Source organism: Lactuca sativa, chromosome 8 (assembly GCF_002870075.4).
Source record: "Lactuca sativa cultivar Salinas chromosome 8, Lsat_Salinas_v11, whole genome shotgun sequence".
NCBI lineage: Eukaryota > Viridiplantae > Streptophyta > Magnoliopsida > Asterales > Asteraceae > Lactuca > Lactuca sativa.
In genome coordinates, this window is record NC_056630.2 from 65,065,134 (window position 1) to 65,137,222 (window position 72,089).

At 35.4% G+C, this 72,089-nt stretch overlaps 4 protein-coding genes and 1 pseudogene across 4 annotated transcripts; 2 read left to right on the forward strand and 3 right to left on the reverse strand.

Moving 5' to 3' along the window:
- The first annotated feature begins 11,246 nt into the window (after positions 1-11,246).
- Positions 11,247-12,481, forward strand: LOC111899309 (10 kDa chaperonin, mitochondrial). The gene is made up of 3 exons (XM_023895162.3): positions 11,247-11,466; positions 11,552-11,691; positions 12,269-12,481. Exons 1-3 carry the CDS (start codon positions 11,362-11,364, stop codon positions 12,315-12,317), a joined length of 294 nt encoding a protein of 97 aa, XP_023750930.1. The 5' UTR covers positions 11,247-11,361; the 3' UTR covers positions 12,318-12,481.
- A 2,962-nt stretch (positions 12,482-15,443) lies between these two features.
- Positions 15,444-26,842, reverse strand: LOC122195296 (ribulose bisphosphate carboxylase large chain-like; annotated as a pseudogene).
- A 9,408-nt stretch (positions 26,843-36,250) lies between these two features.
- On the reverse strand, positions 36,251-37,800 carry LOC111899318 (uncharacterized). The gene is made up of 4 exons (XM_023895170.1): positions 37,781-37,800; positions 36,625-37,530; positions 36,327-36,546; positions 36,251-36,256 (listed from the first exon to the last, which is right to left on the reverse strand). The coding sequence occupies exons 1-4, from the start codon at positions 37,798-37,800 to the stop codon at positions 36,251-36,253; spliced, it is 1,152 nt and encodes a 383-aa protein (XP_023750938.1).
- Positions 37,801-39,004: 1,204 nt separating this feature from the next.
- Positions 39,005-43,081, forward strand: LOC111899310 (protein ESMERALDA 1). The gene is made up of 10 exons (XM_023895163.3): positions 39,005-39,642; positions 39,752-39,818; positions 39,990-40,057; positions 40,147-40,235; positions 40,463-40,660; positions 40,745-40,949; positions 41,686-41,853; positions 42,056-42,223; positions 42,444-42,634; positions 42,738-43,081. Exons 1-10 carry the CDS (start codon positions 39,289-39,291, stop codon positions 42,904-42,906), a joined length of 1,677 nt encoding a protein of 558 aa, XP_023750931.1. The 5' UTR covers positions 39,005-39,288; the 3' UTR covers positions 42,907-43,081.
- A 3,269-nt stretch (positions 43,082-46,350) lies between these two features.
- LOC111899311 (uncharacterized) lies at positions 46,351-48,624 on the reverse strand. The gene is made up of 7 exons (XM_023895165.3): positions 48,438-48,624; positions 47,843-48,086; positions 47,671-47,726; positions 47,491-47,569; positions 47,099-47,237; positions 46,896-47,009; positions 46,351-46,789 (listed from the first exon to the last, which is right to left on the reverse strand). Exons 2-7 carry the CDS (start codon positions 48,019-48,021, stop codon positions 46,598-46,600), a joined length of 759 nt encoding a protein of 252 aa, XP_023750933.1. The 5' UTR covers positions 48,022-48,086; positions 48,438-48,624; the 3' UTR covers positions 46,351-46,597.
- Between the last annotated feature and the right edge of the window lie 23,465 nt (positions 48,625-72,089).

Here is a 72,089-nt window from a genome sequence, read left to right on the forward strand (position 1 = left end):
TGGACTGTCTAGAAGAGTCCGTGGTTGTCATCCATACTCCGCTGGATGACAGAATCAACAACACCAACATCGAGGCCTCTCATCATTTTATCACACATCACCTATTACATCTACCCATGTTTTACCCCAACATTTTCGTAGATATAAAATACATATACAGTTTAAATCATTGAAAACATGTATAACAATGTTCATCCGACATAGATAGCAAGTATTCAGATAATATGCACACATAGCATGTAATTTATATAAAATACTTCATATCTATGTGTAAGCTGAAAGTAACTATGCACTCACCTGAGTAGGTGGTGACTCGGCGCTTGGACAACACTTCGTTACTCTTAAGACAATTTTCCTTCGGCAAAACCTAGTATCATTACCACTAGGGTTTAGTCTAATATTCACAGAGACTAATTAATAGTCTAGCTATTATTACAATGATATAAGCATTAAACGATACTTATATAACCCATAATAATAACCCAAGTACTTATTATAAGGTCCTAATAACATTACTATATTAAAACATAAGTTAAACTAAAGATAGGTTAGGCGTAGCTCACTTACAGCGGGTTTTTCTCAAAATCGAACTTCGCTGGAGCAGCGTTTTCGAGCCAAAAGGCTCTTTTCTCGGGACTCCGGAGCCTCGAGGCTTCCTTCGGGTGCTAAGGGGTTTACCTAGACTTTAGGGGGGCTTAGGGGGCTAGAGAGAGGTTAGAGAGAGAAAGAAGTGTTTGGAAGGTGTGAGAAATGGAGAAACCTGACACTTCTATTTATAGGGTGAAATCCTGACGGACTCGCCGAGTCAGTGCCACGTGTCATCATCTGATGGCTTTCCTTGGAGAGAAACCAATGGCTGTGATCACACCACGTCACCCAATATCGAGTATCAGCCTTCAAACATAGAAAAATCATAACTCTCGCATATGAGCTCCGTTTTCAACGTTCTTTTTTTCAACGCTTAGGTAAAATCGAGATCTAAAACTTTCATTTAGACTCCGTCGGCTAATTCTCGACCGATCTCAAATTTAACAGTAGGAGGCGTTTAGACTGTTAAATGACCGCGAAGAATTCGTAACTCCTTCATACGGACTTCGTTTTCGTCTATCTTTTTACCGTTGAGTTCCTATTAATGAGATATTCAACTCTCATTTAGGTTTCGTAAGCCAAAAACCGCTCAAACTAAAATTCGAGTTTCGGGTCATGCACTGCTAAGCCGAATCATAACTTTTTCATACGAAATCAGATTTGGGCATTCTTTTTATGGATTTTCTCGGTTTAACATATTCTACGAATTTCGTTTAGATCACTAAGGCTAAAAAGTCCTCCATCGTAAATTCACTATTTACGTCTCCCGGTGCCGTGCCGGTTTTGCCGTAAAACTTCGGCAGGCCATAACTTCTTCGTTATAACTCAGATTTCGGCGTTCTTTATACCCCCGGAATCCTTGTTTCGACCACTAAAACTTTATGTAAAGATATCGGGCTTATCTCACACTTTAATTTTGACGCTTATTTTTATCATTTATTAATTATATTTTTATAATTAAGTAATAAGCACACAAATACACATAATTCACATAGAATTCAAATATTTGATCTTTATTACTTCGAAAAGATTTACAATAGTTGACCTAGACTATTACATTGTCAAAATTGCTTAGCCCTGAAACCCGGGCGTTACACCATGTCAATCCATTTTGGGGTGCTCGACCTACCTTGTGGTTTATCTAGACTATTCCCCCTACTACCACTATTACATAACATCATATCATGCTACCTCATAAAAACATATCAGGTAGTAGCAAACCTAGATAATTATCACAAAGATAATCATCTAACAAACAACTGCTACTAGTGGGTCGGCATTGTGGCCTTAGACCCACTTCTACTGGAAGGTAACTCACCTCGATGTTGTGTAGTAATTGACGGTCCTCGGTGTTGGGATCAATTCCACTCAAACTCCTACACATAACAACCCTCCTTAATTACCATCTCATACTCATGACCCTCCCAAGGGTCAACTCAGGTCAAAGTCAAAGTCAAGGTCAACACACTGGTCAAAGTCAACTTTTGGTCAAGGTCAACATCTGGTTGACCCAACTCGTCGAGTTCCATAATCCTCAAAGTATTGGAACTTTGATCCTACTCGTCGAGTCTTTCAAGAACTCGCCGATTTCTCCTTCATATAGAATTGGGACCTTTTGCTCATGACCAATGTTTTGAAAATCGGACCGAAGACTGAACCGGTCGAGCTACCGGTTCGATGGTTCAACTGGTCAGACCGGTCCGACCGGTCTTAAAAACCGGATGACGTCATATATATATATATATATATATATATATATATATATATATATATATATATATATATATATATATATATATATATTACAAAAACATTTTACCTTAACAATAACATGTTAAAATTAACGTATGATAATCTTCAGATGGCTTATGAAGTTAACAAGACTGTTTAGTGTTTTAAAAATGACTAATAAATCTGCCTAGAAAAATCTACTTGAAAATTCAAGTATCCCACATCGCCTAGGAAACAAAAGTAGGTTGCAATGAGATTTCTATAAATTGGAAGGGAGGCAAAGGCTTTATGATGTCTGAGGGCGCTGAACATCTAATGTCGTGGGTGCCCTTGGTGGCCCACAGTATTTTAGAGAGTTTTAATAGTGTTTTTATTAAAATCGAGTTTAAGCTTTAGCAAAACCGGTTTTTTTTGGTTCGACCACTCCGGTTGAACCGGTTTTTCAGTGAACCGTCCGGTTCTTTTGCGGTTCATTTACAAACGGTTTTTGGGCTTCAAAGAACCGGTAACCTGACCGGTTCCCGGTTCAACCGGCCGGTCCGGGCCGGTTTTCAAAACAGTGCTCATGACTCGCCGAGCTCATCCTTGAACTCGTCGAATCCTGCTTCCTACAAGTTGAAGTGTTTAGTCCTTCACACGCCGAGTTCTTCTTCATGTAAGTTGGTACATTGCCTTGAGCTCGTTGAGTTTGCTCTTGAACTCGTTGAGTTCCATGACTTTCAAGTCCATAAACGAGCCCAACTTGCTGAGTCCCCTCCAAAACTCAACAAGTTCCTCAATATCAGAAAAGATTGGGGAAGATGCGACCCAACTCGCTGAGTCGTATGAGCGACTCGTCGAGTCCCTCAATGACCAAATCCATACAGCCAATTTAAGTCGGGCTTAACACATCTAAAACGTAGATCTGACCACCTAGGATCCATATTACACGTAAAGTTACAAACATTATGTACATGCAAGGTGTTATGAGCCAAAAACACTGTTTCCAAGTCTAAAATGAAGTCTAGGCCAAAGGGAAGGGTTAAAGCATAACAAATTCGTGAACTTTATGGCTATAGGGGCTGAAAGGGATCTGGATCTAAAGTTACAACTTCAGATCACACTTCATACTCAAAAAGGTTAACAAATTTGCGTAAAGATGGCCCTAAACTCAAACATGGAGAGATCTATCAATAGGAAAGTCAAGGAAGCAACTTTATACCTTTAAGGGATTGTAAATATAGCTTGAACCTTGGATCTAAATGTAGCATGAACCTTGGATCTACTGCTTTCTTAGACCTTCTAGCTCCTTCTTTTTCCTCCTCTAGCTTCAAAATCACACAAACACTCTCACAAATGACCCACACACTCAAAAAAGCTCAAGGGACACAAGTTAGGGCGTTCTGGACGAAGGGAGACGATGGAGGTTGCATGGGAGGCGATTTAATGTGTTTAAATAGGGTGCAAACCCTAAAATTTAGGGTTTCACCCAGACTGGTCTACTCGTCGATTCGGGGCTTCTGACTCGACGAGTAGGCTCTTCCACCTGCGCCTAAAATCCGCCCCCTACTCGACGAGTTGAGCCTCCAACTTGTCGAGTCCCCGTATAAAAATGCAAATATTCTTTATTTAAGATATGTACCAGGAACTAGGCGCTATATATATATATATATATATATATATATATATATATATATATATATCGGGTACTGATGGGCAATGATAGATGGGAAATGAGAGATGATTAGGAGATGCCATGACTTTTACTTACGATGATTGCCATGTAGTCATCTAATGGAGTATAGATGACGACCACAAACTATTCTAAAAAGTCTAGTGGAACACTTGCAGGTTCACAACCTCTAGGTGATGAATTACTTGTTCATGTGGTGTACTCTACGACATGTATTCTGAAGAAATATATGAAGTAGTACCGTCTATGCGATGTTAGTGATGATCCTTAGGACAAGTCCTTAGCCATATAAGAAAATGTGATGGCCCTTAGGATAGGTCCATAAGAGACGAATATATATATATATATATATATATATATATATATATATATATATATATATATATATATATATATATATATATATATGAGAAAACGGGGATGGTTAATTGGGTTAATTGTTTGATGAGTTAAACCAAATTATTGTGGGTTTGAAACCCTATGTACTCACCATATTTCCTAACCTGACTCACTTAGTTTCTTTGTATCACAAGTAGCGGTACTAAGGTACTTGGAAAATAACGTAAATATTTGTTGAAGGATTACAGGACTTGTATGCCATTAATCTAAGATGTTGTAGGGCCTGTTAAGGCTAGTTTTATGATTATGTTTCTGTATCGGTTATGACATCCCATGTTTCTAATGAAAAACATTTCTTCGGAAATACTTTTATGGGACAAATTCAACACTTATAAAATACCATGTTTTAAAATAAGCATAAATAAAATTTCTTTTCTAGCAGAGAAAGTTGGGGATGTCACATAATGGCCTTCAAATACCCCCAAAACCCTTAAAAATGTGCAGCCCACTAAGCCGGGTGTGGCTCGCACGCCCCACGCTTCTCAGATAATTTCCCAATTTCCAGTGTTCAGCTTCAGCTTCAAACGTTTATAACTTCTTCGTTCTAGCCTCGTTTTTAATGATCTTTATATGCATACGAAGGTATGGACAAGCCCCGCAATCCTATCTATTTATTTTTACTTAAAACATATCGAACTAAAATAATTAATTCATGCATAAGCCTGAAATATCACCTTTCCCATTTTCCCTCTTTTGCTTCAAATCACAATTTGAGGGCTTTAACCACTTAACCAACATTATCAATATCCAATAAGGTCTAAACTCTATTCACTTGAATCCCAAGACCTTTACTTGATCGAATTACAGTCTATTATCCTGAAATTAGAAATATCTAGAAACTAGGTATTACAATCTACCTTGACTTGTAATTTTGAAACTCACGTCATCGTTTTCCAGCTTATAACAATATACTTCTAAAATTAGAACTGCATGTAACCAAATAAACCATAAATGCATCAACCTTACCTCTTTTGGATGTGCTTAACATAACAAAAAGAACAACAATATATTTTTTTTCAAAATTATCTATAAACTGATGCTAGTAAAAAAGAGCAATATAAACAAATTATGTAGATAAACATCAAATTACTAGCTTCAAGTAATGCTCATCATATTATAATATAAAAAACATTTTTTTATCACCATATGCATTTGAAACAGGTGCTACTATATGTATCCCCTCTCACTCACATAAATTGTCACATCGGGGGGGGGGGGGGGGGGTACACAAACACTATGTCACGTCCTCATTTTCACGGCCAGAAAAGACCGATTTGTTTATGCTTATTTAAAAATCATAGTATTCTTTTTGAAAAAAATAGTATTGCGGAATTTGTTCTTAGGAAACAAGATAAAGATGTTATCAAAGCATTTTCGAAAAATTGTATTTTTATTTAAAACATCGGGATGTCATTGTTAATACAGAATCATAAGCATGACGAAATATTACAAGTCTTACAATAATTAAACTGGTGGTCTAATACTCTTTGAATCTCTCAGCATAATGTATCTTTCATATAGCCACCTGTGATACAATAAACTGAGTAGGTCAGGTTGGGAAACCCGGTGAATACATAGGGTATTCAACCCACAATAATATAATTATTATGTTTAATCATCAAACAATTAACCTAATTTCCCATCTCCATTATCTTCTTTATTCTTAAGGATCTACCCTAAGAATCATATATTCTTCATTTATTTATTCCTAAGGATTATCCTAAGGAATAGGCACGAAGTCCATCGTTGTCGGGGTTTTTCCAACAGGCACTAAGTCCATAGCTGCCGATGTTATCTATTAGGCACAACTGCAAATGTTCATTTGTAAGGCACTAAGTCCGTAGCTGTCAGGGTTTTTAGAGTAAATGTGGTGAACACGTCGTTCATAAAAACACCTACAGGTTACGAGCCAGCTAGCGTTCCAATGGGCTGTCTAGAATAGTCTGTGGTCGTCATCTATACTTTGCTAGATGACTGGATCATCGTAAAAGTCAAGGCTTCTCATCATCTTTCACCTCTCATTATCTATATCATCTTTCATCTCTCATCATTCAGCTACCCATCTTTACCCAATATATTTATAGGTATAAAAATACATATACAACTTAAATCACGTAAAACATGTATAAATCGTTCATCTAGCATAAATATAAGGAACACGGATAATAAGCACATATAACATGTATTAATATTAAATACTTCATATCTATGTGTAAGATGAAAATAACTATGCACTCACTTGTTAAAGTGACGAATCATAATTCGGGCAGTGCTTCGCTTCTAACAGTTGTCTTTTCCTTTGATGAAACCTAATATCATTATCAGTAAGCCTTAGTTTATTATTTATTGCGACTAATTATTAGTCTAGATTCATCATTAACTCAAAGTCTACTTCAAGATCTATCAAGTAAGGAACAACCACGTAGGATTATATCGGAGGTAGGGTCCGTTTGGTATACGAAATATACTGTTTGGAAATCTCACTTTAAACACATCACTAAATCCAACCTAGACATCATGCCCGTAAGTAGATCCATCAGTATAACAACTTGGAATCATTGATAAATCTTGTTTATATGTTCATAATAACGATAATGAACTTAAACATAAGTTATACTTAAAGTATGGTAAACATAACTCACTTACAAGGGGGGTTTAGCGAGGAACCGGGCTCTGCACGGGAAGAAATTTTGAGCCGAAAGCTATTCTTCTCGGGGCCTTCTGGTGCTCTGGGACTTGCAACTAACACCTAGGACGTGCTATGGAAAGGCTTAGAGGGTTTGGGGATGTTTGAGAGAGAATGAATTAAAAAGGTGTGAAGAATTTAGTGATTTGCGCCTTCTATTTATAGGTTATCCAAGGGCACTTTGCATCAAGAAATTTACCTTCACGTCGTGAACTTGCATTGGCACAAAGGCTTCTCCTGGTGCTGACACGTGGCACATGACGCTGGTAAAACAACCATTCTTAAAAAATTCATAACTTTCGCATACGAGCTCCATTTTTGACCTTCTTTATATCCACACGTAGGTATTGATAAGATCTACAATTTTCGTTGAGACTTTGTCGACTAATTTTGAATTTATTTTTAAAGTTATATATTAACAAGCTTAGACAGTTAAAGTCCGTTAAAAATTCATAATTGTGTCGTCCGATGTCCATTTTCAACTGTCTTTATATCACTGAGCTTCTATTAAAAAGATCCCGTTCTCATTTAGATTGTGTCGGCTAAAAATCGATCGATCTAAAATTCGATTTCCGAGATGTGTACTGCTATGCTAAATTTTAAAAAAAAAATCATAATTTCCTCTAACGAAGTCAAATTTGGACGTTTTCTATATATAATTTATCGGTTTAATGTCTACTACGCTTTTCTTTTAAATATCTAAGGCAAAAAAGTATTTTATCAGAAATTTACTTTTTTATGATACGCAAAGCCGTGTCGGTTTAATCTTGAAATTTCGACGGGTCATAACTTCTTTGTTATAAGTCGGATTTCAGTGTTTTTTATATGTACGAAATTCTGTGACATATACCATACTTTGGTTAAGATTATTTATTCTAAATGATTTTCTATCAAAAAGTCATTTTAAAGCTAATTATCTCTAAATTGACTACCCTGAATCTGCGAACAATACACACTATTACATTCACATTAGGGGTACACAAAGCAATTGGAAGATACGTATAAAATTTCTCATTTGAAACCTCTACAACCTTTTAATTTATAACTTAATATAATTAATCTATTATTTTAAAACATATTATTAGTTGCAAAATATTTCCTTTTTTATTTATAGACTTTTAAAACGATTGTTATAATATATTTATTTGTTAATTTAAATATAATGTTAAATCCAAAACATCAATCAAAACATAAAATAATCTTAAAAAATATATTCTGATATTATTATTCAAAATAGTTTAAAACGTTTAAATATTATAAATATAGAATGACAAGTCAAATTAAATAAAAAATTAAAAAAAATAGTATTATTCAATTTTTTCCAAAATAAGTGGTTTTTATTTAATTAACATTAAAAATATACATTGGATTAACTTATAAACAATGATTCATATATCAATTAATCATCATGACCAATCTAAAAAAAATCAATCAATATATAAGTAATTTCTAAATTAATCAATCATAACGTAAATCGTAATACCAAATTGAAACCTATGTTTAGTTTCATTTAAACGCAGATCATGAATAAATGTTATTGAATAATATGATTTTTAAAGAAAATAATTACAAATTTGTGTATCAACTTAATGTAAGAGTTATTATTTTATGGTTAATATCTTATTATTTTCAACATATATGCACAAAATTTAACTATATAGTTTTATTACATGCAACACAAATATTCATATGGAATTAATGGAAAGAAAATAACTAATACTTGTCAACAAGCTCAATCTTTCCTCTTTCTAAAAGTATATATAACAAATCTCTCGTGGATACAAAAAATCATCGCTAGAATCCCTTAACTTTCATATCTTTGACTCTTTCGAAAAAAAGTTTCATATCTTTAGGGATGACAAAAAACCTCATACCAGATGGGGAACCCGAAACCCGCATCCGTTTTGACTGGGGAATCCCCAAGTTGATCGGGGATGGGGATAGAGATGGGGAATCCCTGAATAAAAAAGTGGGGATGGGATGGGGATGGGGCTACTGCTTATCCCCGACCCTAGACCCGCCTCCGATATATATTAACATACAAAAATAATACAAAACTTATACTTATAGTACAATTTACAATACATAAAACTTAATCCATGTAACCTAAGTAATTATTGAGTTGAAATTATATTTTCTCTTTTTCTTTTATCTAATTTAAACTCGTACATAATTTTTTTTCCTATTCGGTTTATCTAATTAATCTCAAATATCTCTCTGATAATTTTTTTCTATTTGATTTTTATGTGTTTATTTAAATTTGGTAGAAAATTTGTTTGTATTTTTTATACAATCTATGAATATTTTTATATTTTGTAAAATCTTTAAACTTATGTCGATAAAAATAAAATTTAGAGTTTTCTTTTATGTAAAAATTTTCATATTAAATAAAGGAAAAAAATCTCCGATTCCCCGATGGGGATCCCCAGCCCCTGTTGGGGGTAGGGGTGGGAGTTTATTTACATTCCCAATGAGGATGAGGATGAGGATGAGGATTGGAATGAGAATTCGGGGATGGGGATGAGGACCCCTATATTCCTCACCCTGTTACCATCTCTACATATCTTTGTCTTAATATGATTATATGAGACACAATTATATCATATAAAATTATAGAAATTATTGGTTGCTTGGAAATTTGTATTAATGTTAATAATATTAACAAAAAAAAATACAAATTAAAAAACACATTATAATTTGACTTGGACTAAGACATATAAGCCACATTATGTTAGTAATTATATGATAGAAAGACATCAAAATAATGTTTTTGGCGTCGAGCGTTTTTGAGAACTTCTAGTCCAACGTTCAACGGTATCTTGTGTTGCCCTACTCCTTGAGGTTGAAGGTTCAAGTCTCGTCGTGGACATAAGTGGATTTAAAAAGTAGTTTAGGAGTATGTTAGATTTACCATTCAAAAAAAAAAAAAAACAAATAACTCAATTTAAACCAAAAGTTACTTCACATGACATTTAAGAAAAAACTAATAAGTTTTTTTAATAATTTTTTAGATTGTCTTTAGGTTAGGAGGTGTCATGCAGTTTTCACCGTCGGTAGTCTGACGTGGACCGCTTTACCGACGGTGAACACCGCCCGTCTCCCCTATTTTCACTGGCAGTGAAGTACTGATGGTAAGGTTCAACCGATGATAAAAGTTTGAAAAATGGAATGTTAGGATGCTTTTGTGACCGTTGATGTTGGCATTTTTTATTTTTTTTTAAAATTTTTTTTACATAATATGATTTTGAAAGACGAACACAAAATAATTTGTTAGTTTCAACCAAATGACAACGCATCCTTTAGTGCTCCAATACCGTCTAGTTCCATCTCATGGCATACAAGAACAAGGATGATACGTGACAATCAAAAACACCACGGGCTTCGCAACGACTTGGCGAAACATATATATTGGGTTAATAAAATTGATTTGATTTGTTAAAATCAAATGTACTGTTTTTAATTTATAAAATGTTACGTTATTTTAATTTGTATTTATTTTTATGTTTATGAAAAATTTGGTAGGTAAACACATCACCACATCCTATCTCGTAGGTAAAAAATATAAAAACTGTAAAAGCTTAGGTGATGTTTATGTGGTACCTTTTTACCATTGACAAAAGTTATACCAAACCCTTTAGCCTTAAAAATATGTTTAAATAAACGGGTTGATTTTTTTTTTTACTAAAACTCGTTTATTTCCTATTACATAGTACTCCTTCCGTCCCAAAATTATAGTCCATCTTTCCTTTTTGGTTTGTCCCAAAATAATAGTCCACTTCTAAAAATAAATAACATTTTTACCAAAATATCTCTCATTATTACTTAACTAACTAAGCATTTAATTGGACATTAAATGCAAAGTAAAGGCAAAACTGTCATTTTATTATATAAAGTTAGTGGTAATTAATGTTTTTCTTAATCTGTGTGTTTTCTGTCTGTGGACAATAATATTGAAACCGAGGGAGTACATATTAACAATAACAATGTTAGACCTCTCTAACTTTATCCCATAAGACAATTAATGAACTTGTAATCTAATAACGAGTTGGGCTATTCTTAAGCGGCACAATACTTAATGGGCCTGTCAACTAGAAGCCTCCTCAATTACGGGCCACCAATGGACGCCGCCGCTGAAACCAGCTCTCTAGAAAAACCCTAAACCCTCAATGAGGCCTAGAACCTTCCACCACCGTATTCTTCCATTCATTTCCTGTTTAAATCTCCGGAAAACGCCGTCCAACATTCACTACGTTGATCTAGAGAGAAACAGAGTGCTACACTAGCTATGGCCAAGCGTCTAATCCCGTGTCTCAACAGAGTTTTGGTGGAGAAGATCGTTCCTCCCTCCAAAACCACCGCTGGCATTCTCCTCCCTGAGAAATCCTCCAAGGTAATTCGTCCTCCACTCTCCTTCCTCCTGTTGCTTGGATCCGCATTTGATTTGTTATTTGACTAGTTTGTGGTGTCGGTTGCAGTTGAATTCCGGCAAAGTTATTGCAGTTGGTCCTGGAACTCGCGATAAATCAGGTAACACGATTCCGGTGGGTCTAAAGGAAGGAGATACAGTTCTCTTGCCTGAATACGGAGGCACGGAAGTTAAGCTCGGTGAAAAACAGTACGTTTTTTCTATCCATTTTGCTGTTTTGCCTGTCACTTTTGTCAATATCAACAACGGATCTGGTTTTTTGTTCGCAATTAGTTATTGCAATAGAATTAGGTTATGATTGTTAACCACTCAATGATTAGATTAGAAGCATCGTCTTTGGTGATCTGTAGCATATGTAAGTTGGGCATGAATGTTAAACAGGGGAGAGTTCTTCATCAATAGCTCTGAAATACTTACAGGTTTTCTGTAGGGTGCCCTCTCATTCAACTGCCCTTCACATCATTTTTATTGCTTCATTTCACATAGTTTTTGTTAATTTTTGTGATATGAACATAATTGATGGCATCATAGTACAGGTTTTGAGCTTTTTTGAATCTGGGTTGTTGAAAAGTTTGAACGTTTTTGTTCTGCTCTTCTTCTTCAACCTTGTGTTCAAATCCTTCTTCTCATTCCTGCCTCCAAACGCCATTACATTCTTCATTTTTTTTTACCTAATTTCTTCTTCTAATCATATAAACTTATCTTAACCATATTAAGAATTATTTTACATCTTGTTGAGCGGATTTTTGGGTTGTTTGATATGCAGGTATCATTTATTCAGGGATGAGGATATTTTGGGAACTTTGCATGACTGATTTTTGGAGAACAAAATCGTGCTTTGAGAAGTTACAGTATGATTGTTCTAATGTTAAATCTTTGAGATACTAGACTGATTGATGAGCTAAATGATTTGTAGCTAAATGGTGTTATATTTGAGGTCATAAATGGTGATATGGAATGCAATAACATTTTACTTACACTTGCAGAATCATATTACTGCATATTTTGTGCATTTGTGTTCATGTGTGTTTATTTTTTTTCTTTTGAGATATATTGTCTATTCGTAAGCCAACTTGAAGGGAATTGTTTCTTGCTATCCATAAGCTTTGTTTTAACACGCTCTATTGGTGACGTATGTAGATTGCTATTTGTTGTTCAATGATCTTGTTATTATGAGGTTTTTTATATTTAGACACAATGGCTATGGTTTGGTTCATGTAGAATCTATAAATCAATCACTATAGTAAATGATTATCTCTATATATCTAAGTCACTACATAAATCAATCACTCTAGTAAGTGATTATCTATATATATCTAAGTCACATAAATCATCTGTAACTTTCTAAGCATAATCCATAATTTTTGTGATCACAAAGTGAAAATTATGGGTGATGTTCTAAAAAAGTTTTTGCATATGAGGAAATTACATGAGTGGTCCTTATGGTTTTAACTTGGATAGGTTTTAACTCGGATAGTCCCTGTATTGTGTTGCTGTTGCGTATTTTGTCCCTAACCAATTTGAATTGGCCTTTGTGCCCTTGATGGTATTTTTTTTATTATTATTTATTACTTATTATTAAAACAAGAGATTTGATCTGCATGTCCCATACAACCTCTCTTCTTTCCGCCTTTCGTTCTCTACACAATTTTTTTTTCTTTTTCCATTGGGTTCTTTAACGTTCATTAATGGGATAATAACTTAGGAGGGTAATAACATTTTTCGTTTGTCCAAATTAGGTCCCTAATGTATTTTTTTTTTTTGTGTATTACACTATTAAAGTTGTTATAACCGTTTAGAAATAATCCATTTTACCGGTTTCTTCCTGTTAAAAGGACTATTTGTAAACGATTAGAATAAGCTTAATGGTGTAATACGCACAAAAAATATGTAGGGACCTAAAATGGACAAACAGGAAACGTTATTACCCTCCTAAGATTTTTAGTATTTATTTTTATACGTGTATTTCATATAAAGTTGTTGAAATTAAAAAGAATACAAAGTAGAAAGGTTTGGATCGGATTAGATTTTGTAACTACATCACGGATAGATGAAAACACAGGAAGGTCCAAATGAAGCCAACACCCAACCCGACTCCAAACCTGATAAGCAACCGAAAACTACAACAACAAATGTTTCACACTTTCTTGAGAATTATGACACACAGGACACAATAAAGAATCTATCACCACCCTCTTTCCACCAGTTTAGCTCTTATCGGAATGCAATCCAAAAGCACACACCATAAAAAAATGTTAATTTTAATAGGGACAAAACGGTTCCACCTAGTAGGCATACTACTCATAGGAAGCGTCATATCATTGACCCAATTTTGTGTTGATTTAACAGTAAAGATACCCGACGATTCAAGCTCTCAAGACCACTTATCCGACATTTCCCCTATGCGAATAGGATTTAATATATCCATAAGATAATCAAATTGGGTCGATTCATCCCCTCCTCTAATCCCCCGACGCCAATGAAAATTCCATCCCCTCGAATCCCATTATTCACTTACTCGATCATCTTGATTAAAGGCCAAAGCAAAGAGCCTCCCGAACCGCTCCATAAGAGAAATATCCAAGCACTAAACATCCTTCTAGAACCTCGTTTGAGTCCCATCCCCCACTGCTCTATACATGGAATTAAAAGGAATACAACCATTCTCATGGAGATGATTAATAGATCCTACAATCTTTTGCCAAACACCCCCTCCAGTTCCTATTCTCGAATCGTCCGAAAAACCACCACCTTCCCCATGACAAAATTTGACAATTTTTAACCCAAAGAGCTCCCTTGTCATTAAGAAACCACCACTTCTATTTATAAAGAAGGTCGAGGTTAAAAGCATCCAAACCACCAACCCCAAGACCTACATGTTTTTTATTTAAAAAGTAAAAATTTACTATAGGGGTTTATAGTTTCATACGGGGATAATGACTTAGGAGGGTAATAACGTTTCCCGTTTGTCCATATTAGGTCCCTAACGTATTTTTTGTGTGTATTACACCATTAAGGTTGTTATAACTGTTTAGAAAATATCATTTTTACCGGTTTCTTCCTGTTAAAATGACTATTTGCAAACGGTTATAATAACCTTAATGGTGTAATACGCACAAAAAATAAGTTGTGGAGCAAACCTTGCATAGTTGTAGGGTTTAGATTCAACGGAAAGGCAAGAACAGGTGATGGTTGCATCCGGGGGTTCACCAATGAGGGCAAATCCCCAAAACGAACCACACGGTGCAAATCGATGGCGCCGGTAGTGCAAATGGTGCAGATAGGCATCGTCAAGTGGTTTCCAACGATGGTGGATTTTCATAAAATGATGGCATTTGGTGGTCGTCGGACGTATACCAACCGTTGGGGTGGTAGTGTTTGTCGGCATCGATTTGTTGATTCTGAATCTCGATGTCGATAGATCTAACCTATGGTGGATTTTTGGGAATCATATCAGTGGATAGTTTGACTTTTCAAGTTGCTGACCAAACAATTGGTGGATCTTCGTTTCTGCATCTCAATGTCGATAGAGTCCCTGGCGTTGATTCGTTGACGACAGGCTACAAATCACTGCCGAAGAAGGAGAGGTGGCGACAATGTTTTCTTGGATAAAGAATTGTCGACTATGATGGAAATTTTGAGAGAATGGGCGAGGAGAGACACACATAATGAGTGGACCGTTTTGTATTTATTTAATTTAAAAAAATCGGAAAATAATAAAAGAAAAGTTTAAAGAAAATAAGAAAGGGTATAATGTTTTTTATGTCTGTGAGGGACCCAACGCGTAACAAAAATACACTAGAGACCATCCGAGATAAAAAGAAAATTATAGACCAAACACGCAGATTACCCCAAACCATAGAAATCATTCGCGTAATTTACTCAATCATAGGTTGGATAGGATATGGGCCAGGGAACACCCTTTGGAGAAGAGAACGAAAGTTATTGATCCAAAGTATCCATTGCCTGAAACTCAAATTTAATCTCCTTCCATACTTCACAAGCAGCAGCTAGTTCAGGACTCCATTTGGTAGCCTCACGGATAATTTCATTACCCTCAGTAGCAAGATCGCATCCCTCATTACAAGCCTGTACACATGCTTCTAGAGCTACTTGATTAGCTACGAAACCAGGTGCATTTCTCCAAGGGTGCCCTAAAGTTCCTCCACCGAACTGTAGTATTGAATCATCTCCAAAGATCTCGGTCAGAGCAGGCATATGCCTAACGTAAATATCGCCCAAAGCTACAGGCAGAACACCTGGTAGAGAGACCCAATCTTGGGTGAAATAAATACCGCAACTTCAATCTTTTTCAATAAAATCATCACGCAGTAAATCAACAAAGCCCAAAGTGATTTCTCTTTCCCCTTCAAGTTTACCTACTACGGTATCGGAATGAATATGATCTCCACCAGACATACGTAACGCTTTAGCTAGTACACAGAAGTGTATACCATGATTCTTATGTCTATCAATAACTGCATGTATTGCGCGGTGGATGTGAAGAAGTAAACCTGTAACGACCCAAATTTCACGTCCAAAAATTTCATTTAAATTAAGTAGTTTGTAAAACATTTGTAGTAAAACGTCAAACGCTCATATCATTTCAATAAACATATCTCGTGTCTAAATACCCAAAACATGAAAATAGTAATAATGTCATAGTACAATCCCAGAATATCTCATAATGCGGAAAACCAAAGTGTGTGTGTATGATGTGCCGCTACCGCGCCGGCTCCTTCCCCTTCACTGAAGAGGTACCTGAAACAAAAACTGATAAAACGTAAGAAGCTTAGTGAGTTCCCCCATCGTACCACATACCATACAATCATATCACATACATACTGCCAGGCATTTCTGGGGTGCCCGACCTACCCGGTATGGCCATTCTAGGGTGCCGACCTACCCATGCGGCCATTCTGGGGTGCCGTCCTTCCCGTGTCAAGCCATTCTGGGGTGCCGTCCTTCCCGTGTCAAGCCATTTTGGGGCGCTGACCTACCCGTGTCGAGCCATTCTGGGGTGCTGACTACCCATCGGTCCTAACAACCAAACATCAGGGACTGGTCCCCTCCTACTACCTCTATCGCATACAACATAACAAGCCAACATGCAAACATATCATCACATACTGTCAGACGTATCTGGGGTGTCTGACTACCCTTCGGTCCTAACAACCGAACTCTACTAGTATCACATACAAAATATCATGCTAGCATATAACATATCAGGTAGTAGCAAACCTAGATGATATCACAAAGACAATCATCTAACATACGAACCCTACTGGTGGGCCAGCATTATAGCCGTAGACCCACCGCTACTGGAAGGTAACTCACCTCATAGTAGCTGCCGAACTGTGCGAGAATCCTCCAACTGCTACTCCGGAAATCCTCCGGCTAAAATTCCCACAAAACACTTAGTCAGAAACTGACATCTACTCTTAGGGTAAAATGACCATTTTACCCCTTGACCAAGTCAAAGTCAAAGCCAACTTCTAGTTGACCTGAATCGCCGAGTCCCTATCATTCCATTAAACCTCATACCCGTCTCTACTCGTCGAGTTAGGCGATGACTCGACGGGTTTTCCTTCTAAATGAACACCGACTGAATCCTCATCCGACTCGCCGAGTTGTATGAACAACTCGTCGAGTTCATCATCAACTGATACTCATGTCCTGCCTTGACTCGCCGAGTTGTATGAACAACTCGTCGAGTTATTCTTCATCCTATGAACACGTTCTGTCCTCGACTCGCCGAGTTGATGAACAACTCGTTGAGTTCTATGAAGATTTCCTTGTACTCGCCGAGTCCGTTCATGCACTCGCCGAGTACCATGAATTTCCAGAACAATTTGCTTAGTCCAGAACGTTGGGTCACTCCCCGGGACTCCCTAAAACCCTTCCACACTCATCTGGTGCTTTTGACCCTCGCTGATATGGGACCAAAACCCTTGGACTCGCCGATTCGGTCACATCCCCTCCTAAAAACTTCGATTTCTGATGTACAACACTTGACCAAAGGATAGATCCAGGCCCCTAAACTCGATCTAGCACGTAAAGTTACAAACTTTACGTGCATGCATGGGACTTTTGAGCTTAAAAGGCTCTAAAATGGTTCTTTTGTTGCATGGGGCCTTCCTTGAGTGCAAAAGCATCCCAAATCTGTCTTGTGACTCCAATAATGACATGATCCAGAAGCTCAAACCCCCAACCATGTTTGCAAACATGGTTGGCCACCAAAAATGGCTTATAAAAGCCCTAAATCACCCTAAAGAGGGATCTAACAAATGAATGAGCAAGGTTTAGACTTTATACCTTCTACAGACTGCAAATGGTGAACCAAACTCAAATCCTTCAGTCTCCTCTTGATCCTCCTATGCTCTTCCTTCTTCCTTAAGGTCAAAACTCACAAGAATCACTCAAAAGCCTTGGATTTCCTCAAAAACAGCTAGGGTTTGCTATGAGAAGTGTTTGGGAGCATAAAGGGGGAATGGAGGCTGCATAAGGTCGTTTAAATAGGGTACAAACCCCTGTATTAGGGTTTTTGTCCAAACAGCGGCTACTCGCCGAGTCCGCAGCTTAAACTCCGCGCCTCATCCCGCTTCTACTCGGCAAGTCAGTCCTTCGACTCGCCGAGTCCAATGCTAAAATGAAAAAAATGAAGATTTAATAGTAGAATACGTACCAAGAACCAGGTGCTACAAATCTCCCCCACTTATTTTAGACTTCGTCCTCGAAGTCTGCCGCTCGATCCTGAAACAGCTCGGGGTAGTGCTCCATCATCTCATCCACCGGGTCCCAAGTCCACTCCGACCCCTTCCGGTGCTGCCATTGCACCTTCACGAGTTCTACTCTTTTGTTCCTCAAATCCTTCGACTTCCGTTCAAGGATCGCTACAGGCCGCTCGATGTAATTCAGGCTGCCATCAACCTGAATGTCCTCCAAGGGTACCACCGATGTATCGTCCACTAGGCACTTCCGCAGCTGAGAGACGTGGAAAGTGCTATGGATCTGACTGAGTTCGGCTGGCAAATCCAGCCTATATGCCACCTTGCCTACCCGGGGTATAACCCTGAACGGTCCAATATACCTTGGGCCCAACTTTCCTCGCTTCTTGAATTGAATGACGCCTTTCCAAGGCGACACTTTCAGGAGAACCATATCTCCGACCTGGAATTCCAGGTCTGATCGGCGCTTTTCGGCATAACTTTTCTGCTGACTCTGAGCAGTCTGAAGCCTACTCCGGACCTGCTGAATCTTTTTTGTCGTCTTGAGCACTACTTCGGTGCTCCCCATGACTCTCTGGCCAACCTCGCCCCAGCATATCGGGGTCCTGCACCTCCTCCCATACAACATCTCGAAAGGAGGACGGCCGATGCTTGCATGATAGCTATTATTATACGAGAACTCCGCCAACGGAAGGTAGGTATCCCAGCTACCTCCGAAGTCTAAAACACAAGCCCACAACATGTCCTCCAAAGTATGGATGGTCCGCTCGCTCTGGCCATCCGTCTGCGGGTGAAAGGCGGTGCTGAAATGCAGACGAGTACCCAACTCGTCGTGGAATTTCTTCCAAAACCTGGATGTGAACCACACATCCCTATCCGAAATCACCGAAATTGGCACTCCGTGCCAGGCCACCACTTCTCTGATATAGATATCGGCCAATTTCTCGGCCGAGATGCTCTCCTGAATCGGGATAAAATGGGCGCTCTTGGTCAATCGATCCACGATGACCCATATCGAATTCATTCGCCGCGCGGTCCTGGGAAGTTTCGTGATAAAATCCATCGTAATATCCTCCCATTTCCACAACGGGATATCCAACGACTGCATCTTGCCGTGAGGTCTCTAATGCTCGGCCTTGACCTTCCTGTAGGTCAAGCACCGCTCCACGTACCATGTCACATCCCGCTTCATGCAGGGCCACCAATAGTCCAGACGAAGATCCTTATACATCTTCGTTGCCCCTGGATGAATAGAGAATCGGGATTTGTGCGCCTCCTCCATCAGAACCTGACGCACGCCTCCATGATAAGGGGCCCACACCCTACGGTGAAGAGTCAATAACCCTCGGCTATCATAGTCGAAGGAGGAAACTGCCCCACAATCCAATCACTCTTCCGATGTTCCTCCTTTATAGCCTCTTACTGAGCCTCCCGAATCCGCTCCAACAGCGGAGTCACTACTGTCATCCGCATGCAGATACCCCTGATCGGCGCCGCCTTGCGGCTAAGCGCATCGGCCACCACATTCGCCTTACCCGGGTGATAAAGGATCTTGCAATCGTAATCCTTTACCACATCCATCCACCGACGCTGCCTCATGTTTAGATTCGGCTGATCCATGAGGTACCTCAAACTCTTATGATCGGTGTAAATGGTACAGCGAACCCCATAGAGGTAATGACGCCAAATCTTGAGGGCGAACACAACAACCCCCAGCTCCAAGTCATGCGTCAGGTAATTCGCCTCGTGAGGCTTCAGCTGGCTCGATGCGTAGGCGATGACATGCCCTCTCTGCATCAACACCGCGCCCAAACCTGAGATGGACGCATCGCAGTACACAACAAAATCCTCCATGCCCTCTGGCAGGGCTAAGATTGGCGCCTCGCATAATCTCTGTCTCATTGTCTCGAACGTTGCCTGCTGCTCAGGCCCCCAACGAAAGACCACGACCTTCCTTGTTAGCCTGGTCAATGGTACGGCTATCTTGGAGAAATCCTGGATGAATCTCCGATAATAGCCCGCTAATCCCAGGAAACTCCGAATCTCAGATGGAGACTTTGGAACCTCCCATCTCATCACGGCCTCCACCTTGGTCGGGTCTACCGAAATCTCGTTCTGGTTAACAAGGTGCCCAAGAAACTGCACCTCGTGCAACCAAAACTCACATTTGGAGAACTTGGCATACAAGCTCTCCCTCCTCAAAGTCTCCAGCACCTCCCGCAGGTGCTCCTCGTGCTCATCCTGCGTCTTGGAATTAACCAAGATATCATCAATAAACACTATCACTGACCGGTCTAACATCGGTCTACACACGCGGTTCATGAGGTCCATGAACGCGGCAGGAGCATTGGTGAGCCCGAAGGGTATCACCACAAACTCGTAGTGGCCATAGCGCGTCTGAAACGTAGTCTTCTACACATCCTCCTCCCTGACCCTCATCTGATGATATCCTGAACGCAGATCAATCTTGGAGAACCAAGATGCTCCCTGTAGCTGGTCAAAGAGGTCATCAATCCTCGGGAGTGGGTAACGGTTCTTCACCGTTACCTTATTCATCTCCCTATAGTCTATACACATATGATGCAACCCGTCCTTCTTCACAAACAGAATTGGGGCTCCCCAAGGCGAACTACTTGGCCTGATAAATCCCTTGTCTAGCAGCTCCTGCAGCTGCGTAGACAACTCCTACATCTCGGGAGGAGCCAACCGATAGGGTGCTTTGGCTGTCGGAGCCGCACCAGGGACTAGGTTGATCCTGAACTCCACCTGGCGCTTCGGAGGTATCCCAGGCAGCTCCTCGGGGAATACGTCCGCGGACTCTCGTACTACGGGCACCTCGCCCACCCTCACTCTACCCGCCTCCCGAGTATCCATAACATACGCGACATAACCTGCGCAACCCTGCTGGAAGTAATGCCTAGCTCTCGCTGCTGAACATAGGGCTAGTCCTTGTTGTGGCTTCTCACCCTGAACCACTAGCTCTCCCCCACTTGGGGTCCTGATCCACACCAACTGATGCGCGCATTCGATCACTACCCCATTGGGGCTTAACCAATCCATACCGATAATAACCTTGTTCCCCCGCAAAGGTATGGGAACCAGATCCACTAGATAACGCTCCTCAAATAACCTCAGTACACAATCCCAGAACACCGTCGATGCTCGCACCGAATGGTCATCCGCAATCTCTATGTCTAGAGGGCAATCCAACATGCCAGAAGACTCGGAAAATCTCTTGCTGAGCGCAAGAGAAACAAACGATCGGGTAGCGCCCGAATCAAACAATACCTGAACTGGAATACCGTTCACATGGAACGATCCTAAACAAAGCACATACATATTATATCAAAATCACAGCAGCATATCATAATAGCATAAATAAGAAGTCATACCCGTCACTATATCGAGTGCTGCGCGTGCCTCCTCGGTAGTCAACTGGAATGCCCGGCTCCTCACCACTGGAGCCTCTGCCTTGCCCTGCCGTCCATCAGTGATCTGCAGGGTCGCTGGAGCTGGCGCCTTCACCGGCGCTGATGCTGCTGTCAACTGGGGGCAATTGGCCTTCTTGTGGCCCCTATGGTTGCAGTGGAAACACAGGAACTCAGACATCTGAATAACCGATGCAGGGGCAGTACAATCCCTGCTGAAATGCCCCGTCTTGCCGCACTTGTAGCAGCTCGATGATCCCAGTCTACACGCCCCCTCATGTGGCCTGCCGCATTTCCTGCAGCGGCCCGGTCCTGACTGGCCTTTCGGCCTACCATCCGATCCCTTGGGCTTCTTTCCCGAAGCCCCCATCGACTGCCCCTCCTCTACTTTCCTCTTCCAGACATGCTCTAGATCAATCTCCCTCTCCCTCGCCCTGGCAATCATAGACTCCAGGGTAGGGCAAGCTGAAAAACTAACATGCTCCCGTATGTCGGCTCGCAACATGTCATGATAGCGGGTCCTCCTCATATCCTCGTCTCCCGCATACTGGGGCACCAGCAATGCCCTCTCCCGGAACTTGGCGGTGATCTCCGCCACAGTCTCTGTCGTCTGCCTCATATCTAAAAACTCCCTGGCCAGCTGCTGAAGCTCGGCAGCCGGCGCAAACTCTGCCCTGAACCTGGTCACAAAGTCCGACCAGGCCATAGCCTCAATAGCCGAGGCTCCCAATGAGTCACTGACGGATTCCCATCAATCTCTAGCTCGGTCTCGTAAACATCCTGCTGCATATCTTACCTTCGACCCCTCGAGGCAGAAGCTAGTCAACTGTGCAGACTCGATGTCTACAATCCACCGCCTGATAGCTATGGGGTCCTTCGCCCTGTGAAAATCCGGTGCACCACTGCCTCTAAAGTCCTTAAAGGACTGTGTGCGAGATCTCGACTGGCCAGATGCCATGCGCTCCTGAATGCCATGAGGTGATCCTCCATCAACTCGACTATCCCTTCCTTGATCGACCCGAAGATAATGGGAGTCGACTCAAGGATACCTCTGGTGATCTCTGACGTGATGAACTCGCGTAGCCTCTCATCTGCTGGCTCGGAACCTGATCCCGAACCCGATCCCTCTCCAGAACTGCCAACTGCTGGCCTCTGACGTAGTACCACCATTCTGCAATACATACAGGCAACTATTAGTGATACTGATGTCTTTAAAGGGATCACATATATTACAAGTTCCCCGGTCTTGTCTTAGCCTTCCTCAAGTCGGGTACGGATCCTCTGCTTTTAGTAGTACGGGCCCATACTACCTTCCACATCTACCCGTACCTTCCTCAAGGACTGCCTTGACTCCACCAGATCCCTTTTACCACTGTTGATCTTTGCTACTCTTATCCTAGGCTTACCCTAGGAAACCTTTGACTCCACCCAAACCGGTCCTTAGCTGCTGAAGGTCTCTTTGTAATGCCAATTAGCCATTACCTGAACACAATCACATGCAACGAGGCTCGGATAATCCTTCGAGTAAGGGAATCATCCCTACAACAGTTAGGACTCAAACAAGAGCTACACAATAGGGTCAAATCCAACACTTTGAGATTATTCAACCCTGATCACATGTGACTTTAACGTATTCACCTAACAACTAACTCCCATCACTCAAATCCCACAAGGCACAAAGAAAACAACATTTGGACAAAAGGAAACAATCTCAAGCAACTCTATCCTCATAACAGGAACTGCACTAGCATACAATGCTAAGCTCATACTATCAGGCATAACCTAAACAGGCTATCCTACTGCTGTCTACTTAAATCTAGCATGCAACTCTCATAAGCTGAAGCATATAAAGCAGACACATAAGGCATCACTCCTAGATCCTTAGTCCTATTCTAGCATGCTGTTCTACTGAAACTGATAACGTAACATAAACTTGTATGGGTACTTTGGGGAATACTTACTTGAGCTCGGCCGGTCGCGCACATCACACACTTGTTCTTTCTAAAACAAAATATCTTCTGTTTTATTCTTTAGAAAACTATTTTCTTATAAAATCTTTTAATCCCTCGGTTTGAGTCCAGACGCCCCCGAAGGTGTGTCCGAATCCCTCAAACCAGGGCTCTGATACCAACTTGTACCGACCCAAAGTTCACGTCCAAAAATTTCATTTAAATTAAGTAGTTTGTAAAACATTTGTAGTAAAACGTCATACGATCATATCATTTCAATAAACATATCTCGTGTCTAAATACCCAAAACATGAAAATAGTAATAATGTCAGAGTACAATCCCAAAATATCTCATAATGCGGAAAACCAAAGTGTGTGTGTATGATGTGCCGCTACTGCACCGACTCCTTCCCCTTCACTGAAGAGGTACCTAAAACAAAAACTGAAAACGTAAGCACGAAGCTTAGTGAGTTCCCCCATCGTACCACATACCATACAATCATATCACATACATACTGCCAGACATTTCTGGGGTGCCCGACCTACCCGGTACGGCCATTCTGGGGTGCCGACCTACCCATGCGACCATTCTGGGGTGTCGTCCTTCCCGTCTCAAGCCATTCTGGGGCGCTGACCTACCCGTGTCGAGCCATTCTGGGGTGCTGACTACCCATCGGTCCTAACAACCAAACATCGGGGACTGGTCCCCTCCTACTACCTCTATCGCATATAACATAACAAGGCAGCATGCAAACATATCATCACATACTGTCAGACGTATCTGGGGTGTCTGACTACCCTTCGGTCCTAACAACCGAACTCTACTAGTATCACATACAACATATCGTGCTAGCATATAACATATCAGGTAGTAGCAAACCTAGATGATATCACAAAGACAATCATCTAACATACGAACCCTACTGGTGGGCCAGCATTATAGCCGTAGACCCACCGCTACTGAAAGGTAACTCACCTCGTAGTAGCTGCCGAACTGTGCGGGAATCCTCCGACTGCTGCTCCGAAAATCCTCCGGCTAAAATTCCCACAAAACACTTAGTCAGAAACTGACATCTACTCTTAGGGTAAAATGACCATTTTACCCGTTGACCAAGTCAAAGTCAAAGCCAACTTCTAGTTGACCTGACTCGTCGAGTCCCTATCCTTCCATTAGACCTCATACCCGTCTCTACTCGTCGAGTTAGGCGATGAATCGACGAGTTTTCCTTCTAAATAAACACCGACTGAATCCTCATCCGACTCGCCGAGTTGTATGAACAACTCGTCGAGTTCATCATCAACTGATACTCATGTCCTGCCTTGACTCGCCGAGTTGTATGAACAACTCGTCGAGTTACTCTTCATCCTATGAACACGTTCTGTCCTCGACTCGCCGAGTTGATGAACAACTCGCTGAGTTCTATGAAGATTGCCTTGTACTCGCCGAGTCCGTTCATGCACTCGCCGAGTACCATGAATTTCCAGAACAATTTGCTTAGTCCAGAACGTTGGGTCACTCCCTGGGACTCCCTAAAACCCTTCCACACTCATCTGGTGCTTTTGACCCTCACTGATATGGGACCAAAACCCTTGGACTCATCGAGTCGGTCACATCCCCTCCTAAAAACTTCGATTTCTGATGTACAACACTTGACCAAAGGATAGATCCAGGCCCCTAAACTCGATCTAGCACGTAAAGTTACAAACTTTACGTGCATGCATGGGACTTTTGAGCATAAAAGGCTCTAAAATGGTTCTTTTGTTACATGGGGCCTTCCTTGAGTGCAAAAGCATCCCAAATCTTTCTTGTGACTCCAATAATGACATGATCCAGAAGCTCAAACCCCCAACCATGTTTGCAAACATGGTTGGCCACCAAAAATGGCTTATAAAAGCCCTAAATCACCCTAAAGAGGGATCTAACAAATGAATGAGCAAGGTTCATACTTTATACCTTCTGCAGACTGCAAATGGTGAACCAAACTCGAATCCTTCAGTCTCCTCTTGATCCTCCTATGCTCTTCCTTCTTCCTTGAGGTCAAAACTCACAAGAATCACTCAAAAGCCTTGGATTTCCTCAAAAACGGATAGGGTTTGCTGTGAGAGGTGTTTGGGAGCATAAAAGGGAATGAGGGTTGCATAAGGTCGTTTAAATAGGGTGCAAACCCCTGGATTCGGGTTTTTGTCCAAACAACGGCTACTCGTCGAGTCCGCAGCTTAAACTCTGCGCCTCATCCCGCTTTTACTCGGCGAGTCTGTCTTTCGACTCGCCAATTCCAAGGGTAAAATGCAAAAAAAAATAAATGAAGATTTAATAGCAAAATACGTACCAAAAACCAGGTGCTACAAGACCATTATCTTGGCAATAATAAGCCAAGCTAGTATTTGCAGTGAACCCCCCTGTTAGGTAGTCATGCATTACGATAGGAACTCCCAATTCTCTGGCGAATATAACTTTTTTCATCATTTCTTCGCATGTACCCGCAGTAGCATTCAAGTAATGCCCTTTGATTTCACCTGTTTCAGCTTGTGATTTAAAAATAGCTTCGGCACAAAATAAGAAACGGTCTCTCCAACGCATAAATGGTTGGGAGCTCACGTTCTCATTATCTTTAGTAAAATCAAGGCCACCACGAAGACATTCATAAACAGCTCTACCGTAGTTTTTAGCAGATAACCCCAATTTAGGTTTAATAGTACATCCCAGCAGGGGACGACCATACTTGTTCAATTTATCTCTCTCAACTTGGATGCCGTGAGGCGTACCTTGGAAAGTTTTAACATACACAGTAGGGATTCGCAAATCTTCCAGATGTAGAGCACGTAGGGCTTTGAACCCAAATACATTACCTACAATGGAAGTAAACATGTTAGTAACAGAACCTTCTTTAAAAAGGTCTAATGGGTAAGCTACATAAGAAATATATTGATTTTCTTCTCCAGGAACAGACTCAATTCCATAGCATCACCCTTTGTAACGATCAAGGCTCGTAAGTCCATCGGTCCACATAGTTGTCCATGTACCAGTAGAAGATTCGACAGCTACTGCGGCCCCTGCTTCTTCAGGCGGAACTCCAGGTTGAGGAGTTACTCGAAATGCTGCCAAAATATCAGTATCCTTGGTTTCATACTCAGGAGTATAATAAGTCAATTTGTAATCTTTAACATCAGCTTTGAATCTAACACTTGCTTTAGTCTCTGTTTGTGGTGACATAAATCCCACCCTACAACTCATGAATTAAGAATTCTCACAACAATAAGGTCTACTCGACATGAATTAGACGTTAATGAAACTTTTTACAGGAACCTTTCACAAAATTCCCAACTAATAGTAAAATTATCAACTAATCAGAATGCTTGATTATTAGACCATGGTATTTGATTCGGCAAATACATCATTATTGTATACTCTTTCATATATATGTGCATATGGCGCAACCCAATTCTTATTTATTTATTTTTTGAATTGAAATAACTATAAATCACCCAAATACTAAGAAATTCCCTCTTGACAATGATATATGTTGTAAATGTAAATCCTAGATGTGAAAATATGTGGAATTTTTCTATGAGAAGGTTAAAAAAAAGAACAACAGGATATACCTAAATGAATAGAAATAAGAAGAGCCGCTTATATAGAAATACTGAATCGTAAATAGAGTTCAGGTTCGAATTCCATAGATAATATAGATGAGATTGTCTATAATGATAGAAAAATGAAAGATTTTCTCAAGATTCTTATTCATCTACTTTTTATTTTGAAAATGGGTTGGTTGAACTTGAAAATTAACTCATTGAAATTGAATAAGTAAACAATTAAATTGGATTCGGTTGGATGGTACTAACAAAATCGTGTGCTAACTCTCCTTTCTTTTGAATTAACCGATCAACTTGACATCGGAGATTTATTTTAAATGCGATCTTGTTCGCAAAAAATTTCAAGATTTTTTACTTTATTGTTATATTATGAATATGATAATGAACCCTACTACTTCTGGTTCTGGGGTTACCACGCTTGACAAAAAGACACTAGGGCGTATCGCCCAAATCATTGGTCCAGTACTAAATGACATGAAGAAAGCAAAGCCCAAAGGCCCATTGACTACTCCAACGACCATTTTTGTTTTAATTGTATTTTTCTTAAAATATAAAACAAGCTATGATTTACTTTTTTACGCACCAACCTCACATTTTTTTGTACCTTTTTATTCAAATTTCTAAAAAAATAATTATAAATTTATTTAACTCGCCCTCTGATGATGTTGATATGTTCATTTGTATCGGTATTATACCAACGAACTACAAGAAGAAAATGAAGCCCTACTACAAACAAGAAGTGCGAGATTAAACAGGAATTGCGAGGAAGCACACAAATGTTTATATCATGCTTATTTTCCGGATAATTGTGTATACAAGTTAAAGGATTTCAAACAAAGGTTTCCTTTGAGTAAGAACTAGTTTTGAGACATGTGTACTACACGAGTTTATTAAAAAAAATTAATAGGAAATTCTAAATCAGAGTTTGATTTTTTTTTAAAAAAGTGAGAAAAATATTATATTATTGAACTTGAAGTACTTTATCTTTTCACTTTAAACAAATAATTTAAATAAATAAACAAATGAAATAATTAAGGTTCAATTTAGAAATTTAGAAATTAGAAGGAAAGTGAGATTAATGAAATTCATATATATTTATTATTCCATTTAAATACTACGTGAAATTTAATACATGTAAAAAAACATAAAATAACATATAATTTTTTTTAAATAACCACAAAATGATATATGACAAAATGAATGAGAGTGTAACATGTGACAAAAAAAAAATTATTTATTAGAATAGATGTGTTTTTTACACCTTGGAAACATATACTTTCATATTTATACATATTAAATATATTTTTATACAAAATAAATACATATTTTTACATATTAAATACGTCTTTAGGTATCTTTTCTTCCGATTGACATGATGCTAAAGGTAGATGACGATTCACATGGTTGCAAAAATGTGTTTGCAATAATCCGGTTGATGGTTTACAAGGAGTCACTCGATTTCGTTGACGATTATATGAAAACTAGGCGAATGTCCGCGCGTTGCCCAGAAACACCTATACAGTTGATATTTTTACAAATATATGTTTTTTTAATATAACAATAACGTTGTTGTTAAATTTGATATAATAATCTGTATACTAAATTGATATAATATATTGATTATTTTGAATTATATGATAATATATACATCGATCTATTATAATTGTATAATCTCAACCGTTTGAATGACTTCTACCAACGAGTTACTCATGAATAAAATTAAATATAATATATGGCTTAATGTTAATAATAATTTTTGTTATTGTTAATTAATTTTTTTGAATTTATTTTCTTAACGTTTTAATTTCTATAATTATAATTATTTAAAACATCAAACATTGTTTTTTGATTTTAAAGGTAACAATATAATCATTTATCTAGAGTAATTTTTAACTATTGTTATTATAAGTTATTTTAAGCTACTTATTTGAAAACTTTTAACGATTATACAAATATATTTAGGAAATATTTTAGTTAAATTGAGATTATAATTTAGTTTTTGCATTTAGCACTACAATTTATCACTTTTAACTATTCACAAAATATTCATTGAGTTTTTTAAGTGGAATTGAAATTTATATTTAATTTGACATTGTAATGTTATATTTAAATTAACAGCTAAAGTATTTTGTCCAAACTGTCCAAACTGTTCAAAAGTTTTAGCTTTAAATTAATAATGGTTTACATACAATAATATCTTAATCTAATAAATTAAGTATAATCTGTTAAAAATTAAAGACATAACTTTATAAGTAGAAGTAAAGATGTTATTTTAATATTGAAATTTAGTTTATTTATTATTACAATTTATGTTTGATATTTATTTAACCTTATTAGCCAATTTATAATCATTATTAGAAAGACACTACAATTTATCACTTTTTAACTATTTACAAAATATTATTTTAGTTATTTAAGTTAAACTAAAAATTATATTTAAGTTAGTCCTGTAATGTTATATTTAGATTTTTAATTTAAGTATTTTATACAAATTATTTAAAAGTTGTAGCTTTAAAATGATAATGGTTTACACCCAACAATATATTAAAACTAATAAATTAAGTATAATATGTTAAAAGTTAAAAAACATAATTTTATAAGTAGAAGTAAAGATATTCTTTTAATGTTGAAATTTAGTTTGTATATGATTACACTTTATGTTTGATATTTATTTAATCTTATTATCCAACTTATAACCATTATTAGGAAGAAATTGAAAAGTCATGGGAGTTTCAAATGAATGTGGTGAAAGGAAAATACATGAGAGCTTCAAATGAATGTGGTGAAAGAAAAAATGTTAGCTTTATAAGATATATATATATATATATATATATATATATATATATATATATATATATATATATATATATATATATAGATATCTAGAAAAAAATCCAAGAAACGTTTCTATAGATTGTCAAAAGGTGTTGAAATATTTGGTGACGTTTATTTGCAGAAACTTTGTCGAATGATATGAAACAACTATATGCGGTACATGAAGATAGACATGGTTTTCTCGGGATGCTAGGAAACATTAATTGTACATATTGGGATTGTAAAAATTATCCTCAGGGGTGGAGATGGGAGTTTGTAAGTGATTATCATGGAACACCTTCATTGGTATTAGAGATTGTTGTTTGCCAAGATTTGTGGATTTGACATGTTTTTTTAGGGTTGCAGGTTTCAGTAACGACATCAATTTTCTTGATCAGTCATCAATATTTTATCAGGAAAGACACTAGATGCTCCTTTCACAGTGATTGGAAATAAATATAAGTTTTGGTATTACCTTACGAATGAAATATATTCTATGTATTCTACATTCAAGAAGGCATTCCGACACCTAGTGGAACGAAGATAATTTTTTTTCAAGGGAAAACAGGACACAACACATAAGGATGTGGAACATGCTTTTAGAGGTTCTAAAGTCGAAGTGACACATAGTAGAACATGCGACACATCCATATAAGATATAAACTTTATGATATATCATGTATCTATGTATCGTAATGCATAATTTGATAGTTGAAGATAAAAGGCAGAATATTGCACAATATATGTTAATAGAGCCCGACACATGCAGTTTGTACCAGGTTCAACGGAATATTTGCATAAAATCGTTGATGTTCAAGACACACAAAAACAAGAGCGACTTCGACCCAGGGGGTCATATCTACGATGCTAACGATGCTGATGAGTAGTGTATTTAGAAAAAAAAAAAAAAAAAAAAAAAAACTTAAAAAGAGAGAAAAAGTTATGTAATTTTTTTTTCATGTCATGTTTTATAAAATTATGTAATGTAATTTTTTTATGACATATTTTATAAAATTGTTTTTTGTAAAATTAAGTAATTTTATTTTCAAATTATCAAAAGAGTAAAAAATGATAAAAAAAAGTTAATACCCAAAAATAAAAAGATAGACAATAAAATTATTTTGATACAATAGTGTGGTGACCATTTCTTAGATAAAATAACATGGTGTGGAGAATGAAATCATATGGAAAGACAAAAAAAAAATGGTTCTGAAGGAAAATTTTTACCCACCTTAAGTGAAATTTAAGTTTTGTGAGATAAACACATGGAGAGGAATCTACATTTTAATCTTGTGTAATATATGTAAGAAAATATACATTTTAATCTTGTATCATATATGTCATTAAGAAAATACGAGAAAAACATATGGGAGAGGAATTGGTGTTGAAAAAAATTAAGGTGATGTTTAGTTTGCTGGAATTTTTGAGAATTAGAAAGAATCGGAATTTAAATTTTTTGGTTCCATATTTGATAATAAATTGGATTCCTAAATAAGTAAATTTTCCGTAGGAATTTCACACTATGTGCATGGGTAAAAGAAAATAATGTGATCATACAACACTATCATTTTGCAATTCGGATGAAGAAACAGAATCGGATTCAGATTTGGAAAGTATTTCGGACACTTTTAGACGAACGTATTGATGATGAAGAAGTCCTCTCTAATAAATAAAGAATTTTTTTGCCACATGACTTTAAGGATGTGTTTCGGACCGGAACCGACCCGAACCCGAATAACCCGAATCGGATGAAAAATGGGAACCAAAACCCGAACCGATTATACTAATACGGACCTGTTCGGTCTGGGTAATACGGGTTTCGGTTCGGTTATTAACCCGATAAGACCGCAATAACCCAAATAAACATTTACACTATGTTTTTGAACAGAATAACCCAAATAAACCGAAATGACCCAAATAACTCAAATAAGGAAATTCTATATTTAGTTCAAGAAAAAAAAAATATTAGTTTAATATTTTTTTTTCTTTAAAGATATAGAATTTCCTCATTTGGGTTATTCGGTTCATTTTGGTTTTTTTGGGTTATTCGAGTTATTTCGGTTTATCTGGGTTATTCGGTTCAAGTGACTATTCACTTTCTGGGTCGGTCTTTTTGGCCCGATTAAACCTTTATTCGGGTAACTCAGACCGAATAACCCGAATTGGGCAAAAATAAATACCCGAGAACCGACCCAAATAACTTATTTGGTCCTAATCCAGGTCGGTCCAGTCCGAGTTTCGGTTTCGGTTCGTGTATTCGGTCCAAACGCACATCCCTAAATTACATACTCTCTTTCAATTTGACAACTGTCAATTTGTGATAATTTTGAATTATTTTTTTCTTTTTACATGTCATTTTAGGGGTTTTCCTATTTTATTAAATTGCATATAATATTTTAATGTAATAATTAAAATAAATATAGTAATAAATGAATATCATTTCATTAATGGACTTACCTCTTAATTTCAAAAATTTTACATTAAAGCTTATTAATTTCTTTTGTTTATTTTTTTAAATTATTTGTTTAAATTTAAAAGATAAAAAACATTTCAATTTTAATAATTCATTATTTTTCTTATTTTCTTATAAATTCAAAGTTCTTAATTATTTAGACTTTTATATTTAACTTGTTTTTTAATTTTAAAATTAACTTATGTAATACACGAGTCTCACAATTACCACTTAATAAATGAAATGCCGGGTCGGTAATTACAACTGATGAGCCTTGTAAAACTATTGGACGAAGATAACGCCACTTCAAGCAAACTAAGCCCATTTCACAATTAATTGAGCTTGAAGGACCAAATGTAACTCGGCCACGAGTGATCAAACTTTAGAAAGAAAGGTCATGCATAAGACTATCCTTATCAACAATTCAACACAATTTTTTCTTCCTTCCAGCTATGCAACCCAATCCAACAAAATTTTCACCCCGTTAGCAACCTAACCCAAACCAATTATTTATTATAAATAAAAAATTAAAATTAAATACTACCTCCGTCCCAAATTGATAATCAAATTTTGACTTTTGAAGTTTTTTTTCTTCAACTTTGACCTTAAATATTTTTGTTTTTGATAGATAATACTTGATGCAAAATATATGAATGGATTGTATTTTAAATGTTTGTTCATTTTTATAAGTTTTATCAAGTAATATATAACATAAATAAAAACATTTAAGGTCAAAGTTGAAAAAAAAACTTCAAAAGTCAAAAGTTGATTATCAATTTGGGACGGATGGAGTAGGAAATATATCGATATTATACTTTATTTAAAAATAACTTTTTTTTTTTGTAAAATTTAGTATTTTTTGCTAATTTTGTTGAGATAATATTTAATGTATAAATTAAAAATCAATAAAAAAATAGAATATGACATATAAAATTTAACAAGTTGATTTCGATAGACCTCTCACACTCACATGGTCGATTTCAGGGTTAGTTATTGTAGGTATGAAAATACATTGATGCCTCTTTCAATGAATTCATAGCTGCAAGAGGGATTTTTTCTTTGTACCTAAGTTTAGATCACAAATTCCTATTTTATGAAAACGTTCTTCACTTAATTCATGTTAGAAATGGTTTAGACATTGGTGGATGATCTGAAAAGCTTGAATTTTGATGTTTGACATTGATCGGATCATTAGGGTGGTGGGTTGTTTGGTTGGATAATTTTTTTTGTTCTAATGATGAAAATGGAAGAATTTGACCCGATTGATTGAAAGATTTTGGTATAAGAAACCGAAATGAGGCTACAATGAGATTAAAACATGTTATAGTGGGTTAAGTGTCTTTTTTAACAGGTTAAACGAGAGTTCATTTCTTTAATATACAAAAAAAATTGTGTGACCTTTTAAAACAAGCACGACAAATTCGATAGACTAATATGATATTTGCCCAAAATATTGACAGTATTACATTTTCTAGACAATCAAATATCATGCTATTAAATATGTATTTCTCTTACAAATTGACATTTTCATGTCCCATTCCACATGAATTTGTAGATTCTTTAACATCCATTTAAATCCATATTATACTTTATCATAAAAAAAAATTGTGTAATATAAAATCAAAATTTCTAATATATTTTTAGTTTTGACTTTTGACCATGTCCAAATTATAGGCATTACTCCATTGTCACCCCTAATCATAGGAGGTACATAATAAAAATATAAGATGTTGAAATATGAAGAAAGATTTATTTGGTGATATAGAGATTTGTTTGGTGAAGTTTGTACCAACAAACATCTGTACCGACTAACAATTACAATACCAATAATCATAATGTATAATATCACTTAAACTTCATAATGTGTCATATTAAATAACAATTAAACACTTTAAGACGATTAAACTTCTATTGTGTTGAACTATCATTTTAAGTTTTTGATTAGACTCGTCATATCAAAAGTACATTCATTATGTTGATAACTTCTTTAACAGAAAGCAATATAGCAAGACTCATCATTTATAAATGAGTTTATATATATATATATATATATATATATATATATATATATATATATATATATATAATAATAATAATAATAATAATTTTTTTTACTATTTTTAAAAACATATTTATGTTTATACCATATATTTATATTGTTTGTTTATACTATTGATGTAAATTTTAATCAATATTGGTGTTTAGTTTAAAAAATGAAAATTAATTTATATACATGAATCTAATATTTTAAAATTTTTATTTTGTTCCTAATTAAATTTATTAATTATTTTCTTAATTCAAGACTTCAAAGTTTTGGCAAGTATTAATGAATTACTTATACATAATTGATTGATACAAAACGTTTTATAACTTATACCTCTTAATTCAAGATATGATTAAAATGTTTTATTTTATATATATATATATATATATATATATATATATATATATATATATATATATATATATATATATATATATCAAAATTAATATGGAATGCTATTTAAAATTATTAATGGACTGGTTTTAAATAGTAAATAAGTGTTGATCAATGTTTATTTTGTGGGTTGAATTCATGATGGACTCAAACTCTTTTAAATCCTTAATGTATATCATATTTAGTTATATCTCCATCTTCATAAACATGTGATGAGAAATGTATCAAACATACAAAAATCATGATCTTTTTTGTTAAGGGATTAGAGAGAGATTTTTGGATCAACGGGAAAACCAACCATGCTCATCAAAACTAAAAATATCAATGGAAGAAGGTATGCAATCTTCTTCCAAATAATGTTTATTTGACTAGATTCGAAATCAAGATATAAATTTTAAGCTTCCATGTTTTATGATTTTTAAATAACTAACAATTGTTATCAGAATCTACTCGAACCCATTGTTAAATATTTTTTGGTTGATTTAAGATCTCAACATTAGTTTTTGAACTAAAACATACATGTATATGTGTGTTTACTCTTATTTCTCTTTGCTTGTGTTTTCTTCTTGCTTGACTGATTTGTGTGTATATACAAACCACCGACTGATTTTTTTTAGCAACATTTATACAAAATAAAAGCAATAGGAAATTAAGAATTGACCTTCGGATTTTCTATTTTCTTTTTAAAATGTGGATCATTTTTTTGGATGTATTAATAGCTTTCTGTATAGTTGACTGCACCTAACTTTTTTTTTGTCTCAAGCTTTTTGTAACATCCCATAATCTACAAGAACAAGTTTTCCTTTCAAGGTCTACTGTAAAACCCTCTACACCACTTCTTACTTCAAATTGATTAAGACGACTTGCATACACTTGCCAATACCTTTGATGTTTCTTCAAGTCATTTAACAACAACCTTATAGCAGGACAAACTTTGTTGTCTTCCCATGCCATCCCATTTGCTCTCATTTTGTACTCTCTCCATCATGTAAAGCCTTATTTCTTCTAACATTGTTATGATAGGCTTTTTCCTAGCATCGACTATTACAGAAATGAAACTTTCAAAATGCCCATTCTCTACTAAGTCACAACATCTACCTAATTTATAATGTGACATTGACCAAGTTTTAGGATCCTTATCCATCAAATAAGTATACTATTATGGGCTTAACAATTGAATTTCTTTCATTTCTGATGGAAATGCAGCTTCTGTTGTTGCTTTACTTATAGCCCATAACATTTCTCAAAGTGGGCTCCAGGAAACCTTTTCCAGAAGTTGGAAAAGATGTGTCTTGCACACTGACTGTGCTCAGCATGAGGCATCAGATCCTTAACAGTCTCTCTTAGTCCTTACAATACAAATAATAAATTAACATCATGGAACACAACAAGTTAATAACATGAAAACAAGCAAAGTACCTTGTGTTGGTCAGGCATAAGTGTCAAGCCATTTCCTCTAACTAGGTCAAGTTCATCAATTAGTAAGTCCAAAAACCACTTCCAGTTCTCTTTGTTTTCTACATTTACAACACACCATGCAATAGGAAAAATATGGTTGTTGGCATCCCTCCCTACAGTAGCAAGCAATTTCCCTTTACAAATTCCTTTGAGGAAGCATCCATCTAAACCTGTTACTCTTCTGCAACCATCCATCTAACATTTTTTTAGTCCAACAAAACAAACATAGAATTTATTGAAGTAGTTTGCATCATCTGACATTGGATTAGTATCCATTTTCATAATGGAACCAGGGTTTGATCTTTTTATTTCCTCACCATAGGACCACAGTCTTGCATAGTGTTCCTTAATATCACATTCAGTTATGCTCAAAGCATATTTCTTTTCCCTCTTGCATTGCCCAACACTAACATCTATTCCAAATTTTGTCATAACCTCGAGTCTAAGTTGTCTATGACCCAGTTTCTGCCTATGCATAATTTTCTTAGTGAAATGACTTCCAATCCAGGCATAAGTTACAATCGACTCCATCTTCAAATTCCTAGCACAATTGTGATCAGGCTTCAATGATTTAATCTGGAAATATTGTTCATCACCCACCCATGATGCCCAAAGTCTAAATAAACAAGCTCCATCACAACATAATACTAACAGTCTTTTGGTATCATTTTTCTTAAAGCATAATTGATATATATTAGCAACTGCATAGTTAAATAACATATGCTTCAACTGTTTTGGATTCTCAAATATCATTCCCAATATTGGTTTCTGTTTTTTCCATGGGATTTCCTTATTAAAGATGCAATGTTCCTCACATTCAGGGTTATTCTCACATTCCTCATCAAAAGCAATGTCACCAGCTACTTGGTTGTGTTCCTGACCTACTTCATCTTCATCATCCATGCACAACTTACTCACAAAAACATCATTCCTAGTTTTGTTCATTTGATATTTCTCACCCAATTCATCCAAGTCCACTGATAAATTTTCTATGCCTGCCTCCTCTTCTCTTTGACCCTGAGTAACTAATTCCATCTTATCACCACCAATTACTTCATTTTCACTTAATACAAACCAACCCTCTAATTCGTCACCAAAGTGGTCAATGAATAATGAAGCTTTACCTCCTCCTATAGCGTATGAAACATGTATGAGCTCGACATATCTATATCACATTCTATTTTTCTAATACCATTATGAAAGGGTTTGTTTAGGTATAAAAAGTACATTTGTGCACAACGGTCACCCAAGAAACATTCAAGAATGTAACACAATCACTAAAATTCATACCAACAAAGTCGTGGTCTGTAAATAAGAATTTCTTACCTTCAACATACTAGAATGGACATCGAATAAAATAACCCCCCCCCCCCCCCCCCCCCGCGCGGGTGTAGTTTAGCTTAAGTTTAAGATACCCATCTTCATCATTTGCCATCTTTGACGGAAAAGGTGAGAGAAATCGGTTTGAATGAGGGTAAGTGAATCGATGGTTCTGATGGAACCCTAGACCAATGTCTGTAAATAAGAGGGAATCAATTATGCCTGCATACGTGGACATCCATGTACTCATAAGCAACCAGTTAACCCGGTCAAAATGGTCATATTCCCTCTTTTACCCATTATTTGAAAGTGTAAGGATCCAAAAAGCTTAAAAAATAGAATAAGAACCTTTTAAACCCAAAATGAAACGTACGTGGGTGAACAGTAGCAATAACCCAAATCTATTATCTAAAATACATGAAATTTATTAATTTTGTAATCTTAATAATTCACTTGGATCCATCTTGATCTCAAATCCACTAGTCAGGTCACTTATTTTCATAAAATTTCATTAGAATTCATTTATAATTTTTAACTTATTATATCAAAATAATAGACCTAGATAAATCTGAGATGGAAGTGGATTCTCTATTAAGATAATCTAAGGTTTCAAGCAAAAACGAAATGAATGTAATCATTTTAACCGTTTAGATTAAACGTAGATGCCTAACTAATATTTTTAATTTGTAAACTTTTTCATTCAAAACAAATTTATGTTAGAACATCCACAATATAATGATTGTAGTTTTTATTAAATTGTGAATGTTGTAACGTAGTAGTTTTTATTAAATTGTGAATGTTGTAACGTAATATCTTATCTGAAAGATAAATTGATATTGATGTGTAGTTAACTAATTATTCAGAATTATATAATCAATGATTTTATGTATTTTTAGATAATAGATAAGTGTTAAAAATAAATAAAAATATAATCAAATTGTGAACTAAACTACCAAAAGATAATGACCTATATAAAATATTTTACAAGTACTATTTAAACTAAAATAAAATTAAAAAAATAATAAATTATAATTTTTGTTTTTAAAATACCATTATAACCAGAAAAAAAAACTATTAATAAATGTTTTAAAAACAAAAGTTAATATAATTTTTTTTGACAATGTCTTTTTCCTAATTTAATATACATTTCAAATAATTTGTTATAGATTATCATATTAACCCATTTTTTTTTTAATATTTGGATGTGAGAGTTTCATGATGTTTGATGATTTTATGTCAACATTGGAGCACGACCATTGAGATCCGGCCAAATATCCGATCCGTCTAAGATCCGAAAGTCCGATGTATATTACTTTCTATCATCACCATCGTCTTCCTCCTTCTCCACGTGATTCACAAAACACACACACACAGTCCTTCGTCTTCGTCTTCGTCTTCTTCTTCCTCTTCTTCATCCAGTTTCACACAAACATAAACACACGTTAGACATTACATTCTTTGATTCTCTCTTCCTCTCACACACACATCTGTGTGTGTTCTTCATACTCTGCATATATATAATCTCCGGCAAACAAAAAAGGGCGAGGGGGAACGCCGTTAATTTGGATTCCCCACCCATATCATGTGATTCATCCACCAAGAAATGCACGCCAAAAATCGGCTCCCCACCAGCGGAAACAACAGCCCTTCACCCCCTGCCTCCCCTCGTCACCTTCACCACCGCTCCTCCAAGCCCTCCGGCCGATTCACTCACCGCTCTTTCCTCCGACGTTTTTCCCGGTTCATCCTATCCGTCCTTGTTCGACGCCAACGCGTCCTACTCTTCGCCCCACTTCTCTACCTCTCCAGCATGATCTTCTACATGGGGACTGTTCAATTCGACGCCGTTTCCGGTTCAATTAGACCATCAATGGCTGTCGGCTCAGTCTACCGGAGTCCAGAGCTGTACGCTAAGCTCCGGCATGAAATGGATGTTGATAATTCGACTGCTGATGCGGTTAGTGATTTGCAAAGTTTTCCCTAATGTAATTTTGATCCCTCTTTTGTTAGGATCTTGTTCCCATTTCGAATTACTGCTTTTCTTGATTTATTCATCTTCTCTGTAGATTTCAACTCTATGGAAACGTGCTAAAGGTACAGATTGGAGGCCTTGTATTGACAAGTCTTCAGGAGGTATGAAAACTATCAAGAGTTTTGTTTTAGTTTTAGAACAGGTTTGTCAATTGTCACATTTAATCTTCATATTGTTGTGATTGAATTTATATATTTCTATTATGAAAGAGTTCATCTATCAATTTGTTTCTTTTCTTAGCTTTTATAAGATTCTTCTAACCTTTGTTATAGGCTTACCAGAGTCCAATGGATACATATATATTGAGGCAAATGGTGGCTTGAATCAACAAAGAACATCTGTAATCTAAATGCTCTCAATCCCATTACATTAAATTTCTTATAAAATTAAATAATAAATACATATTTTGTTTTATGCTTTCTTTTCTAGATTTGCAATGCAGTTGCTGTGGCTGGCTTTCTTAATGCAACATTAGTCATTCCCAATTTTCATTTTCATAGCATTTGGAGAGATCCCAGGTTTGTGAAAGTATATTCTTTTGTGAATAAATTACCAAAATACCCCTCTACTATATTTACATGAGACTAACTAATTAAGCCATTTGACTTTGACTTGTTGCAATTTTGGTCTAAACAAGCACTATATAACATAACATGTTTGCTAATAGAATGATCAAATGCAAGTCATGTTTGCTGTTTTCTTGAGGGCATTTTGGTCATTTCCATATTTCTCCTATTGAGTGCAGCAAATTCAGTGACATATACGATGAAGATTTTTTCATAAAAACATTGGAAAATGATGTACGTGTTGTGAACACAATACCTAAATATTTAATGGAACGTTTTGATCACAACATGTCAAATGTAATAAACTTCAAAATAAAAGCATGGGCACCAATTCGCTACTACAAAGATACAGTTCTTCCAAGGCTACTTGAAGAAAAGTGAGTGTAACTTTTGATCCATTAGTTAATGTATGTTCTTGAGGGCAATTTGGTCATTTCAACATGTTTGTAACATTTTTACAGGGTTATAAGGATCTCTCCATTTGCAAATCGGTTGTCTTTTGATGCCCCTCCTTCTGTTCAACGCCTTCGTTGCTTAGCAAATTATGAAGCTTTACAATTTTCAAAATCTATTTTGAGTATAAGTGAAAGATTAGTTTCTAGAATGAAAGATCGAAGTGTTAATAATGGTGGAAAGTATATTTCTGTGCATCTTAGGTTTGAAGAGGTCTGGTTTCTTATCTTTTTAATCAATAATCTTGAGTTTTATTATTATTATTATTGTTAATAGAGTAAATTACACTTTGGTCCTTGAGTATTATAGCTCCATAAAAGCACTTATGATTCTTATTTTGAAGTTTTGTAATGTTTTTGGTTCCTATGTCGTCTAAGTTAACAGCATAACTGTTAAATATTTTAAATGACCATTTTGCCCTTGGAACAAATTGGAAAAAAAAAAACCAAATTTCAAAATAATGATCCTATGGACTCATACCTTTGTATGTAGTGTTGTGGTAGATCGGAAGAACATATAGAGTAAATAAAAGAATAATATATATATATATATTCTAAATAGCAAGTTATATTAATTTATAAATAAATTTAACTTAATATATTAACAAATAATCAATTTACAATATACACTAAAAGTAATATAAAAATTAAAAAAATTCATATACATGTATAAAAAATCTAATAAACCTTAATTAAAAAGTAAGAAAAATACCAACTTTGTCCCCATGGCATTCTTTTTTCCCCAGTTTTGGTCCAAGGGCAAAATGGTCATTTCCAAAAATCTAACTTAAACATCCAAATGAGAACCAAATTTACAAAAATCAGCTATAGTTAGGGACGAAAATTGTAAGTAACTCGTATTATTATTGTTAAGAGTGTAGTTTGCATATGAGGAAATTAAGAGGTTTTTGAATATTCTTTTTATATAATTGTTAAAATACTTTTTATAGGATATGGTTGCTTTCTCTTGTTGTGTATATGATGGTGGAAAAAGAGAGGTTGAAGACATGAAAGCTGCAAGGGAAAGAGGCTGGAGAGGTAAATTTACAAAGCCTGGTAGAGTCCTTCAGCCTGGGGTCAATAGGGTCAATGGAAAATGTCCACTCACTCCTTTAGAGGTAATAAAATATTTAATTAATATCTTTTTTTTTTTTACTGTAAGGGTAAAATGGTCATTTAGTCTCACTCAGACAGAAAGGAAAGATAAAGAAATAGACCATAATGAGATTAATGGATTAAGCACTTAATATTGTGAAATCTGTTTTTTTTTTTGGAATGTAAGGGTAAAATGGTCATTTTGTTGATTTGGAAATTATTTAGGTGGGATTGATGCTTAGGGGAATGGGATTTGATAAAAGTACATCGATATTTTTAGCATCTGGACAAATATATAATTCAGAGAGATATATGGCTCCTTTGCTAGAAATGTTTCCTCTTTTACAAACAAAAGAGATGTTGGTATCTTCTCAGGAACTTGCACCTTATAAGGTTTTCTTTTTTTAATGTCTTTCTTTCTATGATGGAATGGAATTGATGATTCCGTCCATTTTGTTAATTTTCATTCCCTATGCCATTTCTCTCGATCCATTTCACGATGGAATGAAAAGAAACAAAATAGAATGAATCAATTGTCATTTGTCAATTCCATTCCTTTTTTTTTTTCGTTTTCATTCCAATGGAATGAACGATTCCATTCCTTTTTTTTTAGAACTATTCATCAAGAATGGCTGCTATAGACTACACGGTTTGTCTCCATAGTGAAGTATTTGTAACTACTCAAGGTGGAAACTTCCCGCATTTTCTCCTTGGCCATAGAAGATACCTCTTCAATGGACATGCCAAAACAATCCGACCCGATAAACGCAAATTAGCATTGTACTTTGACAATCCCAACATCGGGTATCACATTCCGATTCCATTCCATACCTTCATTCCATTCCATACCTTGATTCCATTCCTTCATTGTAACTTTACAACGATGTATGTTATGTTGTATTGTCAGATGGAGAACGTTCAAAAGACACATGTTAGGTATGAGGGCGCATAGTGATTCAAAGGGAATGGAGTTGAAAAGACCAAATGATTCCATATATTCATTCCCATGTCCAAATTGCATGTGCCATACAAATACAACAATAGAAGACTCGAATACATCATCAACGCAAGGCTAAGATTGTTTTTTAATTGGAAATTATTTCATTCTTTGATTTGTACATGATTCTTGGAGTTATAGTTTGTACATTAGAGTTGTTTTGATTTTGATTTTGATTTTGATTACAAGTGAGAGGATAGGAAGATGTATTTGTAAACATATTTCATTTTAAATATCGTATATTCATTTGTTCATTCATGTATGTCAAGATTGTGATAGATTTTTTTACGTTTATAACATATGATTTTTTTCTTGGTTGTGTTCTCATGAGTATCAAGTAGACACCTATGAGATTTTTATAATATATTTCATCTATGGGACTTTTGTATTTATATTAGGGGATTGATATCGATATTATTTCATTAATGCCGGGGACTATATGCTTGGATTTTGAGGGATTTTAGGGTTGATATAAAAGAATAAGTTTCATCGAGTAAATCATTTCTACATCCGTTAAATTAGGCATTGCTTTATGACATTATATGATTTAGTGTTGTATGAATTAGATGCCTATATGATTCATCATATGATTTAGTGTTGTATGAATTGATGTAGTTGTTATTGTCACATTTTGGGATATTTGGAGCATGTAGTTAGGAGCATGTAGTTGTATTCATCATGTGATAAGTCACACCAAAGGAGCATAATATGCTCTATGAACTACTTTGGATACGAAACTCTTCCTTCACATTTGAAATATTCACTTAAGATAAAGTCTTCTTGCTACTTAAGATTGTTAAAACGAACTTTGTACTCAACATTCTCTCCGTTTGTGACAAGTTCCAAAAGATGTGGAGTCTTCAATCGAACAACAAATGTGCAACACAAATGTAACACCCAGAATCAGGAAGACCAAGAAAGGAACGAAAAGCCCTAAGTCAAAGGAGTCAACTCGTCGAGTCCAAGGAATGACTCGGCGAGTCGGAGCGGGATCCATGTGCAAGGTTAAGTGACCGACTCGACGAGTCGGCTAGTGTACTCAGCGAGTCTGGTCTGGGTTGGGAAACCCTAATTCCGGGACTTGGTACCCTATTTAAGCATCTCATTCTCATTTCTAGGGTTTCATTTACAACCCCCACTATCCAGAGCAAACCCTAGTGCCCTCCATGAAAGTGTGAGCTATTATTGTGTGTTCTTGAGTGATTTGAAGACTAGAAGAAGGAGAAGGAGTTTGAAGAGCTAAAGAGTGGTTGTAGATCCAGAAGCAGTCCTTCTTCCTCATCATTTTCTGGTAATCAAGCTCTTACCTTGATCTATGGTTTCTTAGATCTCTTCATGTCCTTTTTTTTTAGAGTTTTGGACCAATCCATGGCCAATCCGAGTATTGAGCTTTTGGAGGACGAATAGAGACTAGATCGGAGCATCTTTGAGCCTTAGGAGCTCTGAGGAAGAAGCTTTTCTCAGCTATGGTTTCCTTTCATGGCTTAGACCTCCATTGTAGCTTGGGTTTGGTGTTCTAGCCTCATAACCCCTTGCATGCACGTAAAGTTAGCAACTTTACGTGCAATGCTAGCATAAGGAGTCCAAATCTATGAGTTGGAAGTGTTGGAATAGACTGAAAGAGACAGAATAGAGTTGTCACAAGGAGGACTCGGCTAGTCAGTTCATGGACTCGGCGATTCAGGTCGCAAAACCCAAACCCTTCCGTTTATGAGTCGGATTAGTGAGTGGGGTTAGAGAAGGACTCAGCTAGTCTGTGTCCGTGATGGACATGAAGATCATGGTACTCGACGAGTTCAAGGAGGAACTCGACGAGTCCAAGGCAATCTCCTTAGCTGATGAAGATGGACTCGGCGAGTTGTAGAACAACTCAGCGAGTCGGTTGAAGATAGTCCCGAAGTGTTAGATGAAGGAGAACTCGTCAAGCTCTCGCTAGACTCGACGAGTGGAGTCAGGGTTGTTTGGGATTTGAGGAGCATGGACTTGGCGAGTTGGTAGAACAACTCGGTGAGTCGAGTCAACTGGAAGGTTGACTTTGATCAGCACTTTGACTTTGACCATAGCTGACTTAGTTTGACTTCTAGAGTTCAGTTTGGGACTAAGTATTATATTGATATTAGTAGCTCGGTGAGCTAGTGGAGCAGCGGTTCAGAGAGTTGTCAGATAGCAGCCAGAGGGATATCAGCAAGTTCAGCAGTACAGGTGAGTTTCCCTTTGTGTGAATGGGTTTACGGCCGCAATGCCGACCCATGTAGTTATGAGTAAGAAGACCCGGGGGTTAGGTCTAGGCACTGTTTGCTAGTATGATATTCAGGACCAATGTCCAATGTCGGGCGGGTGCCCAAGGAATGGTTTGCATGATAGAGTAGTATACTTGTTGTCTGTGTGATACTTGTATGTGTCTGGTAAGGAGGTGAGTGTGGGCGAGGTCCCGTATCTCAGTATTAGAAGAGTATGGATGGGGTTCCATATCTCATTAGTAGCCTAGTAGGGGCGAGGCCCAAGTTAGGAATGGAGTGAGTGTGGGTTGGGCCCGTATCTCACTATCAGCAGGAGTGTGGACGGGGTTCCATGACTCATCAGTAACAAGACAGGGGCGGGGCCACGAGGCCTTAGCATAGGAATGCAGTAGAGTAGTTATGGATTATGTGTTATGCGATATGTTATATGTTTGTATATGACTAACGAGCAGGGCCTAAGAGAAAAAGATCTGTATCCGAGCGAGGCTCGAAGAGGCGGCGGGGCCGTTGTAACGGGCAAGGCTCAAAGTAGCAGGTGTGGCCCAGTATTTGCAGTATGTGATTATGCAGAGTATGTGGTAGGTTGGGGAACTCACTAAGCTTCATGCTTACAATTTTCAGTTTTTGTTTCAGGTACTTCCGGTAGCGGAGGGAAGAGCTCAGGATGATCGCATGGCACACATCATAGTTAGTCAGCCTGAGATGTTTTACTTTGATAATAAGAACATTTTTTGAATTAGCACTTTGATTTTATGTTAGGATTTATGTTATTGATTGACAATTGTGGTTTAAGTAACGTTTAAAAAAAATGAAATTTTTAGTCGTGATTTTTACAACAAAGCACCGATTTCCGAATTGCAATCCACGGTGCCAAATAATCCATTATCTCCTTTCTAGAATAGTTAAGGTTATTTGTGTAACACATCAACAATTGCAAACATGTTTATTGATGTACATCCATGAACCCGAACATGAAAAAACACGTTTGAAATGTTGGATTTTGTCTATAAAATAGTTTTCATGTTCCAAACTACTAACACATACACCGTTTATTGCTAAGTAACTACACGAGCAAAGTAAAGTACACAACAAAGATTGGTGCTAGACAATAACAATAATGTTATTAATATTATACGAAGACACATTGCTAATCATCGCCTTAAAGAACGAGAAAAAAACAACAAAAATAAGGAGGCCTTCCATATTTAAACATCATGGATCAAGATTTTATCATTGTACATATGAGTAGTGTTGTGATGAATATGAAGTAGACATTGAATATCTTTAGGAAAACTATAACCACAATGATTTAGCATTAAAGAAATATCAATGTAAATTGCCATTCAGCAACATACATGATTTAAGTATATCACACAATGATAACAACTCTAGTCTATAACAAACAATCTTTACTTAATAATAATAACTAATATAGGTTATATAGCCACCGATAAGTGAGCAAAAGCAAAACCTATTTTGACATTTCGACAAATTATATTATTTGATTTGATTTCATTCATTTGACTTTGACTATTCTAGAAGCTTGTTACAAGCACCTACACCAATAGCAGCAGCTAAATGCCAACCCGCATGAAGATATGGAATTTCAGGAAACAAATCATCAGCCACAAAAAAAGCTCCTCCTAAAAGTGCTGACATTTTATGAACATTGTGCACAACTTTTAGCCTTGGATCTTCTAAAGCTCTTCTTGCAAATGCAACCTTTTAATCAAAAATATAAGACACCATAATTATTATTACAAAAATGAACATGACTTGATGTGTCCTTTTAACAAATTGATCATCTTTTGATAAAGCAGAAGCATACCTCCATCATCCCAGTATGAACAGCTGAAACCATAAGTGGTTGAATAGGAAGACATAAAGCAGAAGCAGCCATTAGAAGTTTTGGGTTTTCTTCCCTAAGTGCCCTTGATAAACACTGAAAATAGCAATGTACTTTCATTTTCACATTATATGTGATTTAAGTTATTAAAAAAATGTAAAACAAATAATTTTTTTTTTACTAACCACTGTAGCTGTTGCTATCATTGTGTAATCAGCCCATCTTAAATACTTTCTCCATTTTCCTCTTGAAGAATGGTATAAACTTGATGCAATCCCTACTCCAATTAATGAATTTGCATAAAGTTTTGAGTTCAAATTCTTTCTGAAAATTGGAATAACAATAATTAGACTCCATAGATATAAAAGTAGAGTAAATTACGTTTTTAGTCCTGAAAAGATAATACTTTTACTTAGAACATGATTCAAAAAGGTTAGAAAAACCACAAATAAGGACCATAAGTGTAAGGAAAAACCTTTTTGGGACCAATATTGAAAATATCAGCTATACCCAAGGACCAAAATGTAATTTAGTGAATAATGTATAAACATTGAAGATATATATGGAAAGAACATGCCTTGGAGCTTGAATTCCAACAGCAATAAAAGGAATTGAAGTAAGAACATTTGCAATTCTCTCAGCAAGATGTCTATCGCCTAGAATAAATTAAAAAATAAATGTTAGAATGTGTAGTGTAGTGGGATTTGGGATGTGAATAAATAGTAAATACATACAAAATTATATCAAGAGTTATTACCATGTAAACAGCTATTAATGGGTCTTAGGCATGATGGTCTTTGTTGCCATACTCTCCTATTATCAATAAAAAAGATAGAAAAATGTTGTAATGCTGTTTACTACATAATTATCAGAAGAATCTATAAGTAACAAGGAATTTGAAGGTAACAGAGGATAAGTTTTGCACTTACTGCACAGTGTGTACTCTTAAGAGCTGGTTAACTCCTATGGTCAACCTTCCATGGGTCGACTGCTGAAAGTTTCCATTTTGAGAGATTTCTTCTAACTCAAATGGCGAATGTTGAACCACATGGACTCCATGCATGTGTTCTAGGGGTCTCCCTGTGTTTGATTGACTCTCTGGACCCATGGATCGATTGGCAATCAGTCAACAATTCGACTGATTGCCAATAAAGAATAGGTAGAAATGCACAACTGGAAAAAAAAAGTATGTATTGTAAGCTTGATACTAATTCGCACTAGTGATGAATCCAGGATTTCATATCATAACTAAAAGTTTAAAACCCTATTTCAAAAATTGAAATTGAGTCGTGATTTAAACCCAAATCATCAAGTTTAAGTTTCAATTGCAATCTCGGAACAAAACCCTATTTCGAAGCCAATCTCGATTCATGTTACGTCAATAATCTATCAACGACAACATTATCAATCAATCGAGGGTTTTTGATGAGCAACCTCCATGTTATGTTATGAACTACAAACAAAAGCGAGAAATGAACGCATTTATGGTTATGGAAAGAGGCGGAAATGGAGGGTGCGATGTACCTGGAAATCGTTGTTGGAGCTAGAAAAACTCGTGTGGGTATGAATCAAGAAGCCATGGGAGTTTTAGAAGATGTCAGAGTCGTTGGCAGATGCGAATTAAAACACGAATCTTCCAATGATGAAGAGGAAATTCGCATATTCGTGGCACTTTGATGAGCTTCTGATTTGCTAATTTTCCAGTAGGGTAGTCAAAAGTTGTCGACTTGTCGTCATCGTTCCATACGCCCCGAAAAAAATAATTGAGATGTTGCTTTTTTGTTTGGGCTTTATTAGTAACATGTTTGGCCCATATTTTAGCCCACTTGAAATATTACACAACCCAATTTTTTATCCGACCCATTTTTAAACCAAATCGAATCAAGGTAAACAAACAAAATCGTTTTGGACCGAAATCGTATTCGAGTGAAAATGAACTCGAATCCATACGAATTGGATTGGATGGGGTTGAACCGGATTGAAGAAACCGATTTGAGAAAACAAACCTATTTTTTATGTTTTTCAGAATTGAAAATTACAAAAAAGAAAGTTGTAATGGTTCGAAAATAAGTAACAAAAACTTTAGTTTGGTAACTTTATTAAAAATGAAGAAGAATCCACGTCCTTCTTTTTTTTTTTCAAATAATAAAGTATATAAAATTGATGAGAATGTAATCTTGAAGTCTAAAAATTTAGAACAAAACAAACATTTATAATGCAATGCAATGCATCTTCTTTGTTTTTCTGGTAGTAAAAGTGGTCGTAAGCGAGTTCTTCCGAGTTCCGATACAGACAATCATATAGTAGTGCTTCGTAAGCGAGTTCTTCCGAGTTCCGATACAGACAATCATATAGCAATCTCTTAGCTATTTCTTTATAATGTATTCATTTGTCCTCAAGTTTGTCTTCAATTGGTGAAATATGTTGTACATGTTTTACGCCATACAAAGTCTTTCAAAAAAAATGCATACCACAGGTAATATGGATGAGATAATTTTTTTTCATGGATATATAACCTTGTCACAAACAGAAAAAACGGATCTCGAAGCTGATTTCTTTTCTTCCCACCAAGCCAAAAATATATAAATTTTTAAACTCTTGTATACTTATATGTGCTAAAAAAACCCGGTTCTAATATACCTATCAGGCTCGCTTCTAGGGGTGCTAGTACATGCTATTTAGTAGCTTCATTTTTTTAGTCTAATTGATTTGTTACTAGTTGCAAAACCTATATATTACATGAGTTTATTCAGAAAAAATAAATAAACATAAAGATCTAACAATTTAGAAAATTTAAATTTATAAGAAAAAAATAAAATATTAAGTATTAAAATTGAAGTGTTGGTTATCTTTTAAATTAAAACTAATAATTTAAATAAATAAACAACTAAAATAATTGGATTCAATTTAGAAATTTAAAATTTTTAAGGAAAGTTGTATTAATGAATTGAATATACATTTATTATTACATTTAAGTATTATATGAAATTTAATAAAATGAAAAAACCCACAAAATGACCCATGAATATAATTTAATCTAAATTTATCACAAAATGACATGTGACATAATGCATAAAATGATTACAATTGACAAAGTTATTTCATTTATTAGAAATGATTAGCGGATCTAGGTTATTCCAGTGTATTTCTCATTGAGTCATGGGTATTGTACCATATTTCTTTAAATAAATCACAATTATTTTTGAACAAATATTGTTAAATTTAGCTTTTGTCTCGATTGTAAAATTTGCGTTTTTACCTAATAAACTCAAGTTATAAGATAGATATATTGTCAAGTAAATTTCAAACCATGCCAACATTTATCGTTAGGTTCAATGCATCGGCACAAGTAATAACCGGTGACATGTCTTGAGAATATTTTTTTAAATTTAATTTCCATCGGTTGTACAAAACATTTGGTTTTTCATTTCAAAATCATTTAATGCCAAACACATTTAAAATATTTGGTCACGGGTAAAAGAACTTGTAGGATAATACCCAAGAAAAAAGTAGATGTCTAAAAAAAAAAACTTGGTGAATTGTTTGATAAGCACCAAACTACCCTATGAATATGGGTAACCCTGTAACAGTGTGCAAGGTTCTCGTGAAACATTTTTAAAGTATTATTTTGTTGTAAACCACATTCAAACATATTACATGTCAAATTCCATTGATGAGATACGTTCAAATTCGACCATAACCAAATGACATTTGCATTGTTACAAGACTTCACATATTTATTATATCGATTGTTGCTAGAATTATAAATATCACATAACATTTGTCTAAATTTATCTCTTATTTCTCCAATTTGCTTTAGCATGTCTTGCACAACCAAGTTAATAATGTGTACTACACATCCACTATAAGAAAAAACATCTATCACAAAACTAATTTATAATTTATTTTTTAGTTGTCAAATCGCAACGATATTGTTCACACATATCAAAAGGTATATAAATAACTTTTGGTTTGCACTTTAGAAGTTGTTATTATGTAATATTAAATTTTATATAAATTATGACCAGTGTGAATTGTAATCATTTGCTTCCTCATTTCCATGAAAAACTTCAACCACAATGAATACATATAAATTTGACAATAATGCGGTTGAAGACTTTCTTGGATTAACCTTATCGGTTGTGGGTTGTCGAAGTAGTCAAAGGCAAACTTTCTTGAATGTCATTGCTTTCTGGGCAATAATTTACTCGTAATTTCAAATGATATCTTGATCCATCATTGTTGCTTAATCATGGTTTGGACCAAATTCTATCGCAATACACATTTGAATGGTTTTTCGTGTTGAATTTGTATTTTCTTTAAAGATACCGTATTTATTATATCGAGCTTTCCTTTTACCACTAGACATTTCACATAATCGAAATGTTGCAAGATTTCAAGGTTTCTTTTTCGTAGCTTTGATCACAACTGTTTCATTGGTTGAAGAACCTCCGACACCGAGAGAAGATTGTGATTGACCATTTTCGAATGTCATTGCTTGCAAAGAGAATTAAAAAGAGCTAGTAAGTAGTTTTTGAGCGGTATGAGTACCATAACACATCCAACACATATTTATACTAGCAAATCAAGGGCAATTGGGTCATTTATGCAAAAAATCAACAAATAATGGCTATAATAATAATAATAATAATAATAAAAGCATTTCTCTAACGGCTCAATAGCAAACCGATTTCTGTCAAACCACTAAGCCAACGCTATATACCGGTCCAAACCATTTTATCAATTCATCGCCCGATAGGCATAATAATCCTTCCATAATAATCCTTCTGTGATCTTATATCTTACTTGTACATGGTCAAAATGATCTTATTTCTAATTAAGATGTTTTATTCTTAATGTTTACGATTTTAACAACAAAAATTATGATGCTTAAGAAGTTAAAGTCGATAATACTATCTTTCGAGCAAATTTGAGTATAAGTTCATTTTTGTAGGATCTTACGTATGATCCTGATTCGATCTTACAACTACGAACTTGCAAAACGTAAAACGATCTTAAGTAAGATCTCGATTTTGACAACCTTATTTTTTTAATGGTTTTTTTATCTAGTTCCTTGTTATAAATTTTCTTTTATATAATTCCTCTGTTAAAAGAAAAACTAAATTTATCACCATTAACAACGATAAGCATTTGAAAAGATGACATCACTTGTGTTATCTGTTATCCATTTTAAACTTATAAACTATAACTTTCAGTTAATTATTTTTTCTATTTGGTCGAGTTGGACCAACGTTTAAAACACAAATTGAAAGTTGCTTCAAGAATAGATGACTAGGTGAGACTCGTATATTACACGTGTTTATTAAAAGAACCAAAAGTAACGGCGTGAGTAAAAAAAGATCATTCACGTAAGTTTTGGTAACCACAAAGTCCATCTTCATAAAAAAATAAGTAACAACTGAGTCTGTAGCATTTGCTAAACCACATGAATTATTTAAGTAATTTGGTCTTAATTAATCTATATTAATAAAATTAATTACGAATGTCAATTCATAAATGGAATGTACTATCTATATTAATATACATATACATTAATTAACGGGTTTATAACCCGTGGGAAACACAATTATAAAATTAATAAAACTTTTATAATAAAAATTTATAATTATTAATCAATTATTTTAAATAAGTCATTTTAAATATATTATTAATTAAGAGATATATCAAAATTTTAAAGTTATTATAACTTCAAATTTAACATATAATTAGAAAATTTAAATTTGAATTTTGAAATGAGTTGCCTAATATATCTACATGACACATGACATAATATTAATGAGGAGTTATATTAGAGTGACACTTGGCAAAAGAAGATTAAAACTATTCATTTATTAGTTGTGAGACCCGTATGTTTTACGAGTTTGGTAAAACAAAAAATATATATGAAGGTTTAAACAAAAATTTATTTAAATTTGAAATTTTAGATTTGAAATTTAAAATTTAAAATTTAAAATTTAAAATTTAAATTTAAAAGGAAACATATTAAATACAATATATAAGTAATAATATTGTAATTTATTGGCTATTTTTAATTAAGGCAATTATTAATTGGTGTGTAAATTTGATTGTTAACTAAGAAAAAATAAAATAGGAGAAAATGGCAAATGGAAAAAAAAAATTATTCAAAAATACCAAAAAATGACATGTATCTAAATTAATGTAAGAGTGACAAGTAGCAAAAAAACTTTTATTTGTTAAAGAGAATTAAAATAGAGAAGATATATTAATAAAAAGAGGAATTCACAAATAGAAAGTTATTATGTATATTAATTAATATATTAAAAAAATTCTACTATAATAAATGAATTTTTTTTTGTCATTTGTTACACTCTCATTAAATTTACCAAATGTCATTTTGTGGTTATTTTGAATTAATTTCTATTCCACATGTCATTTTATGATTTTTCTATTTTATTAATTCCACATAGGATTTAAATGCAATAATAAATGCATATTAATTTCCTTAATGAACTTTCCTTTTAATTTCAAAATTACTAAATTAAAGCTTCATTAATTTCCTTTATTTATTTATCTAAATTATTTGTTTAAATTTAGAGAAAAAAACACTTTAATTTTTGTAATTCAATATTTGTCTTATTTTTCTTATAAATTCAAAATTTTCAAATATTTAGAATTTTATATTTAGTTTTTTTATTTTAAATAAACTCATGTAATACATGAGTCTTATACCTAGTTAATTAATATAACGTAACATTTAATAGGTGGAATTTGAATAAAAAAGAAAAAACAACAATAAAAATGACAAGTGGATATTAAATAATTCAAAAAATCTAGAAAATAACAAGTGTCAAAATGAAAAAGAAAATTACATGTACCAAAATCATTTTTATTTATTAGGATAGATAAACCAACTATTAAGTATATAAAAACATCTATACAAAGTCAATTAACAAACTAAGAATACAAAACAAAAATAGATGATGTGATAACACTATCCGTAAATATTCTACGTTGTGACCGAATAAAGCATGAATCTCAATCTTTTTTTTACACCATCAGTTTTAAATAATCAAACTAATAAGCATTAATTTTAAACAATTTCTTGTATAAACGATAATTTTTATCCATCTATATAGAAATTAACTAGTTTACGTTAGATTTGATTACAAACTGATTAAGCTGATAATGTAAAAAAGATTACTTAAAAAGAAAAAATAGGTTGGAGTTATACAAGCTCCACGAAGACACGAATGCTTTATGATGGTGATAGTCATGTGAATTTGACTATAAGACATTGGCTAATCTAAGATATTTTTCTTCACGGGGACACATCAAACATAGAACTTGACTATATGGTTATAAAAGCTACATAGTATATAAATAATTTAATATATAGTAGAACTAAATAATAAAATAATTAATACAACCAAAAACCTTTCTTTTGCATTTTAGCTGGTCGCAGGTTTGGTCTGTTGATTTTGAAGGTCAAATGTGAAAAATAAAAACTGGCCTCTAAAATTCCAGATTAGAATGCACAACATAAATTAATGATGGATATTGATGGAACTGTGACACATTAAAATTTTGGACTTCAATGTATAGATCATGTGTAGTCGCACACCCAGTACCTCCTCCCCGGGGCTGCGCTGACATTGACTGGTTGATTATGGGAACGAGGGCACCAAATGAAAGAGGTGAAAACAATTTATTCACTCAAAAACGAAAAAAGTTATATGTAATTGTTAAGTTAGAAATAGAAATAAAAGTAGCTAGATCAACCCATCAAAATTATTTAGGGCTGTCAATTCTCGACACGACCCGCGACACGACACAAAATAAATGAGTTTGGGTTGAGTTCTTCAACCCACCAACTCGCCAACCCGTTTATTAAACGGGCCATATATGAGTTTTTTCAAAAAATAAATGGGTTGACCCGCCAACCTATTTATATTTTTAATAAAAAAAAATTATTTTATTTTTAAATGTATTTATGTATCAAGTATTAATATTTAATAATTATTATATAATAAATTACTTTAGCATTTGACTTATCTATGTTTGTATTAATGTTTAGTTTGAACATATTTCTATGAATGTTATAAATCTTCATTTGAATGTTTAAGACTTAAGTGTCAAAATTCGGATATGTTTCCATCAACCATCAAGAATTTATTCATGTTTAATTGTCAATTTTATTTATGAAATCTGACCAACGAACCCAAATCTGACTTACGAGCATGCCAACCTGTGAACCCGTATAAATAAATGGGTTGACGGGTCATATATGGGTTTATGTTCCAAACCCGCCAACCCGTGATCCGCCAATCTGTGACATGCATATTTAAATGGGTTGTGTTTGGGTTGACATATTTTGACCCGCCAACACGCGAAACGTCAACCCAAACACGACACGATTGTTAGACCTAAGATTATTCAAGGGTTGTGTCCATATAATATATACAAACTATTTTAAGTTGCTACTTATTTTTAGTTTTTGACTTCCAAATTTTTAAACTTTTCTTGTAGAGCCAATCCGGCTGATCAGCCAGCCTTTTGAATAGCTATTTGTCTGGACAGTTGTACGTATGTCGGCAGCTCGTGGGTAGTCATGGGGTCAACAATCTTGGCATCTGACAGAAAGTAAGGGAGAAAGATATACTATCTAGTAGCCTAATACGTCCGCATGTAGGCCGAGGGTTGCTGTTTGAGAAACTTGGGTTTGATTTCTATGAAAAGTTCTTTTTGTGTGTTAAGTTATTTTTTTGATAGGTGTAAGTAAAGCTTACGTTCGTCTTTCATGTGAAAAACACATTTCGAAAGATCTTATACATTCCACAGATTAAAAAAAAAAAATAGTCGATCATATGGTTACGAAAGAAGAAGTAGCCTCAAGTCCTCAACAACTTTTTATCTCTTTCATTCCTATTTCTTTTTACTCATTTGTCTTAGTCATAAGATCATATCCACAGTCCACACTATTAGTTAACCTCTTGAAAGTTTATTTACTTATCAAATCAATAAAATTTAAGATTCTTTTATGATACATAAGCTTTTTCTTAAAGTTCTTTTCTACTATTTAAACATTGGTCTCCAATTATTTAAAATGTTTTATAAATTATTTTTCAATAATTTTTTCGTTTTTAAACACACTATATCTTTGATATTTGTATTAGTATATAGTTAATCTATATAAATATTGATTTTATTTGCATATTTACTATATTAAACAAATTAGTCAAAAAAAATAATAAATATAAAATATAAAATATAAAATATAATAAGACGGATAAATTAAAAATATTAATAAAATGAATAAATTACATGTTTTACCTAAATGAATCATTAATAAATATTGAATGATCAATGGATAGTAAAATAATAAGTTATAAATAAATATTTACCCCATCCATATTGAGTGAGTGATAAAATGATAATAAATCATATAAAATTTCAATTACATGTTCTTTGGTTATAGTTACTACGCCGATAACATGGTGTTGATATGGCCAAGATGCAACAACGTGCACACCATCCCTCACCGATATTGGTGTATGTAGTGCCGGAACCAGAATCAAAGTTAACGGGTATCCCAAACGATGGATTTGGTTTTTCGGTTTTCCAAACTCGGTTTTGGGTTTAAACCCAAACCCATTCAAAAGTTTAACTTATTGAGAATTGAGAAACTTGAGTTGCTTATATAACATATGTATAGGAATTATGTTTCATGTTATGGTCGATGTCGGACAATTTTAGAATTTAAAAATAAAAGGTGAAAAACTGATAAACAAAATAAAATACACTCATGTAAGGGCCAAGATTCAAAATAAGAATCTCAAAGTTAAAGGTTCAATCCTTTACCACTTGGACAACTCAGTATTTGTGTTTAATTTTCACAAAATCATAATATAATAGGTATAATCCGTATAAAACTATATAAAAGGAGCTGCAGAAATAAAAGTTTGAAAGAAGATTTGAACTTGCAACCTTCATAAACACCCCCTAACGCCTTAATCATCTGAACAAACTACAACTTGTGTTATTATCTCGCTAACCGTATTAATATTATGTATATATACACTACATAAAACGGAATTTTTCTAAAAAAATTACAGTACTGGATTTTTTTAGGGGTATCCCGGCATCTATTGTGGATCTGCCCATGGATGCATGGTGGTTAGGTGATATGTGGTCTGTATAATGCCATGGGACGCGGTGCTGAGAGAAAATGACTGTTTTTCAACGATCATATATATATATATATATATATATATATATATATATATATATATATATATATATATATATATATATATATATATATATATATATGGAAAAGTTATATGGAGAATGAATGATTAGGGCAACACATATTTGAACCAATGAAAACATGACAACACATCACTTCCACAATACATTACTTGTGAAGAAAGAAATTGACACATGTCATTTGATTATTGGTTCTGGTAGATGTTGCCTTACTTATTTGTTTTCCATAGAACTCATTCCTTTATATATATATATATATATATATATATATATATATATATATATATATATATATATATATATATAAATACATACAATCTTAACCACATTTTCCTCCTATATTATATGCATTAGTATCTTTTGTATTCTCATATAGTGAGCAAAACCAAATACACCACCATCAAACTGAAACACAAATACCACACTTGAGAATTAAACACAACACCATTACAATTTCTAGTTTACGATTCACTGAGTAGAAGATTCATGAAATTGCTTCAAGGTTCTCCTATTCCGCATCATAACCTATTCCAACAAACTCTTCAACAAAAAGAATCCACAAGCTACATTTCAACCAAAATTTTTCCAACAACCAATCTCAATTCCACAACAACCTTTTTCCAAGATTCTAAAATCCAACAACCGTTTTTGGTGACACGACAATACTAATTGTTTTATGCAAACATCTTTACACTACTAGAAAAACAGCCTTTTACGACGCTCATTGCGCGTCGTAAAAGGCTCAGACGACGCGCAAATGCGCGTCAAGGAAGGCCCTGTCATAAAGATAGACGACGCGCAATTACGACGCGTGTTTACGACACGCAATGCGTATCAAGGAAGGTCATGTCATAAAGGAAGACAACATGCATTCGCGTGTCGTAACCTTACGACGCTCGTGTTAATGACACGCAATGCGTATCAAGAAAGCCCCTGTCAAGAAAGGCCATGTCATAAATGAAGATGACACACATTTTTGCGTATCATAATTTTAAATGTTTAAAAAAAATATTATTTATAGATTTATTTATTTTCAAATTAAATTTGTATTTAATGTTTTATAATAGAAAATAAAATATCATATACAAAAAATAGAATCCATTGCATAAATTTAATGTCATACAATTCTATTTCTTACTATATATAAATTTGCATCTAATCTACTGTGTACATCAAATTCCAACTAAGTAAAGTTACATCTTGCCTTTCATAATTCTTTGAGACTAATGCTCCAAACAGCTGATTATATGGATAAGCAGTTGTACGTTGGCCCATCTCACTCAATAATGACTTAGCCATATTCAACTCCAAGTCTTTACTGCATCTTGCTGATAATGCTGCAAGATTTAAATCAAGTGGCTTCATATTCCTTTCTTCCATCAACTTTACCTGATGCACAAGGACCAACTTGACCTGTTTCATCAGCAGAAACAACCAAGTTACCTAGCATATCTGGAGTTGAAGTTTAAGATGATTATTTTACTTGGAGTTAGTTACAATTTACCTGTTGTTGATTAGTTTCTTGTATATACGCCTTTGTCTACCGACTCCAACAACCCTTATACATGTAAAGGACTTGAAAGGGTAAAATTTAAAGACTACATAGCCACTTACAGTGAAAGACAAAAGCCACCAGGCCAGCATCTCTATGTACCAATCTATCATGACCATGACATAAACAAAACTCATTTTAATAAAACTGATTTCATTAAAATAACAAGCTAAACAACAAATCATTAATTTCAATTGATAAAACTTAATTTAAGGATAAAATAGATTTACCCGATATGCTATCAAAGGTCAAGTGTTCTAAATTTGCTTTGTACTCTTCAAATAGGTTCCCCAAAAAAAACAAATCATTAATTTCAATGCACTTGTCAGTTTCTTTTATGTTAATGCGCATTTTTCTGATACTTTGCCCTGCAATGCAATCCAATTATTCAAAATGAAAGCAAGAAAATGATGCTATAAATAAATTCTGAGAAAATGACTCCCAAAAACATGATAGCCTGCCATATAGTAAAAGAGTCCAGAATAATACCGATTAAGTAACCCCCTAGTTTCAATAAAAATGACACATTATGCAGAAGTCCTCTTACTTTCTCTTCTATTTCAAAACAGAACTGCAGTATATAACAGAAGTTTACTTTATATGTTCAATATGAGAGGGAGAGTTCAATATTAACACAAACAATGGAGTTTAACATGCAAATAATGTAATAAGTTATAATACTTGACGGGGGCAAAAAAGTCATTTAATATTTTCAAAACTATTATTAGTAAGTACCTCAACACTGGTGGTATAAAGTCCACCATCAAACATCTCTATCTTGCATTTTTTTTCAATTTCACCACAGGGACAGGCAAGTATTCTTCATATAACCGCCTATACAGTTCAAGAGTTTCGACAAACTAAAAATAAATACATCACTAAAATACTTTATCGATTTATCCACTAAACTAACCAATTTTAACAATCAACAACAAGTATACTAATATTGATACGACAGTTGACAATATATTAACCTAATTTATCAATTTGAGTATATAATAATAATATAATACTATAATATACTAAAGCAGAATGTAAAATTTTCACCAGTTTATGGATATAGACAACTAGATTATTTTCAAAAATAGTTTATTAATGGTTAATCACAATAGGAAATACTATTTTATCAATATCAGTATAAAAATACAATAAAGCGTAACATAGGTATTTTTTATTCCTTAAATTTATAATTGTACCTCAGCGTCTGCCTCATCCTTTGATGCAAAAACAGTGTGTCCTTCTTGCCAAAGAAACTCACGGCTCCTAGAATAACAACAGTTTATTATCATTTCAAGAAATAGAAAATCAAGACAAAAAATCATGTCATGTGATGAATTATGAATAAGAAAGCAAAGAAGCTACCTGATAAATGGAGTCGGATTACTAAACTCCCACCGAACAACATTACACCATTGGTTAAGTTTCTAGGGCAAGTCATGGTGTCCCCTGATCATTTTGTGAAATACGGATACATCACAGTTTCACTTGTTGGTCTAATTGTAATTGGAACTTCCAATTCATAATCCCCTGATCTCGTCAACCATGCAACCTGAAAGGGGAATAAGGAGGGCATTCATGTCTTCAAGAGAATAAACAACATGAGATAATGTATCAATGATGCATGTTTTAGTCCTTCCACCAGATGAATCACGAAGAAGACTAGTTAATTTGCTATCCCTGGATTACCTAAATGATAAAACCTAAAAATCAAAATCTTGAACCCATGAATGTTAAGTGTAAATTCTGTATTTAGATGAACAAACACAAGAACATATTCAAAATCTGAGACCTGTAGACATCAAAATGATTATGCACCAAAATCCACGTGACCACCAAAGCTTAGAGTTATAACTAAGTATGTATGTCTTATGGAAAAGGAGGTACCTGGTGAGGTTTAACAGACGATAATGGAGTACCTGGTTAAGTTTCTAGGGGAAGTCAAAGCCTCTCTGATACCATGATAAAAAGTGTATTTTTGTATTTCATTTCTCATCAATTCATAACAGAAAGGAAATACTTTATAAAGGAGCATAAGAAGCTAAAAAACGACAAAGGCTAATCTACTCCTATAATCAAGGAATTTACATAAAAGAATTTATTCCTAAAATACCCTCATGACAGCTCATGCCAACATGTGTGTGGTGTGGTGGGTTACTTCATCTTCAACAGAGCAGCCAAATGTCGGACAACCACCATTTGAAACTTTCCCTGCATTTGTCCTATCGTGAGAGCCCTGGTACAGAAAATTACCATATTACCGTTCCACCAAGAAATAATATTGACTTTTTATTTAAAAATTATTATATATTATATTGTGAGGGACCTGGTGCAGTCATATTCTTAATTAAATTTTAAACATCATTTATCCAAACAACACTGAATGGGAAGAAAAAGAAAGAACATGTCAAGTCTATCTGTTCCAGCCAACAACAACAGCTTTGGGACAGGAGATGACAGAAAATTTTCCGAGAGGCCTTCATACCTGATTTTTTTTTTATTTACAAAAATAGAAAGTTAAACATAATAAAAAATTTCTTCAATGACTACAAACATCAAAGAGTTAATTTTTACCATCCTCTCCAATAATGGAATTTGAATCAAGAGAAGAAGTATAACTCACTTCTTTGATTTATCGATGCTTCTTGATATAAGATCAAAATCCATGTAGAAGAAACCCATTTGTAAAGTGTAAATACCAAGTCCATTCTTTTCCCTATAACAACTTTTTTGCCTTGTGTCACCTTCAGTTGTTCTAGTGCTTTCTCCTGGTTGCAATAAAGATAAAAAATGTTAGCTGTTTTTTTATGCAAATGCTAATTAGGTTAATAAGATATATTCAAGGTACCAGGTGCTCGAAACAGAAATTGTGTATTCTTTATCAGGATCATTAAATATATATTTGGTTAAACAAATGATTGATTTGATAATCATAATGAATTTTTTGAAACTGCTTTTGTTAGCGATTCTGTCGGATACAAGTTTTTTGTTAAATAGAAAAATGTGTTGCATTTATGTTTTATAAACTTAGGGTGTATTATGAGTTTTGGTACAATATAGGGGCATTATTATATGGCATGAAAAAAACTATGGAGTGGCACTGGAAATCAACATAGTATAAAATTTGCATGAACAGGTAAACTTTATTTGTTGAGTACCTTGTCACCAATCCGGATGTAGAACAAAATTTTTGTAAAATGAGCTTCTCTAACTTCACTTTCTCCTAAATTTTCTTCAGCATCCACGATTCTAAATAAAACAAGAACAAAAAAAAGATGGTGAGACAGGCCAAACCAATCTATCACTCACTTTTGATTTGCATTTTCTTTAATAGCAAACTGGAAGCCATGGAATTTGAGGTCCTGAACATAGATTCCATTAACTTTCTTACGATGGAACATGGCAGCACCTATACATTGTTACATTGCAATACAAAAGCCCAAACTCCAACAGCTTGTATTATGATCTTAAGTTCATGGTTCGATGGATTAGAGTTAGACTTGTTCATTTCAAACCTATTCAAGCATAACTATTGCAACATATTCATGTAGGTATCGGTGGTTATATACAAAAAATGCCAATGTCATTCAGTAACAGATTCAATAACAAATCCATGTAAAATGCAGATGAATTAAACATACGAAAAAAATTTGTTGCAGAAATAAGAACATCTACCTTCAAATTTGAGGCCGTTAAATCTATGTACATATATATTTATGAAAATAAGCATGGATTAGTAGTGAGATGCAATGAAACATAGCTTACTTTTCATCGAGCTTCTTGAGCTCTTCGGCAATCCAAGACCTTCTGGTCAAGTTCCAGCATGGAATTCACGGCTAGGGTTTCGTACAGCGGCGCCATGTCTTCAAAATCAAAAATCCACACAACATGAACAAAAATTAACGAAAGTTCATAAAAAATCTATGAGATCCAATCGGTTAATGAGTGGAGATGATTACCGTTGGATGTCTTGTCATTCATGGCTGGATTTTCTTCCGGAGCGATGATGACGGTGGCTACGTAATAGGAAAGTGCAACTTGTGATCATTGGGTCACGATCTCCACAGCATCGTGTTCTTCCCCCTTGAAGTACAGTAACGATAATGGTGCCCTAGGGATTCCGATGTCAATTTTATCAATCTGATCAGAGAAGTTTGTATTTGTCTCCCTTAGATCTGCCAAAACCCTTTGATTTAGTGAGGAATGGAGTATACCATTGGGGTTGATCACCAGAGGAAATGTCGACGTCTGTAGTAGACCAATGGCACAACTCTGATTTAACCTCCTATTGGTGTAGCTTTCCTTGAGATTCTTGGGATCGCTGTATCATCTTCTCAATAGATTGAGGCATATCATTGAGTAGCTCTTTCATGGCTCTCGAGAGGTCCTTCATCTGTTTATGTTGAGTAACTGAAGATTGAGAGAAGTAAATGGAGGGTATATGAACTGAAACCCTAGTTCCAACAATAGTTGTGGTTCCAACAACTATACCCCTTTGATTTCAATTTCATGGCTTGGTGGCCAAAAAACCTTGGATTTCACTAAAAACGGGAACCGATTGAAGGTTTTTTTGGTATTTGATTGTGTGAGAGAGAGAGAGAGAATAACGATTGAAAGAAGGTAGAGGAGAACATGGCGGCTTTTCAAAATTTTGGAATTTCATTTCCCCCGCAAGCTTCTAAAATGCGTGTTTATGAAAAAAAATATAAAGCGACGTGCGCACACTCCAAAAATATCAAAGGGAGGAAGAGTTACAGCCGCATAATGAGGTCTAGGGTTTACAGAGAAAAGGAGAAGCAGAGAGCGAAGGTTGTTGGCTGGTGGAGAGGATGAATTCGTTATCCATTCCCGAACATAAACAACTTGATAGAACGAAACCTGCAAATGAGGTATAGGGTTTACATGGAATCCATAAAAGATAGATGAAATGCGGGGTTTTTAATTTTTTAGGATTTCATTCCCCCTGCTATTAAAGGATGGAACGCGCGCTTCCGTTAAAATTTATAAAGCGACATCCTTAGATGACACACATGTGCCCTCCGTGTTTTTGATTTTTTTTTTCTTTAAGACACTAGTCTGAGGGCGCGCAATAATGCATAACCTAAATGCTTAAATTTTTTGAAGAGACGACACCATTTTAAAGTCACCCCCTTTTGCGTAGCATAAATCACTGAGCGTCGTGGATTGCGCGTCGTAAAAGGCTATTTTTCTAGTAGTGTTACGTACATGTATTTTATTGGTGTTTGAGACGGAGATTGAGAAACTGAAAAGTAGTTGAGCTTCGGAAGAAACCATAAGGTTTTGAAACTTCGACTTGTAGTTGATATCACTTGGGAAGACACGTCCTTGTATGGTAGGGTGGGGGTCGATGGGGGTAAACAAAGAAGGGTTTCATGGTGAGGTTCGGTGTCAGAGACATATGCGGGGGAGTTAAGGGCTTTATGGTGGGTAGGATGGAGGTTGTGTGATAATAGTGAGTTGTTTGAGCAATGACAATAGACGGTGAATATTTTGGGTAGATGAGAAAGGGAAAGCTTAATCTTGATTGTAAATTTCGAATTAGATAAAAATGGTCATGTGAAAGCTATGGAAATTGTATGTGTTTTATATGAAAGGGAGTGTAACGTCTAGCAAATTCATCATAAAATTTTCATTTTTAAAACAATAAACCATACAAATGAGTTGTTCCAAAACAAATCAAAGTGAATATATCATGTAAAAATCAGAGTAAAAATCACAAATAGCCAATGCGGAAACTATGGGGGATGTTGTGCAGTCACTAATGGGTTTTAGCCATAAGAACATCCTATGTGCTCATGCAAACCCTAATGCTTGGATCTAGGTTTTTCTATTGTACATGCATTCATCCAAGACTTTAAACCCTAGATCCAGCATGTGATGATCGATATTAACATAAGAATATGGTTTAGATCTTACCTTGATTGTTATGTAGCAATAACAATCTCAAATCCTCCTTGTAATTGGCTTCTGAAAGCTTAGTGTCACAAATGTCACACCACTAATGGCTCACAAACACCAAGAGCTAGAGGATGACTTAGGAGAAGAGAAGGAGGCACCAAAAACGTCCAAGAAACCCTAAGGAACAATTAGCCACATTTTTTGATGCCTAGGGGTCATTATATAGTGAGGCCATTAGGGTTTTGAAACGGTGAAGTGCAACCCAAATGGACCATCCCGGGTCGGGTCAAGTCATACCAATTATAGTTATGGACTTTGACACTAATCCAACAATTATAATGGTGTTTTTTTTATTTTTATTTTAGAGCATTGCCTTGTAATGGTGTATATGAAACTGTGATGGTTGTAGACAACTTAGGAAATAATGTATTGCATATTGATTCTTCCACTGGTTTGGATAAAGCATCCTTGTGGCATTGTCGTCTTGGACATGTCAACAAGAATCGCATAGGCTAACTCCAAAAGGTTGGAGTCTTGGAATCATTTGAATTAAAGTTAGATGATACTTGCGAATCTTGTTTGCTTGGAAAGATGACTAAATCAGCTTTCATTGGTTCCTATGAGAGGGGTGAAGGTTTGTTGGACCTCATACACACAAATGTGTGTGGACCCTTCAGAACCGCCACAAGGGATGCTAACCGCTTTTATGTGACTTTTACTGATGATTATAGTAGATATGGCTATGTCTACTTAATCAAGCATAAGTCAGAAACCTTTGAAAGATTCAAAGAGTTTAAGCAAGAAGTGGAGAATCAGCGGGGCAGGAAGATAAAGATGCTCCGATCCGATCGAGGTGGTGAGTATCTTAGTATCGAGTTCCTAGACTATCTTAAGGAATGTGGAATTGTTTCACAATTGACACCTCCTAGGACACCACAGCTTAATGGTGTGGCTGAGAGGTGCAATCAAACCTTGTTGGAGATGGTTCGTTCCATGATGAGTCGAGCTTCATTAACTATCTCATTTTGAGGGTATTCCTTAGAGAGTGTCGCCCATATCTTTAATCTAGTCCCTACCAAGAAGGTTACCGATACACCTCACAAGATGTGGACAGGGAAGGTTCCCTATTTAGCACACATCAAGGTTTGGGGTTGCGAGGCTTTCGTAAGACGCGGGACTCACACATCAAGGTTTGGGGTTGCGAGGCTTTCATAAGACGCGGGACTCATGACAAGCTCGAACCTCGGAGTGAGCAGTGTATTTTCATCGGCTACCCATAGAAATCCTTTGGATATCTCTTCTATAGGCCGTGTGACAATGTTGTCTTCATTGCGAGGTGAGGAGTCTTTCGTGAGAGATAATTCATAAGCCAAGGAAACAGTGGGAGGCAAATTGACCTTGAAGAGCTTCAAGAGTCAAGCGGTGAAGAAACCTCAAACACTAGTGATCAACCCGAGGAGGAAACTCCCGTTGAACCGATTGACGAGTCTATACCTCTAAGGCGTTCCAAAAGATTTAGGAATACACCTGAGTTTTATGGTTTCCATATTACTATAGAAAGTGATACATTTATCAGTGATAGCACACTGGTAAATTTGGACGAACCTAACAGTTACAAGGAAGCCATGGCGGGCCCCGAGTCTGCAAAGTGGAAAGAGGCTATGGACAGTGAGATTCAGTCCATGTACGAAAATCAAGTTTGGAACTTGGTTGACAATGTATTGGGTCGTAAGACAGTTGGGTGCAAATGGATCTTCATGAAGAAGACCGACATGGATGAGAAAGTACATACTTATAAAGCGCGACTGGTTGTGAAGGGCTTTACTCAAACTCCGGGAGTTACCTATGATGAGACCTTCTCACCAGTAGCTAAGATTAAGTCTATTAGGGTTATGCTAGCCATAGCTACATTTCATGATTATGAAATATGGAAAATTGATGTCAAAACCGCTTTCCTTAATGGAAAGTTGGCTGAAGATGTTTAAATGAATCAACAAGAGGGTTTTGTCAATGCAGAGTACCCTAATAGAGTGTGTAAGTTTGAGAAATCCATTTATGGATTGAAACAAGCATCTCGTAAATGGAATCTTTGTTTCGATGAGAAAGTCAAAGAGTTTGGTTTTTCGAGAAGCGAGGATGAGTCCTGTGTATATGTTAGAGCTAGTGGTTTATAGTTAGCTTTTTGGTACTGTATGTGGATGACATAATACTCATAGGAAATGACATACCAACCTTACAGGAGGTGAAATACAGGATTGGGAAGTGTTTCGCTATGAAGGACCTTGGAGAAGCTGCCTACATCCTAGGGATAAGGATATTAAGAAACAAGAGTAAAAGAATAATTGGACTTAGTCAAAGTACCTACTTGGACAAGGTGTTGAAGATGTTCAACATGTAGAATTCCAAGAAAGGTGACTTACTGATCCAAAGCAATGCCAAACTGAGTAAGACTCATAGTCCGAGTACAGAGGTTGAGATAGCTGAGATGAGTCGATTACCATATGCTTCCGCAGTTAGGTCGATCATGTATGCAATGACTTGTACTCGCCCTGATGTGGCATTTGCTTTGAGCATGGTCAGCAGATATCAGGGGAACCCTGGTAAGGCTCACTGGACTGCGGTAAAGAATATTCTCAAGTACCTGCGAAGGACTAAGGACTGGGTTCTTATCCTCGGTGGGAGTGATAACTTGAGAGTGACAGGGTATAGTGACGCCAACTTTCAGACCGATAGAGATAATTTTCGTTCTCAGTCGGGCTGGGTATTTACCCTGAATGGAGGAGCAGTTACTTGGAAAAGTTTCAAACAAGAGACTGTAGCTGATTCAACGTGCAAATTAGAGTACATAGCAGCAAATGAAGCGGCGAAGGAGGCGATATGGCTGAAGAACTTCGTTGGGGACCTTGGAGTTGTACCAGATATAAAGGGGCCTATGGAGATTTTCTATGACAGCAACAGTGTAGTTGCCTTAGGCAAGGAACCAAGGGGTCATGGTAGATCTAGGCACATTGACAGAAAATATCACTTTATAAGACACAAGAGAGAAGAAGGACTCCTCGTATCAAAGAGGGTATCATCAGAAGAGAACCCATCAGATCCCCTCACAAAGGGACTGAATAGGGTTAAGCATTTTCAGCATGCAAGGCGCATCGGGCTGAAAGAAGATATTAGTTTTAATGATTAGATAATTATTTCTGAAACTTGTAATAGATAAAATGTAATTCACGTTTGATGATTAAATAAAAGTTGTTTTTTATTTATGATTAAAGTTACTATCTTGTGTCAATTATTTACTATTGTTGCAATTTTGCATGTTTTGACTTCCAAAATAATGAGATTATTCAAACTGTCCACAGTCAATCATACTTTGGAAGTAGGTATTGAATCAAGATTGTCATGAATTTGGCATGTAGATTGTTTGAAATGGTTAGACATTGTTATGAAATTCATGAGTACTCATAAGTACTGAGTATTGGATTAAACCCACACTCACTTGTATCACTTCATGGAATTTATCTCGAGTGATCGTGAGACGATAATATCATGTAAGTCTTCAAACCAAGAGATATGAGTTGTTGACTATGAGTTAGTTGTGCATTGATAGTATGAAAATGCATCAGTAACTTGATGTTATAAAACATGCTGTTGTGTATGATTTGTGAGTAGTTAGTACAAGCATATTATTTGAAGTTTATGTTGGATTAGTGTCTAAGGCTGTAACTATATTTGGTAAGTACTTGAGCCGATTGTGCATGGTCCTTTTGGGTTGCCTTCACCATAGCAACTTGATAGGGTGATTTAGAGAGAAGAGATATTATTATTAATATATTATAAGAATAATATGTTAAAAGAATAATAATATTATTTGATTAATATAAGTCATCAATTAATTAGGAATTAGTTTGGTGACTTAATGAGATTAATTGAATAAAGGGGTATAAACTGTCAAATGTGTGAAAGTTGTATTTGAGCTGATAACCCTTATGGATATAGGGTTGGACGATTTTAGGGATATGGATCACCTAGAAATCGTCCAAGGCCTTATCTAGGAAGGGATTTGGATTGCTTTGAGGCTAAGTTATCCAATTAGGGTTTTGGGGTGAAACCCTAGAAGCTCACAATATAAATAGACCCATAGGGTTGAGGAAATCGGCCACCCTTGTGTTTGGAGAAACCCTAGAGCCGATTTCCCTCTTCCTCATCTCTCTCAAATCATCTTCTTGCTAGTTGGTGTTTGTAAATCATTAGAGGAGTGACATTTGTGACTCTAAGCTCCAAGAAGAAGAAGGTTTTCAAGCAAGTAACTCAAGGTATCATTCTAGATCTGTTTTCATATGTTTTAATTGTTAGTATACATTAGATCTAGCCATGAAAGTCTTGGATATGTTGCATGCTCAATTAGTGAAACCTAGATCCAAGCTATAGGGTTGTATGCGCATATAAGTAAAGTTCTTATGTCCAAAACCAATCAGTGGTATTTGAGACATGATTGGTTTCAATTGAATATGATGCTTAAGTGTTTTACTTGCTGAAAATCGTTTTTCTTGCCCTCTTTCGACCCAACTCGGCGAGTCAGTTTTTGGACTCGGCGAGTTGGCCCTACTCGGCGAGTCCCAAAGCTTGACTCGGCGAGTCCGAGCGTCGGACAGAGGATAATTCGAGATTTTGTTGTTGTTTTGTCTTGGATTGCTACCTAAATCGTTTTATTATGTAAAAATCCGAATTTTAACTTAATTTAATGATTATCCTTGACATAAATAAAGGATAATTTCAAATCTTTTAAATATTGATTATTTATATGATAAATATTGGACTATTTAAGATTATTTGGTAATTATCTAATGACTAAAATTGGATTAGGTCAAATATAGATATTTATGAAATTAATTGTTTAATTTGAATTATTTGTTATTTGATCCCTATTGTTTGAAAAGTTCAATTTCTATCCCGAAGTTTTGAAATTTGAATTTTGTGATTAATAGTTTAATTTAGAAGAATTTAAATTTCAACCCCTAGAGTTTTACAAGTTTAAAATTCAACCCTATACTATTATATTATTAAAAGTTTAATAAATATATAAGTAAAATTAAGATGCTAGTCTTACCGTTAGTAGGCCTCATTCACGAAGCCGGTCTATAAGGTGGGTATAAGGTTGCTGCCTATAAAATGACACTTAATGGGTGTACGCTCACACCCACCGCTTTCTTGACCGGTGGAGGGTCATTAGCCGAACGGGTAGGATAGGGCAACCCTCTCTCCTCATTAATAAGTATAATGAACCTATAAAAGCAACTAACTATTTTATAAAATTCCCAATCTTAGTTACTTTAGGAAAAGTGAATTGATGCAATCCCATGAAATTGCACTTTGCACCCTTGCTAAGAAGTTAGTGGAGCGTGTGTGGTTTACTGGCACACTAATTGGTTCTAAGTAAAGGTGGCAAAGGGTGATTCATTGTTTATCATAGTTCGATGGAGTGTGTGTGGTTTACCGGCACATCGAATAGATGATTGTAACAATGAAGGCACCATGTAGATTTGCATGGTAATTCACACCCGCTTTGTGATCCTCGGTATCCCAGTCACAAACTAGAGGGGCATATCGAGATTTAAACATGTCATTGAAGAGTTCAATGAATCTCTAAAATCTAGGAATTCTCAATAAAACATAAGGTTATGTTTTCGTGGTGAAGAATTAGTGAATCGGCATTCACTTACCTCCAAATTATTTGCATGATTGGATTACGGAATCCCTTTTCTAATATGTAAATAATGTTGTTGGGTCCTAGCCCTAATTTTTCACTTTGGGTGTTTAATTAGGGATCCAAATTCTAATAAAACTTTGTCCTTTCTATTTGTAGATGTCGAACGCAAACAATGATGCTGCTAACTCATTCACGTTAATGAGTCTTTGCCAAAAGGTGACCTTCGATGGTACCAACTTTAGCGAATGGATAAGATACATTCGCACCGTTGCACACTACGAGGACAAAGAGTATGTCCTCGACGAAAAGCTCGAGAAGGTCAACCCGGAAATCGCTACTCCCGAAGAGATGGTTGTCTTTGAGACACATGAACGTGATGCAACGAAAGTACATTGCATCATGATAGCCACTATGAACCAAGAATTCCAAAAGTCCTATGAGGACATGTATTCGTATGAAATGCATCAAGACTTGATGGAGAGGTACCACCAAAGCGCGAGGCAAGAGCGCTACGAGATCATCACGAACATGATCACCGCTAAGATGGGAAATGGAATATCTGATGGGTTTTAGCCATAAAAACATCCTATGTGCTCATACAAACCCTAATGCTTGGATCTAGGTTTCTCTATTGTACATGCAATTTATCCAAGACTATAAACCCTAGATCTAGTACATGATAATCAATATAACATATGAATTAGCGTTTAGATCATACCTTGATTGTTATGTAGCAATAACAATCTCAAATCCTTCTTGTATTGACTTTAGAAAGCTTAGAGTCACAAATGTCACTCCTCTAATGGTTCACAAACACGAAGAGCAAGAGGATGAAGAGAAGAAGAGAAGGAGGCTGCCTAAAACGTGTGGAAACCCTAGAAGACAAGTTCACCACGTTTTTGGAGCATAAGGGTTCTATATAGTGATGCTATTAGGGTTATCTAACAAGGAAACCCTAATTTGGATGCTTAAGCCCTAAGAAACCCATGGACTCCTTCCTTACAAAGCCTTGGACGATTTCTAACGGGTTTCCCCATAAAATTCGTCCAACCTTATAATATAAGGAAATCCATAGCCCAATTGCAATTATCTTATAATTACAATTTCAGTCCCTTAAGTTTAATTAATCTTTTTTAGTCACAAACTTAATTCTTATTAATTCTTGACTAATATTAATTAAACAATATGATTTCTCCTTTAATATATTATTCTCATAATATATTAATAAATCATATTTAATCCTTTCTCTCCATAATTCATCCTATCAAGTTGCTTTGATGAAGGCAACCCAAAAGGACCATGCACCATTGTGTCAAGTACATACCAAAATAGTTATGGACTTAGACACTAATCCAGCAATATCATTGACTGTGCACTTGCAAAAGATGCAATGATATGTTGATCGTCTTCGCAAGTTAAATGTTAACTTTGGGGAGGATTTGGCCATCGACATTGTTCTTCATTCCTTGCCTTTATGCTACAACCAATTTAGGATGACCTACCACATGAACAAGGAAGAAGTCACCCTAAGCAAACTCCAAGGACTCCTTAGGACTGCTGAGAGCAACCTAAAGGACAAGTCTGTTGCACCATCTCCCGCACCAACCGCTGCTCCTGTTTTGGCTATAGGGCAGGGAAAGGGCAAGAAGAGGAAAGCTCCGTCAAAGAGCCACCGCAAGGGAAAGTTCCAAGATGGTTCCTCTTATAGTGCGACCAAAGTTGATCCTGCTAAGCCCAACCCTAACCCGAAGGAGGC

Excerpts from the sequence above, each read along its gene's own strand:
- LOC111899310 (XM_023895163.3), top strand. The coding sequence starts at position 39,289 with ATGCACGCCAAAAATCGGCTCCCCACCAGCGGAAACAACAGCCCTTCA. Across the intron at positions 40,661-40,744 it reads CCAAGGCTACTTGAAGAAAA|GGTTATAAGGATCTCTCCAT; the intron begins GTGAGTGTAACT and ends ACATTTTTACAG. Across the intron at positions 42,635-42,737 it reads TTTGACAATCCCAACATCGG|ATGGAGAACGTTCAAAAGAC; the intron begins GTATCACATTCC and ends TTGTATTGTCAG.
- LOC111899318 (XM_023895170.1), bottom strand. The coding sequence starts at position 37,800 with ATGGCAAATGATGAAGATGG. Across the intron at positions 37,531-37,780 it reads ATGGCAAATGATGAAGATGG|ATATGTCGAGCTCATACATG; the intron begins GTATCTTAAACT and ends AATGTGATATAG. Across the intron at positions 36,547-36,624 it reads AAAATGGATACTAATCCAAT|AAGAGTAACAGGTTTAGATG; the intron begins GTCAGATGATGC and ends GGATGGTTGCAG.
- LOC111899311 (XM_023895165.3), bottom strand. The coding sequence starts at position 48,021 with ATGGGTCCAGAGAGTCAATCAAACACAGGGAGACCCCTAGAACACATG. Across the intron at positions 47,727-47,842 it reads TTAAGAGTACACACTGTGCA|GAGAGTATGGCAACAAAGAC; the intron begins GTAAGTGCAAAA and ends TATTGATAATAG. Across the intron at positions 46,790-46,895 it reads TTCATACTGGGATGATGGAG|GTTGCATTTGCAAGAAGAGC; the intron begins GTATGCTTCTGC and ends TTTGATTAAAAG.
- LOC111899309 (XM_023895162.3), top strand. The coding sequence starts at position 11,362 with ATGGCCAAGCGTCTAATCCCGTGTCTCAACAGAGTTTTGGTGGAGAAG. Across the intron at positions 11,467-11,551 it reads TCCCTGAGAAATCCTCCAAG|TTGAATTCCGGCAAAGTTAT; the intron begins GTAATTCGTCCT and ends TGTCGGTTGCAG. Across the intron at positions 11,692-12,268 it reads GTTAAGCTCGGTGAAAAACA|GTATCATTTATTCAGGGATG; the intron begins GTACGTTTTTTC and ends TTTGATATGCAG.